We start from the raw sequence: 72,089 nt of genomic DNA, 5'->3' as shown, positions 1-72,089 counted from the left end.
TGCGCTTTTAGGAAGAAAATAGAACAATCTCGAACAGAACTATAATACAATGTAGTTGGAGTGACTGCAGGTGGTACATTACAATGTGTCGACATGGTTAGGCAAAGTGCAACCTGTGAACTGTGGTGGTTGCTGTCCACTGCTTACACGTACACGTAGATGGCAGCAGACTGACATTGAGTGATGTTGATAGCTGCTAACGATGTTATAGGAGTTGACTGAATCATCATGATTTATATCTTAAGAGCTTCAGGATTTTTCATATTGAATCACAGTGGACTATGGCATTGAAAACAACAGTTAGAAAAATAACTGTAGATTGAGTTTTTGGTCACTCCTAGCTGGATCTTGAGACATCACTTTGTTTTTGATTTCTGTAGATGTTTGATGACTTGATTTTGATCTGATGTTTGGTACAAAGTTTGGTTTAGACTGTAGCCTGTAGAACGCAGCCAAGTTTATGATCATCATCTGTCCTTATATTGTTTGTGTATATAAACATGATGACTCTCATCGCAATATTGTTGACATGAAACAACAACAACAAAAAATGGGGAAAAACACACACACACACTTGTATATCCTCTTCTTCTTTTTCTTTCTTTCTTTCCTCTTTTTTATTTATTTTTTTGTGGGGGGCATGTTGGGGGGGGGGGGCAGAGTAGCAACAAACTATCCGAACTTTTCATTTAGCCATTTTACTACACTTGTTATACCGTGCTTACTTCAATTTCCAACTACGGCGCTAGTTGAGGGAGTGTCTTTTTTTTTCTTTCTTTCTTTCTTTTCATGCTGACTTGCTTGCGTTGTGGATAGGTAAAAATTTTCGCACGCATGACTTTGTGAGAGCGAACAAGCTTTTTTATGCGAAACGGATGTAGACGAAATGCAATTATACGTAAGCATTAATATACAAAGCATCAATTTGTCTATTTTATAGGTATCCACTATCGTCAATGAGGAATATTAGGCTATGAATCTGGTCATGCAGCTGTTTTAAATGTAATCTAATTCCTTTTTTCTAATGTCATTCCCTCTAACACAAAGTAAGTAATTGTACTAGCAATATGTCCTTGGTTCTAGTTTCATCACACTTGTCCTATCTCAACTAAACTGGCGACGATACACATTTCATTGCACTTATCCAGTTATAGCTTCGACTTGACTATGTAATGAGAACCTGCCATGCTTGTTATACAGCTAAGGCCACTTAGATATATCGCCGGAAGGAAGTCATCCTTAATACGACATTTGAATGAGAGCGTGCTGTCACATCGCGATAAGTTCTGTTTCTGGTCCTTGTTGTTTAAAGCGCGTACAATGTATAATAATATGCTTCAGAACAGATTTATCGTAATGCAAATAAAGGGCAAACGATGGATTTTATTTCAATTCTCCAGCGCTCGGACATTTATTTTGTATAACAGGAGACGTGTGACAATCACTGTCCCTCACGTGCATTTTCGCTTCGTGAATCCACGTCATGTTTTATGGATGCACGTAGGGCCTACATAAAATGTTTTTATTAGCATTGCAAACTCCTCGGATCCGTCATGCGGTCTTTACTTCCGCCTGTCTTCAGGTGAACGCACGTGGTCAGAGCGCGCTGAAGTGAGGTGTGGGAAGCGTGTGCTGATGCAGTGAGCTGATGAATGAAGGCATGGCTCTACACTGCATACCAAACTGTGATCACTTCAAACCCGGATGTAGGTCAATCTCGAATACGACTATCGAGAGTAGAGGTCTCGTATTAAACCGCACTCAATTCAAAATGCAAACCGTAATACCGAGAGCGGAAGAGAAAGGGTGGCATTCGAACTGTTTTCATCATCCAATCCAAAGTCACTGGCGCTCTCCAAGTTTTTAATACAATAATTATGTGTCTCTGAAATCGCGTACACTGTACTAGCGATCTTAAGATGTTTGGAGATTCAGCCAAGAATGGCAGGGATTAATATGAGGAGAAAAATCAAAAAATCAAAAATCAAAAGATGAAAATATATATGAGTGACATGCTTTTGATTGATTGGTTGTTTGTTGGCTGATTGCAAATTGGTTATTCAATGAACAGCTGACTGATTGCAAAGACAACATTTTCAATGCAGAAGTGATTAATCAAATTCATCCATCACTCCGTAGGGGGCCTAAATGAATGATTATTTCATTGATTGATCCTTTGCGTAAATGCCTGATGAAATGAGAAATGTTTCAAGAACATTTCGTAAATTTAGGCTGTCAGTTAAACTAACCCTTGTCTGTTTCGCAACCACTTCCAACACACCAGGGAAACGCTCATAAACCCATATTCAAAAAAAAAAATATTAATACACACATCATAAATGTTTTGATGTAACCTACTTTTCAAGTTCCGATCGCTGCTACTCTATACGATCGGCATGGAGAGCGCGCACATAAAATATTGTTCAGTCTGATTGTCTAACATTGTTTGGTGACAAGATGTATACAATAAAAAACGACAAGAAAAACAAAGCACAATAAAGAACCCTATCTAGCTATCATCATGAATAAAGGAACAATATGAACAAGAAAAACAATTGTTTTGTTTTTCCACTTCACTTTATTTCCCCCGACTCATTTCATACAACTAGCGAACAAAGTTTGACAAAAGCCATCACTGTGTGGTCAACATGTCGTTCACTCTTTCGCAACTAAGCCACTACACAAAATAAAATACATGTAAAAAGAAATTTACATTCTGTACGGCTTCATGAATAAACATATAAACAATGCTATAAAGTCTCCCAACACATTTACCTGAAGTAAGCACCTAACACACACATCTAGCAACATAAAGACTTGTGGATTAAAATGCAGCAGACATTGCTGAACTCACACTAACGTGTTAAATTCATGTTACTGGTATGCAGCTAGTGTACACATTAACTCTCTGCAGGGATTTGGTTAAATGTCACTGAACTACACTGATATTCTCCCCACCAGCCTACTTTAATAGTGAGACCGTTGTAATCTCCTAGGAGGGACAGTCAACCTTGCTTAAGTCGACCTCACATAATTCGAATAATCGCCTAGGTTGAAGGCCTTTTCAAGTCCTCTTCTCTATACATTGCAGGGGCAGATCCAGGAATTCTGTAAAGGGGGGCGCAACTAATACTTCTTGTGCCACTTCCGGGTTTCATTTCATTTTTTTCTTTTTATTTCTTTTGTTTTTAACGATAAATAAAGGGGGAGGCATGCGCCTCCTGCGCCCCCCCCCCCCTCTGGATCCGCCACTGCATTGTACATACATTGTACTATTAATCTTAATCCCTCATAAGTCGAATTCTCTCTAAGTGAAAGCCGCTTCTTCAGTCCAGATAGATTCGACTTAATGCAAGGTTGACTGTTCGTCTTTCTCAACTTGGCTTATTAATCATTTCTGTGCCAATGAATTGAATGTGCACAAATTTCACTTCCAAACTATGGACAAGAAATAAATGTGGTATACAGAGGGTTAATAGGGATTCTCTCAACACTGGTGATGCAATTCAGTACTGCAGTAATCTTTTGTTTTAAAACAAATTTAGAACTGCATAACAAGCATCTTGGCACTACATCACAGCTCTTAAAGACATAGATGGAGGTGTGGGGGTAGGGATTCACCTCTTGAGATGGAGATACCACTTTTTGCCACTGAAATACCCACAGAATGTGTTCTGCCTTTAACTGTTTGTGAGCTTTGAGCGGGAATTGGTTCAGAGAAGCCCAAAGGGTTGTACACATTGTTCAAAATCCCTGGTGCGGATAGGATTAAATCAACATGTTGTGAGTAACACCACTCCTATCGATTGGAATAGCCTCTGCTGGAAAAGAAAGTGATGTGAAGAAAAGGAAATTATTTAACCCGTTAAGGGCGGACGGATTTTGCTACAACAGGCATTTCCCATACGCACTTGCCCGAGTACACTTGGGACTCGTCCTCAACAGGTCAATGAACTATAGCAGAAGAAAAAATTGACACTGAAAAATTCATTTGGACAAATCTCCAAAAGGCCTTCAAGTAGGATTCATCAACTAGTTTTTAATAATAACCCGTTGAAGAAACATTTGTCAAAGCCTTGCCAATTTGACACTTTTTCGCGCCGGGTAGTGACTATCATCAGTACTAATGATAACAGTCTTTCACAAAAATTCAAGCAAATCTTATAATTCATAGACTGCTCTCAGGACTGCTCACTCTTAGCCTGCTCCCTCCCCCCCCCCCCCCCCCCGAAAAAGGAAAAACAATATTTCAATAAAACTAAAACATTCTCATTTTCCACCAATAATCATATGCCATACATTACCTCAGTGTCATATTTAAGCATAATAAACGTTTGTTTACATAGACTCAAAATTGAGACGTCAAGAACACGTTGCAACACAATGTATCAATATTTATATAACCAAGGTGACATATATTGATTGTAGTTATCAAACTAAAAGATCTTTAAAAAAAACAACGCCATTTCAGTCAACATTATACATCAAAAGACGGAGATTTACTTTGCTCAAATATACCTTGAAGAACTTTGGGAAAAGAAGATAAAAGCTGCTATTCGCAATGGTGCAATTTACAGACACAAATTCATTTCATTTTACACAGAGTGTGTGGTTGGCAATTAAGGCCTTCATGTTGCAGAAAGTATGTTAAATTGGTATTTCAAGAGACACATTACAAGTACTCAGTTTCAAACACAGCGAATTCTGAACAGCCCAGCATCAGCTTTTGGTGCCAACTCCAGCCAATCTCATCCAAATCTGGTGAAATATGGTTTGAGGACGACAAGAAGTTATTGGTCATCACCAAGACGCGGCACTGCGCTGGTTAGACAAAGATAAGCAAAGATATCTTCAAAAATACCCCTCAATGAAAGATGTTACCTAGATTGTTTGACTGGTAAGCCCCACCACCCGTGATGCTTCTTGCCAAGCTCATCCCAGTCATGCATGCTTGTATGCAAACACTATTAGTGCCCTGGTCTGGCAAGTGAGATGCAGCCCATATCAGATCCAACTTTTCTACAAAGCCATCCCACAATGTGTCAGACCCAGGGCTGACTAGGAGGCAGTTGAGTATTGGCGGTACTCTAGATTGTCACAGAGGATCAACTCAACGGCGATAAGGATAATAATATCAACAATGATAATAATAACAATAATGTTAATCGTCATCATCATTATTATATTAAATGAATTGATACTACTACTACAGGCAATTATAATAACAGTGTCATTTGTTAGCTCCACACAAAGTTTATGGTTCAAAGGTCACATGGCCCTTCTCACTGCTCCTTGATGGTGACGGATGCTTCCGTTTTGTGCTTGACTTTCCCCCAATGTTTTTCCCTGCTAACAGAGAGTCAAAGATCAAAGGTAAGCTAACTCAAACTGTTGTTCACTGCCTTTCTCTCTTTATTTCTTTTCTCTTGTCACATTTTCCAAGTTCAAAGGTCAGAGCTAACAGAGCTTCAACATTTCCCTCCAGGCTGGTGACAGCTTTCTTTGTTGATTTCTGTTGGCTTCTGATAGAATTCAGAGTTCAGAGGTCAAAGTTCACAGGTTAGAGGGCTGTCACTGTTGCTCTGTGCTGGTGACAGCTTTTTTTTTCTTTTCTTTTTTTGCCGATTTCTGTTGGCTTCCAATAGAATTCAGAGGTCAGAGTTCAAAGGTTAGAGAGCTGACACTGTTGCTCTGTGCTGGTAACAACTTTCTTTGCTGATTTCTGTTGGCGTCCAATAGAATTCAGAGGTCAGAGGTCAGAGTTCAAAGGTTAGAGAGCTGACACTGTTGCTCTGTGCTGGTAACAGCTTTCTTTGCTGATTTCTGTGGCTTCCAATAGAATTCAGAGGTCAGAGTTCAAAGGTTAGAGAGCTGACACTGATGCTCTGTGCTGGTGACAGCTTTCTTTGCCAATCTCTGCTGGCTTTCGATAGAATTCAGAGTTCAAAGGTCAGAGTTCAAAGGTTAGAGAGCTGACACTGTTGCTCTGTGCTGGTGACAGCTTTCTTTGCCAATCTCTACTGGCTTTCGATAGAATTCAGAGTTCAAAGGTCAGAGTTCAAAGGTTAGAGAGCTGACACTGTTGCTCTGTGCTGGTGACAGCTTTCTTTGCTAATCTCTGCTGGCTTTCGATAGAATTCAGAGTTCAAAGGTCAGAGTTCAAGGGTTAGAGGACTGTCACTGTTGCTCTGTGCTGGTGACGGCTGTATCTGGTAGTGCCTGCTGGAGGAACACTGGGGCCAGACCATTGCCTGCCTGAGCCTGGGTAGCTACCTGTTGTATCTGGTATACCTGGTACCATGGGGAAGAACCACATACAATGTAGACATTATAACAATAATAATGAAAATAATACCTACTTTAGCATATGCGCTTTATACACAGAAGAGCTCAATAGTGTTTCAAAGAAGTTAAAAAGAAAAAACAAATAGAACAAGACAAACTACATGTATCTGTATGCAAAATAAACAAAATGAGAAAGAATAAAGCTAATCTGTTGTCTCATGAAGTGAGGTAAACATGAAAATGATTACAAAGTTTCGGCCGAGAAATCTCCTGGCCTATGTCTGGCAAAGTAGACTGAGCACTGGCCTTCATCTAATTTGCCAAATAAAAGCTATCAGATTTTGTGGCTGAAACATTGTAAACCATTTTTGTGTTTACCTCACTTTGTGAGACAAAAGATTAGCTTTATTCTTTCAGTTACTACCACAATGATGAAGATCTTCCACACTTTTGAAAAAGATGTGATTTAAGTTAACTGTAACTACATCAATATTGTGATTTTCCTGAATGTCTACTGGCAATTTATTTCAGAGTAGCTGACCTGCATGAACAAATGGTTGATCCCCCCCCCCCCATGTGTTGGGAATTTATAGTACAATTATATGAAATGGAGTCAGAGGAGTGTAGTTGCCTAACAGAGATATATTGCTGAACATGTGAAACATGGCAGTCAGGGGCTAGTTTGCAATCACAAACCCTCATTGGTCGTAAAGGAGTCTGCGCCAAGACTACTACATGCACCACCCTGGCACTGCAGCCTCTCCCTTGTTGGGAGAAGCTACAGCACAGGGCCTATGGGACTGTGCCAGGGTGGTGCATGTACAGCATGTACATACATGTAGCAGGGATGCCAAGTTCAAAAAATTTTTATGAGTGAGATTTTCATGACTCGGCATCTCGGCAGTTTTTCGCCCTCCTACGGTAGGGAGCTCTTTCAATTTTTAGCTCTAAATGGTGCAATCAGGTGCATACTTACAATTCAGTGATGATTTTTTTACTTATTTTGAAAGACAAAAGGGAAATCCTTTGAGCTATGCTCATTATTATAGGCCCAAGTTGCAGACTTCGCCCGATGCGTGAGAAAAATGAGTACCATGCGTGAGATCATGAGACGGCCCCTAAATGCTTGAGTCTCACTCAGAATGCGTGAGACTTGGTAGCTCTGATGTAGTAGTCTTGATGCCGACTTCTTTATGACCAATGAGGGTTTGTGCCTGCAAACTAGTCAGGGGCAGTGCTATGAACACAGTGAAACATGAGCAAGCTAGAGTATAATTCCAAGTTTGATACTGAGTAGAGGCAATCAGCGGGAACCTACCTGTCCACCTGATATCTGTGTGATGAATTCCTGGCCGGTTGTCTGCTGCTGCAGCAATGTCTGTTGGTTCCCTGTACCTTGTCTCGTCACATACTGGATTTGGTTTCCTAATTGCACCTGTAGTACACGAAAGAATCACAGTGAATTGATCAGGGTCCCGTTTCAACTGCCAAATTTCTATGACCAATTTGCTTTCAGCCAATCAGATGTAAGGATTTCAGTAGCAGATAACAACTATGTATCTTGTTATTGATAACAGGTTTTGTGAAACAGGGCTTGGATCTTTTGTCACTTAATCACAGATTGACAGAAATTTCAACTTTCTTTTATTCTCCTTTACCGATCGAAAGAAAGTTAAAAACAACCATAAACGGATCCATTGCCTGAAAAGAGACGGAGAGAAATGCTAATCTTCTTTGACTTTTATTTCCATACCTAGGAATGAATAGGTAATGTGAAAGATGGAATGGACATGTTTCCTAAAATCATGGCTGTATCATACACTCACTTATAAAACTGAATGACATCATTTTCTTTTTTAATTAAATGACTTGCAGTCATGCCTCACAAGAATATTATTTAATTTTGGCATGTTTTAGGCATGGGTAAATCATGTATTCAACCAAAAAGACTGAGTGTTGCCATAATAGAAAAAAAATGTTATACAGACTGATATGCTCACAAGGTATGACTACAATCATCTCATTAAACTGTTGAAGACGAGTCCTGAGTATACTCAGGCAGGTGTCAAGGGGAAATGCGTGTTGTAGCAAAATCAACCCATCCTCAACGGCTTAAAAACTTAGCAAATTAGAGCACCCAAGCTGTCCCTTCACTGGATATACAAAAGCAGCTGTTTAAAGTTCATCAAACAAGGGAGTATTGGTCAGTATACTTGAGTGACCCCCACATCGTTATAGTTAATGTTTATGCATGTTTAAATCACATTTCATCACTAAAATTCTATGAAATCCCACTCACATAAGGGAAAAATGCTGAAGATTCGAATGGAACTACAAGTTCAATGATCTATACCGGAAATTTGCAGCTATTGTCGTTAAACCGGATGCAAAATAATTGTGCTCGAAGGAAGGGGCCCGCACCTTGCTACCCCGCACTTCGACCCCATAGACGAAGCACAAAAAAGACTAGTGCGGGCAGGTGACCGTGATGAAACTGATAACAAGTATTCCTTATATAAATTTAAGATTTTCAAGAAATACTGTACGGTTTTCACCTCACTTTGCTTGGTTGTGGTAATTCTGCAAAGTTTCAAGCGTACTGAACACAGTCAGGGGCGGAAATTATTGTTCAGTGCGCTTGTAGCAATTTTACGCAGGGTGATGATATTAGGGCCCCTGATGAGGTGTGGGCACCTCACTATACTGATCCCCAGAAAAAAAGGCCAAGGTTATACCTGTTGATTGTCTCCGCTAGCATTAGCCACGACCTGCTGGAGGTTGGTGCCTGCTGGAAGCTGTATGGGAACCACCTGACCCTGAGAGTTGATGATAGAAGCCTGACCATCCGCCCCCGTCTGCACCTGTGAGACACGGAGAGAGTTCCATGATGTGTGATGCTTGGACATGAGACCTTTAACCTGTTGAGGACAGGCTGATTTTGCTACAACATGCATGTCCCATAGACACCTGCCCGAGTATACTTGGGACTTGTCCTCAACAGGTTAACATCACACATTCACACACCCACCACCTCGTAAAACGGTACTGCATAATAATACCATATTATATATTTTAAGAGGTTTTATTTTCACAAATTTCACGAGTCGGGTGCTATTTGAGAATTTTACAACACTCACGACCATTAACTCTGAACTCGAACCGAATGCGACATGCACACGTACATTTCTCCATTCAGTACTGAACTCCCTGATAAATTTAACCACTCGCAGAATTGAAGGGGTCGGTGCAATATGGTGCTAACCCACACAATTGTCATTTTGAGATAATCGCTGTTGAACGTTTGGAAAGTCCATACATTGTACATATACAACATGAATGCATGCATTTTTTACCATCTTATTGGTTGAATTCAAATATGATATTTTCACGGAGGTTAGAGTGAAGGATAAGGATTATGAAAATGCATGTAACTCATTTTTGACAGAAGTGTGGGTTAGCACTATATTGCACCGACCCCTTCAATTGTCAGGAAGTCCCAATTCATGAAAGATTAGACTGGCTAAATATATCATGCAAACAGTCCTTCACTCAGCCAGGATTGATCACTGCTAGAACACAATTCTTGCAATGGTCTACATCAACAGGAGTATGATGGTAACTCGGTCAATAAATTTACCTTTACACCATGTAACTTTGCCTACATTGTATCACTTCCCCCACATGAGCAACAAAACACTCACAGACACTCTTAACCTGGTGAAGACTAGTCCATACTATACTCACGCTGGTGTCTAATGGGAAATGCATGTTTTAGCAAAATCAGCTCTTCCTTGATGGGGCAAGTTTACCTCGATATTGTTCACTGCATTTTGCAGGCACGACTAGAATAATACAAACAACACACACAAACACGCACACACACACTCACTCACATATCACCTCTTTCAATTGGCAAGTCACCTGCATTAAACCAATAAAGGTTAGTGTCTGAGTCTCCCTGTAGTTTTCAAGGTGATAAAAGGGAAATGACAGTATACTTTGTAGGTATCCATGCTCTAGTTGTAACTATTTTCATTGGTATTTGCTTAAATCCATGAAAACTTGTGTCAGTGGTTGTATTATAGCAGGTGGCTGCTATAGACAGGTGGCCATTAAGACAGGTTTGACTGTGACCTTGCAGAAACTGTTAGCTTAAGATTCTGCTAGGATCGAAAGCTCAGGCCCCTTTTGACTCCAGCTTAAATTCCAAATACATCTACGCCTCATGTTACATATCTGGGATAAATATCGACAGAGTGCTGTGATTTGGGATGTCTTTGTGAATTTCTTTACTCCTCTTCTTTTGTTGTTTTTAATATTGTGTGTGAGTGTATTAAGTGGCATTAACCCGTTGGGGGCGGTTTGATTTTGCTACAACACGCATTTCCCATAGAAGCTTGCCCGAGTATACTCGGGACTCGTGTTCAATGGGTTAAAATCTGGGGTGTACAAACACACAGATAGAAAAGAAAAGGAAAGAACGACCTTGGGCACCCTGAGGGGTAGAAGTATATGAATGTATTTACAGACAAGAGTTACTTGCCTTGATATAAGAAGCCTAAGGCAAAGAGGCAACCTAAGACATTGCGTTCATACATTGTAGGCATCTGGTTTTACTGAATGGTACGAATGAAATAGAGCAAGATGATCAAAGTGGAATGTGGCTTCAGAAGAGACAATGCATGCAACCCAAGGAGAGAGGTTTGTCCATTGCTAGTAACTCAGCATTCCTTTTTTATCCTCTTTGCAAGTAACAAGCGAATGGATGAACAGAAGTTAAAATGCAAAGAGTGCCACAGAGGGTGCGTTCGAGCGTTCTCCTAAAACAAACCAACCCGTACCAAACCCACGCCAGAGAAGCGTTCGAAATCTCCTAAAGTGCACCTTACTCGACTGAACCGAGCCAAAAGTGGACCACTTCCAGATGTGCTCCAAGAGGATACAAAAAATGTACCAAAAGTTTGCATGTGAAGAATGTGCGTAACTTGCACATATGTCATAATGCAAAGAGTTCATTCTCATTGTACGGGACATCTGTAAATAGTTTAAGCATGCCAGGAGAATAACCCTCTTGTTACAAAGTGCATGACCCCCTCTTAAAATAACTCATGAGGTACCCTTTCTCCACAGAGTGCTCAAATGCTCCAAATATAGCAAAGCAAGGTGGGTTCCCTTTGGTTCGGTTAGCTTTGATTGGCTTTTGCGCGCTAGAAAGCACCCAGAGAGTACAGTGCACTCCTGTTATAACTAACACGGTTATAACAAAATTACGGTTACAACGAAGTAAAAATTTAGGCCACGATATTATTCACTCTATGTATTTCTATTATATATTTTCGGTTATAAATAAAATTTCAATATAATGAAAGAAAACTGCCAGTCCCGAGGACTTCGTTATAACGGGAGTCCACTGTACATTACTTCATCCACCACCAAAGGCTGATAATACACCCAGGATCAGTTGGGATTATAAAGGCCACTATTAGTTCATTGCTGTCACCATACTGCATTACATAGTGATGTATACGAGCTATATTAAGCCGGGTTCACACGTACAAAATAGCGGGATGACGATCGCGATGCACATCCCGAGTTTTTTTGCGAGCGTCCACACGTACCAAATTAGCGTGATAGTGATCGCGATCGGTATCCCGCTAATTTGACAAGCGTCCACACGTACTGAATTATCCCGCTAATTGCCGAAAGAGATAACAGCAAAGCCTGCAAACTGGGTCACACAGCGCCCTTCTCTATCACTGCCTGCGCGCACTTACCTTTGTCCATTGTCTTTTACGCGTCAGTGGTGTGGTGGTTCGCGCGCTGTTGTTGTTGTGCTCCAAAGAGGTGAAGGACCTCTTCGCAGAGGCCTCGCTGTAGTGATGTGCGCATTGCATGATGGGATATAAAAACTCGAGATTCTAATCCCGACCGTTCACACGTACCAGCGCGGGGCCAATTATCCCGCTAATTGATGAACCAGCGCAAGATTTCTTGGGATTAGCATCGCGATGCTTATCCCGCTAATTTTCGGGTTTTTTCTGTCCACACGTGCAAAAAACTCGGGATGACGATCGCGATGCAAATCTCAAGATTTGTATCCCGCTAATTGGTGTACGTGTGAACCCGGCTATTAGAAAGAATGACAATGTTTACCAAAAAAAAAATATATATATGTGTGCTTGTATTGCACTTTGCTGAAGATACAAGATTGTCAAGTATTACGGTAAATATCCCAAGCACCATAGGAGAGAGGGGCGGTCCACGACACAATGAGACAGAATTATAAGCCATATATTTTACACAGTTTCTATTTTCGAAAAATATCGCAAGTCAGATGCTACGTATTTGCAAATTTTAAGAACACACAAAAATATTAACTCTACGCAAAGACATTGACTCTGATCCCGACATGAATGCAACATGCACGCATTAATTTCTCTGTTCATTACTTGTACTATACGATCGAATATTCAACCACTAGCAAAATTGTCGGGAAGTCCCTATTCAAAAAAGTGAGTCTTCCTATCAATATATGGCATATGCAGTACTTATCTGAAGTATTTTCATTATCATTATGTTGACAATTTAGGTTTTCAGGATGGGCACAGCAAAGTATATATTTTTCAAATATATTGTCATAATATCAAACACCAATAAAAGACATACAAGGAAATTCAGAGATTCTTCCAAACAAACAAGTTCAGCAGCAATGCAGAAAAAGCGAATAGTGTGTGATCTTTACATCATTTTTGCTGTCCAAGTCTTTAAAGCAGTCTGGAGAAGTGAATGTGAACAACTGGCACGATACATAATTTATGTTCTTCCTATTTGCAGATCAGCTCAGGGCTGATGTATGGCCACCTCCCTGAGGAAGAATTCTCCAGGAACTTTGAATCCATCTAAATGCTCACATAGACACCCTGGAGAGAGTTGGTATGATGTAGTCACTCTTCAATCACACTGTATCGGGTTCTACAAAGCAACGCTCATGTATTTAAACATGATCCGAGAAAAAGTGGTATTTCTAAAGGTACAGAAAGACTGCCGGAAAGGCATACAAATGTTAACACTCCTTGAAGATTGTGTTACAGTGAATCGCCTCACCACTACTCTCCCTTTTTTTCTTCTTCTTTGGGGGCTTTATTAGGAGTGGGGGATTTCCCATTGACCAATCACTGACCGGTATAGCTCACCTGCTGCAATGACTGCACCTGTTGGAGGAGCTGCTGACCGCTTGACCCGGCCTGAGAGCCCCCAACCGTGACAAACTGCATGGGTGGTGGGGGGAGGGGGGCCAAGGAGGGTGGGGGTAGGGTGCATATAACAGGGGAGATACGGGCAGAGGGGCATTGGATGGGAGGGTTGATGGGTGAATAAACACTCACATGAAATGAGAATAATTGGTGTGTTGGTCCCTCTCTAAAGACACATGCCCCCTTTTCACCCTTCTATTACTGACATCAGCACTAGTTTCTGAAGCATAATGAAGGAAGGAAAATATGAAAATGAATTACTGCAATCACAGAGACTCCAACACTTCTGCTTTGAGACCATTTTTCTCACCATCTCCCACTCTCCCTCTGAGTTTGAATTTCTTCCAGTCTAGCTGTGTGTCTTCTGCTTTACACAGCTGTGTTTTTCTCCCGCTTTGAATTTAGTTTTCTCTCACCAAACTTCAGTTTTGTCATATATGTTCAAAAATTAGGCCAATGAAGCACAGAGAGCATCTATGACCCTAAAGTTTCCACGGTTCTTCAGCAGGCCCTGAACCGTGGCAACAAAGGGCGTGATGTGTACTACATGCACATCATATCGTCGGTTGAGAATGATAAGGGCGTTAAGTGACCACAAAACCCATAGTGTTCGAGAAGACTTAAAGCCCTTCTCCTTCTCAACAGACGATATTAGGTGCATGTTTGCACAACCAGAGTCTTCAGTTTGCTAGGTGGTCTTGGTGGAAGAATCTCTCATGTAAGAGATGCTTGGGGTTGGAGTCTCTGCAATCACAGAAACAAAACTTCCTTTCTGTTGTTGTTCTGCCTTGATAGCAAACTGGTGCATGCAGAAAATGACTGGCTGAAATATGCTTCAAGGGAAACCCATGTAGTGACAACTCTGATGGTCCCCATGTACCCTTGTATGTGGCATCCCGCCAAATGCATGCTCGGATGAAAATGTAATTAATGGTTCGAAAATCTCACAGGCAAAACCATTGAGAACTTATCCCAAACTATTTGGAGGAGTATGATTATTATGTTTGCTGCCAGAAAGCATTACATATCTGACGCAAAAAAAAAAAAAAAAATGATTTGGTGCTTTAATCTACGGTAATCAGTATCTCGTGTAACATCACCAAAAAAGAAAATTTTCTGATCACAAGAATGTGTTGCACAGAGCCACACTGAACTGAAGTGAATATAGAAATGAGAGTGATTTTCATCGTTTAAATGTACATGCCATACATAGTTCTAGATGGTAATAATTACGCTCACATCCTTACAGCTAAACTAAATTATATCTTATGATATCATCCATGGAAAATTCCTTGTTGCTCACTTTATATGAGTTTCCAACATTTTATTCTAACAATTATAGCAAATCAAAATTACATATGCAGGTTACATTTTATCATTTGGGGTAAAAGAAACAGAACAACATCACTGTGTTGAAGTCTTTACAGCAATTGGATCAGGAGCTCCTTGATATAATATACATGCATCAACAGCAACTTACAATAACTGTGATAACTGCAATAAGCATGGCTGAGAGCCTACCGGCTTTCAGCATTTCCTAGCATTGCTATATGCAGCTACATATGATGTTTAAAAGGATCGTATAGTTTTGGTTGAGACCTAATTTTAGGTTTCTAATATTTTTGGTGAGATAATTAGAAACCTCTTGTGTAATATGAAAGAGCATGTAATTCCATGACGAAATCAATGTTTATTTGATGAAAATTGGTTTTGAAATGGCTGAGAAATCCAAAACAGAGCGATTCTAATAAAGTGTGGGACCCACCTTTTATTACACTTGCTTTTTTTTACTTTGTTTTTGGATGTTTCAGTCATTCCAAACCCGATTTTCATCAAATAAACTTTGAATTCCTCTTAAAATGGTATGCTCTGTACTATTTCATAAGAGTTTTCTTGGCATCTCGCAATAAAGTTAAAAGCCCAATTCTCATCTCCACCAATACTGCACCATCCCTTTAAGTTCATGCTAGCACAGTTTTTTTCTGTCTAAGGCGGTCTAGGTCATTGTGTCATGTTAATGTTTGCATGTCACTGGTTAAGGATACACTGCCGATGCCAGTGGCATATTGCTCAAATAAGAATTGAGTGCTGGTGCAGCATGCAGAGGATTCTGCTTTAAGGTTCATTCAAACATGTAAGATTCATTAAGAAATTTTTTCTGATGGCACAAGTTTTTCTCTTATATTTGCTTTGGACACTAAAAAGAATATTTAAACAAAATATGGGCCCATTTTGAGCTTTATTTACTGATTTATACCAAATTGTCTAATTTCATGCATCATTATGCATAAATTAGCATAATTTGGCATAAATGATAATTTTTTTAAAATTTAACTTGTAGTACTTAAGATAACATCATAGGCAATGAGTGTGCCAATTTTCGTTGCGATCGCGCAGTCAACGGCCGAGATCTTGAGGGGAGGCCTGGGAGGCCGGCCCCCCCGGCTCTATGATCTACCTAAATAGCCCGGCCTAGTTAGGGTTAAGAAAAAAGAATAGAATTTCAGGGTAACTTCTTCTCAGCCACTTTCGTGATATTTATTCACACAGCCATATGGTCCAGAACAACCTTTCACAACAATCACTGCACATCGTGGACACAAAACTATCCTGGTCTCAAAAATCCACTTTAAACCAACTGAAGGACAGTGACTTCACTGAAATAATAGAGTGCTAATATCCTGCTCTGAAATCCAAATATTTTCCCTGATAGAATAATTACTTTTACAGAATTACAATTCTACTGAGAATTGAAGAGGTTAAGAATAAGTTTCTAGGTAGTAACAGGTTGGAGAGTGGTCCATTAAGAAGATTAAGCTGCTGGAAGAATTTATGGAGTCCAGATAGAGCTTCAACTCATTTGAAGCTGCACATATGAGTAGTACTCAAATTAATTCTAATGAGACAAAAGTAAAACCTTTTTTTTAAAATAATTTTTCATTTCCACCACCATCTCTGTCTTGTTTACTTTTTTTTTCTTACATTTTTTTTTCTTTTTGCATTTTGCACTATTGATACGTAAATGGCGTCAGACGATCTCTATCAATGTTAAGATGAAATCTAATTATCTATCTGCTTTTCCCAAGCGTTATGAAGGTTGCGCCCAGTCTACTCAATTTACAAACTATCTGTCTTTCTGTCTATCTATCTATCTATCTATCTATCTATCTATCTATCTATCTATCTATCTATCTATGTATCTATATGTATCTACATGTATGTATGTATCTATCTATCTATCTTCTATCTGTCCATCAATCTATCTTTGATTTGCTATCTTTCTGTTTGTCTGCTGTTGCTGTTGTTCATGTTTTTGGTGTCGATGGAAAAAAAAGGGGGACGAGTAGAGGAGGGGTGCATAACCTTACCTGGAGTTGTGGTTGAGTGGTGATGAGTTGGCCTGCCTGGACAGCCTGTGGCTGGGTAGTGGTGGCAGCTGTTGCGGCCTGCTGGGCACCCTGGACCTGAAGGTTGGCCCCCTGTGCCTGGTTTTGGGCCACACTGAAGTAGTACTGGACTTGGTCCGCAGGGATGGCTGTTTGCTGCATCTGGCCATCCTGGGATGACCATAATGATGATGATAATAACATAACATGAGCATTTACTGTAGACACACAAACTGTAAATGTTTTTAGTGTGTGTGTGTGTGTGTGTGTGTGTAATATGGGGGGGGGGATCAAGGATAGTGCTCATGGTTTGGTCAATGGTCAATGGGTCAATCAATGTTTGTCATATATTTTTGTATGATTCACTTGAATCGATAAAACATAAAGATTATTTTACATCTACTTGAGAGGGTCATGTTGGTCTGCACTTCTGCTTTGGACTACCGAGTTAAACCTGCTTTACAGTGGTGGTATTGGAGAAGTGGTGATCATTGTGGGTCTTGTTCACCGTGACCCATTGACAAAGGCAGTAAATATCATATTCGACATGACATATTCCTTTTAAAAAGTGTTATCTATTTTTAGTTGATTACTGTCATTGCACACACTAATTTCATTTAATTTCATTCCAATGCCAAAAAGGTACGTAAGGGGGAGGGGGGCTGAGATAATGCCTGTGGAAAACTGCAGTTGGGGGTGTAAAAGAAGTTGACAAATAAAACTATACAAAACCAAAAGAACATAGTGATACAGAGACTAAAAAAATTCAAATAAATCGAAAATTGTAGTGGCAAACTATCATTACAACATTAAGTGACATTTTACAAGTGTCATTTGTACTTACAACACAGAGAGGCACATGATCTGATTTACATTATATTAAAATCAACGCTTTTCTTCAGTCAACAAGTTTTATCAGGCTTGTTGGCTCACCGATCTCTTGGGTGGCTTCAACTCATCCCTGGGAACGATGTCAATTAGGAAGTCAAACTGGTCATACTTTGTGATTGCCATGGCAATGTCGTTTCTCTGGAAAATACCACAAAGAAAAAAAAATCTTGTCAGAAATATCAACAACAAGGAGCAAGCAAGAATGAATGTAAACTATAATGCTAGCATTCACTGAAATTACTCTTGAATAGAATTAAAAAGGAATACACATACATGTACATGTACATGTGTATATGAAATGTCCTTCCACTACTGTAAGAGTGGAAATTTTCGCGGTGTTAAAATTTTCGCGCATTTCGCGCAACCAGAAACTAGCGCGAAAATAAAAGCACGCGAATATGTTTGTTTGCCATATGTTCCTGTGCATGATGTCGTGATTATGCGGAATCAAAAACACGCGAAACTCTTCTTACCCAGCTGAGCGCGAAAAATTAGTCGCGCGAAAATATCCACTTTTACAGTATATGCTCAAAGTCATCATCCATTTTTCTAAGTTTATGTAAGATCTTGCATGAAACTCAGCATTCTTTCTCATAATGTTGATAATGTTTAGGACCAACACTTTCAACTCTTCTACACTTAAACAGATCGTACATGCCCTTCACATACTACCACTTTAAGGTAGATCAATACCAAGGTTGCAACATGAATCATGTGAACCATATGAAGCTACAATACAAAGGAAGCATTGCAAATATAAGGTACATCTAAATCAACATTGCCACAAATTGAAACACAGCAAAAGTATATAAGTACAAAGTTCAGGGCATGAACGCGATTCACGTATCATTGGAATTTTATATTACTACATGTTTCTGTGAAGTCAATTACTTTCAGCAATTGTTTTAACAATTTCATGACAAACAAGCAGGGGCTTTCACACAAGATCATTTGATATGAAACGCACATTTCCTATCATCACATGAGACACAAATTTATCTCACATGTTGTGTGTACACAATGTACACCCCTAACTTAGTACACTCACTTGTAATGTCCTTCTCTTGTTCTCTTCTGTGTGCAGCCATGCTCTTAGAGACAGCTCTGTGATGAAAATTTCTGCAGCCTTCGCAAACAGTACAGGAGCTTCCGCACTGATCATCTACAAACAGATAATGGCATAGATGTCTTGTAATCATACAGGCAGCAGATAAAGATAACTTATTTATGTTATCTTTCAGTGAAGTTGATGGATGTTTATGTCATAATTGCCAAACTACAGCACCAGACAATCTCTTCAAGTGATAGTATTATAAAAATATAAATGTTTCGGATATGAATATACGCCTAATCATCCTCACAGGGGAGACTGTGCACTCACTTGGGAGTTTTCGCTACACGACAGGAAGACCGAGAATATGCAGAAGCAATCAGTTGTGACAGTCCCCGTACTCGGACTCCTGATCCCGTCCCCATATCGCAGCAGTTTCGCTTTCCTGTTAGGACAGAGGCGTGGGGACAAGATCGCTGATTGGCTGGCTGGCTGGCTGGCTGGCTGGCTCACTCCTGCCCAGCATCAGGATCGAACACTATTTTGGCCGAGTACCGTACGGTTTTCCCCAGGACGGGACATTTCTCGGATTTGATCATGCACAGAAGCAAATTTTGCACACAGCACGCTCAACTACCGGCTGCTTCGTGCTTTCGAAAACTCACTAATGATTACTCTGTGCAGTTTTAACTCGTTAGTCCCTGCAAAATGGTGTTCTATCATACAGGACTCAACAGTTACATTGACACCAAATCTGTGATGACACCTAAGAAATCTACTTCAATATCCTGTGGTCTACACAAAGTTTTATGAAAAGTGTTTCTGTTACATGTGCTCCATTCCTGAGGAACTCATTCACTCCTTATTTGAAAGAGGTGAATTTCACTGATCATTTTAGGACTACTTTAATACAGAACAATGCAAGGGGTAGGTTTATCACATTATTTTGATCTTCACCCTTCTGTGTAACTTATCTACTGGCAGATCGGACACTATGAAAGCATTATGAGCTTTGTAAGATGTCAAGCTAATCATCATTAGTACTGTAAAACCAGAAACATTCGCTGTGCACATGAAACTTTAACAATTTGGAGCTGACGGCCTTTTTCGCAGCATAAAACTTTCACGCACTACCACTTGCATTCAACGTATCGTGTAAATAAAACCTTTTGTGTGCATTTTACTTTCACAAATCCTGGTATCTTGCAAAAATTCTTGAAAGTTTCAGGCGTCGAAAAATTTCTGGTTTTACAATATTTAAGGCATGAACCTACTTTGACATCCTCATCCAGCTTCATGATTTTCTTGATTCTAGCAAGAGGCAACTCCTGGGCCTGCTTGAAGTCCAGCTGCAGATAAAAACATCATACAAGAGTGGAGAAAAAACAATGTACAACATGTCAGTCATTAGAAATCAAACACTATATGACACTAAACCTACGTTGTATTTGTGGAAACAAGTCCAAGAGTTTAGAGAGTACACTTGTAAGTGGCACGTAACAGCAAACAGTAATGATTACCACTGACATTATATTTTGTACATGTAGCTACATGTATGCATTCATTCAAGCACATGATTTCTCTTTTCAGCTTGTCTGCATCCTACATGTATATTAGAGAACACGTCAGTTATCACTTTTTAAACACACAGCTTTTCACTGCAGACCATTGTACTAATTCATAATTTCAAAATTGGAAAACTGCAAAAGTGGACATTTTTTCAGTGTGGAAATTTCTACGCATTTCGCGAAACCAAAGCTGAGGCAAAAATAAAAGCATGCAAAAAAAAATATGTTCCAGTATCTGATGTCCTGATTCTGCGGAATAAAAAACAAGCGAAATTCATTCAGCCGGATGACCGCGAAAAATTATTCACACGAAAATATCCACTTTTACAGTAGATTTTTTGCCTCATTTCATGTGCAAAAGTTATCAAACTGACAGGACAGCCTCTTCATGGCGATACATTGTAGCTAATAAATTCACGTAATTACACATGATATTCTAGAGTCTACATGGTTCACAGATAAACATGGACATACATTCCTATACTTGATACAGGAGGGCTTGAGAAGGAATCATTACCAAGGCTGCCGAGTCTAAGGCTCCGACAGTGAGACTTGTGCATTTCATAAATCTCTCAGAGCTCTCATAAATACTGATTTTTAGAAATTTCATGCCTAAGAAGTGGAGGGGGGGGGGGGGGGGGAACCTGATATACTGAATACAAATATCCGATTAAAACATGATTTGTGCGTGTGTGTGTTTACAACCTCAAATTAATACATGTACAACGTTGTACACTTGTGGATAATTCATAGTCAGAGAAATTCAATCCCATTCAAGACACAAAGTCAAGTGTTATAGTTAACGCACAAGCATTCACTAAAATATGATCAAGCTGGTCGCACCTTTAATGATCCAAAAAATTAATCCATAGGTCCCCCTGGCAACAAGTCTACCACCTCCTCCCCTTTCTCTGGTTGAATCACACCCTCTCACAGTCTCACTCTCACACCTTGTTCCATGTTGGTTTTGTCCAACAAAATTTGACTCACTGCTTTTAACTGCTGGATGGTGTCCATCTGTCGACTCCAGAACTCCTCGTGGTGCTGCTGAGCCTCCGTCTGATTCCCGCTGGACTGACCTTCCGCTGACTCCATTATCTCAGACATTTGCAGTCAAAATCTCTCAGGCCAAGTTCAGCTCCACGTTTTGTTTGTACTTGTAGTCTGCAGTCTTTTTATTGTTAGAGAAGGCAACAAAAAAAAACAAAAAACAAAAAACAGGAGTTGACATATTTTGTTTCACCTGCAATGACCTTTTGGGGTTTGTTACCATTTCCGGGTGGTCACGAAGACTTAACGACTGAAATACGGTACTGTAAAAGTGGGAATTTTCACGGTGCTGAAATTTTCATTTTGCGCAACCAGAAACTAGCGCAAAATAAAAGCACGCAAATATTTTTGCTTGCCATATGTTTCAGTAGTTGATGTCTTGATTCTGCGGAAATAAGAACACGCAAAACTCCTCTTGACTTAGTCTTACTGGACCAAGCTGGAAGTGGAAAAATTAGTCGCTTTTACAGTACCTGGTACAAAACATGTAGGCCTCATTTGTACTTGATTTGAAAAACAAAAATGCAGAATTAAACTTCTACAAAATGCACACACTGATGTATCCATAACAATATGCAAGATTTCAAGATGGCAGAAATAGTAGGGCCTACATTTTAGGAAAACAGTATGGGTCTTAACCTAGGCTCCTACACACAGTACAGTCCCATCTATTTACTTTAACAGCAGTGACATTTGCATTGACTGGCTGCATATTGTGCAAGGTACATGGTGTAGTGTTATGTTCTGTAGGAAACACACGGACAGGCAGCATAAGAAATACATTGATTTTGGCTTTTACACGCTCATTTTACTTGAGAAGACTCTGCCTCGGTGGGAATACCTCATAATTTCACTCAGGCTACAAAATATTTCTGCGCCTGTCGCATAATAACATGTGATTTGCTCAAAGTTGACGCCGAGTGATATAAATGGTTGGCCGCCTTGATGTGATAAGCCAATAGCCATAATCATTGTTAGCCAGAGTCAACCCGCCAACCAATCAACGTATACCAACGCTGTACACAAGTGACGGCCAGATACGATTGGGCCAGACTGACCGCATTTGTGGTACACACTTCAACATGTCTTTTATGCAGTCTACACGGTATTTACGATTTTATCCTACCTTGCCACTAACTATGAGCTCCTCGATGGAAATACATGCACTGCCAAACAGATTGAAATTAACGTAAGACCTCATGAAAGCAATTAACGGGAATCAATTCTTGGCACTACCGCAGCTGCAACGGCGAGATTCCCTATCTGTATGGCTTGATGGACAGTAGTACACGTTCATAATGTACAGAGCGCTACCAGTACCAGCGTACATACAACATACAAATTTTCTCTGGCCACACACGTACACACACACGGGTCGCGGTACACACGCATAGATCTCCTCGTAGATATTCAATAGACGTCGAGTTCCCTTTTCTGCGCTGAAGCCACCACCACGCACCATAGAGGGCGGAATAAGTCAAATTGCAAAATATACAGTCAGTGTGGTGGACCATGTTTTATAAAAAAGATACTAGTAGATGGAATTAAACTTGCTATAAAAACATAGGTCTATCGATAAGATTATGCAAAGAACCTCTTTTGTATAATCATATGAACATAAGTCAGAAAAACCAGACATAATTCAGGTATTGGTCTATCAGAATTGAGTATTCAGCGACTTATGTTTGATTTTCTGATAAATATTATTTGTAATAATGTTTGATCCCATAATTTTTCTTTTCTTTTCTTTTCTTTTTTTGCAACAGGACTACCTTATGTATTTCAAAAACGATTCGAGCTCTTTCCGGGTCGGTCTCCATGACAAAAAATTTCACTTGTTTTCATTCGGTCATCAGGTTTGTGTATAGAGGGTCTCTTTCTTTCTTTCTTTCTCTTTTTTCTTTCTTTCTTTCCAAGTGCTCAGGTTTCTCTTTCTGCTCAAACTGTGTACAGGAGTTCTTAAATCTATTAGTGAAGTATCACTCCGAAATTCCCAATACAGTATCCAGAGCACCTGCACGGTCTTAATATCATGTAGAGCCTTGGGTGTGAGTCCCTCTAAATTTTAAGATAACCATTCCCCCTTATCAACCCCGGCAACCCAAATGTTTGCACATATCTTATAATAGATGCTCGATATTTTAACAAGATTTTTTTTTAGCGTTTAGTTTGGTATCTTTGGTACGGCATTGGACAGAGCAAGTCCATGTAAAACCTTCTGACGGTCTCTCCCGGATATAAAACATTCAATCACAATATAAAACAGAGACAATTTAAAGCTCTGGCAAAGGGAAAATCACTTCCAAAGGAAATGTGTTCTACCTACTAGCATGAATTTTATTGTTGTGTTTTTGTTCCTGTTGTTGTTGTTGTTGTTGTTTAGTTTTAGTTTTGTGTGTGTGTGTGTGTTTGTTTTTTGTTTTTTGTTTTTGTTTTTGTTTTTTTGTTTGTTTGTTTGTTTGTTTGTTGTTGTTGTTGTTGTTTTGTTTTTTTTTTTGGGGGGGGGGGGTTAGAAACGATGTTGCGTGTGAGCCTTAAGCAGAACAGTTCCAGAAAGTTACAAGACACACAGGCCCTAAGTGAAAGACAATAATTATGTAGATAAAATAATGAATCATGATAAAATTTGTTTCCAGATATTTAGTGTCTATTTGTTGAAAGAAATGAACATGACTGTGATGTCCGTTGGCTATTTTTTTCTATGTGTGTGTTTGTCCGTGTGTCTGTGTTTGTGCATGGTTGCTTGCATGAATGTGCTTGGAGATTGCTTCGTGTTGTTGTTTTTTGTGTATGTATTTTTTTTTTCGAGTTCAGGTTTTTGGGTTTGTGTTTGGTGATTGCTTCATTTTGTTTTGTTGTTTGTTTGTTGAATTTTTTGAAGTGTTTTTATTCTTTATTTGAAGAGTTTGTTCGCAAAAACCGATAAGTCCATTTTTGAAGATTTTGAAGTACGGTCTCTGTCATAAAGTACAAAATGATGCCTTTTAAATGATATATTGGTCACTACATATAAAGGTACATTTATGAAGTTATGGTCAAAAGAAGCAAAAAAATTCTTATCATTCTCTTTATTTTTCTTGACCTTTAATCGCAAATATCTCCATTCGGCAAATATGGACTTATCGGTTTTTGCGAACAAACTCTTCATTTTTTGCCGAACAAAAATAAAAAATGCATGATTCTGATTGCATGTCTGCCTTAGAATATTGAAGTAAAATTGTTTCATCGAGTCGGAGATGATTCTGGAATACATGCCGTACACACAATGATACGGCAACACGCGATTTGGGTGTGAGCTGGCACTACCCCATCTACGTCGACTTCACGTCACCATCAAGACAGTCTCAAGCTACATGTATCTGGTGTGATTATTGAACCGTCGGAACAATAGATTCATGGTTGTTGTTGTTGTTGTTGTTGTTGTTTTACTTTCAAAATTTTTATCCAGGCATTGTCACTCACTTAACACTCATTATCTTATTTCTTATATTCTTTTTTACTTTTGGCATGTGCCGCGCCTTCCCCCACCTTGTAGTAATGTTTAACAATCAGCTTCGTGTTCGAAGCTGGCCTCGTCAGCCTATCTTCTTTTCATTTTGTTATAGATTGCCCAGAAGTTTTGTGTTCTTCTCTTTCTTCCTCTTTTATCCTCTTAATTCTTCTTCTCCTCCTTCATCACCTACGTATTTTGTTTTTCCTCCTCCATCATCATCATCATCTTCTTCTTCTCCTTCTCTTTTCCCTTCTTATTTCTTCTTCTACTCCCTTAAGAAATCTTCTTCTTTGTTTTTCTTAACTCCTTTTTCTGTTCTATTTTTCATTCTTCTCCTCCTCCTCCTCCTTCTACTTCTTCTTCTTCCTCTTCTTCTTTTTCTTCTTTTGTATTTTGCTTTTAACTATTAATTACTATCCTTTGATTGTTCCAATGTCAGTTTGTGTCCAATCAGTGACTACATCAGCTCTCACCGTCAACTTCAACTGTTTTGCAAAACAAGTTACTAGTACGTCTTCCAAAACACTTTGTCCTGTTACTGTCTCATGCGAATTTTGATTGATGTTTTTCCTCCATTACCATGTGTGTATGCTTGCATTGATACACATTTTCAAGGAAATAGTATGTAGGTCTATCTTGGAATCACATTTCACATTTTTACAAAATATCATACTCACAAACGAATCTCGACGAAATCTCTGAAGCACAATTAGCAATGCTCGTATGAATGCATCACTGACGAAATACTGGCGGTATTACGCCCGTGTGTCAGATCGGTTGAGCGGCAACGTTTCACGTAGCTGCAGCCACACGCACGGAGCGCACGGTGAAATCATACATGTATCGTGTGAAAGTGAAGGGAGGAAAAACCAAACTGGGCCAGTATCATCGTTACGCAAACAAAGTTTGACAGCAGCGAGGCGCCACTTAGCTTTCATAGAGAGATATGTAACCAGGGATGAAACGCGATAAGTCTTATCATTCTCGCGTTTCATGCCAACATATCCGCTGTGTTTGCTATTAGGCCAAAGAAGGAGAGATTTTAGAGTGGGTTTTATCCAGAGTGTGTGGGCATCAATGTAGAGAAATATAAATGCCCGTCTAATCTGTTTTTTTTTTTTTTCACAAGCGAGTCAGAAGCGCAAATGTGAATGGCCGCTAACATGGCTAAGATGCGGTTCAAAATTTTGCTTGTGTCTGTCGCACTGGCTTACCTCCCGACCACCATCACCGGACAGACGACTGATCCACAAGCCGCATCGCCAGGCGCCGTCGAAGCCTCGGATTCGCACAACGACACGGCTGCTTTGTGGAGCTCGATGCCGAGCCACGATGATGTGACTTTCGTCACAGTTCTCCCGACATCGATAATCACCAAGCACGGACATCGCAGACCCGGTAGTGACAAGAAAATCCTGAATGTTCTCGGGCTATTTCCGTTGGTTGAGACTCTGGAGGCAGGGGAGGAGGTGCGTGGCGAGGAGGCTAAGATTGCTGCCGAATTCGCCTTGGAGCACATCAACGAGCACGCTGATATCTTGCCCGACTATGAACTTCGTCTCCAACCACTTAACACGATGGTAAGGGCGCTGACCACTGCTGTAGAATCATGAAGATTTTGCGCAGTCTAACCTTATATTCATTCCAATGGATATTAATTTCATCAGTCATAATGTCATAAATACAATTCATCTGCAATGACAGATAATGTTGTAGTTTTGGTGTAATCCAACACATTATTTCATCTCGGTTTTCCGTTTTCTTGAAACAAAGTCGCGTTTTTGTTAGTGATTCACGATCAATCATTTCCAAGATTCTAATAACTACAGAGGAAAAGAGAGAATGTACCAATTTGAAGGGGAAGTCTATATAAAAACGTTTGAGAGAGAGAGCGCCAGATATAGGCCTGCAGGGATAATTTTCTCAGTTTAAACAAGTAGAGTGCATGCATGCAGATAAAAGACGCAATCAATCGTAAGTCACAAAGTGAAAAATAAATCAGGTATCAGCCCTTAGAACTAAGTATTTACAGGTTTAATATGTTTGATTTTCTGACTTATTATAATTTGGTCTCAGCTTTTACGCAACGGGCCCCAGATCACAGAATTCATAATTGTAATTACAGTCACAGCAACAAAGGCAATGGTGATTCTCGACATTACCAATCAAATGAATTTTAGTAATGATTACGATTGTTATCAGTGTCATTCTTTCAATTATCTCCATCATCATCAATTATTACCATTGTTTTCAATTCACTTATAGGCCTGACATATCACTGAAAGGTATATAGAGAAATTACTTGGCACCCCCTTCCCCCACACCCACTCCCCTTCTCTTCACAAAAATGGTCACATAAATGCGACTTTCATAGAAGGGCCAAGGTTTGAGAAATGTTTCTACTTTAAACCGGATTCATTGGAAATATTTCAGCAAGTGCGTTTGACACAGACAAACGGACAAGACGAAAAAAGAGCCCTGAATTAATTACTAATATACGGATGTGAAATAATGGATGGCCAGGATAGGACAGTATAGAATCAGACCGTAAACGTAGTACTCTCTCATTTCATCATACACAACTGTACACCGTTCGACAACTGTCCGTTATACATTCTGTTTGAGTTATAGACGTTTCGGCCTTTTATCAACAAATCTAAGTGATAATGCGGTTTGACCTTCAACAATGAACCAAGTGTTATGACTCAAAATCATTACTAAATGCTTTATACATTGGACTCCCTTTCAAAAAGTTTGCTAATTTTGATTTTAATCGTTTCATTGAAATACTGTTTAAGCAAACTGAGGTCGTTTACCTGTTGAATTTTAGGTTAAAAAAATAAGAAATGTGTAGAAAACCTGAAAATTGCACCAGCTTTTGCAAATCATTTCTCATATTGGCTGTGAGGAAGTGTACATTGTATAGAAGGGCTAAGGTTTTCGGTGCACTTTCGAGTTTAAACACTGTAAAAACATCGGTGTTAGGTTTAACACCACGGGTGTTAAATCTAACACCGATTAAACTTCAATAGAGGACCACACCCACAGGTGTTAAAAATGCACTGTGGTGGTGTTGAAAAGTGTTCACCTGACACTTCGTGGTGTTAATTTGACACTGTACCTGGTGTTATTTTGACATTGTACTGGTGTTAATTCAAAAATGACACCACATGGTGTTGATTTGATATTTGTTGGTGTTAATATCAATGGTTTAACACCCGTCCAGCTTCAATAAGAGACCACACCAGCTGGTGTTACTTTGGTGTAAATTTATTTTCACATTTTTTCAAAAATCTAGTATTTTAATGTAAAATTCTTGATCGTCTTGTTTAAATTAAAAATCAACAAGAAGTGCAGTTAGTAGGAAACCGAAAAAAAAGTTTACAATTTGGAAATGACACCCGGAGGTGTTAATTTGGTTCCATGACATTTGCTCCTGCGACAATTACTCCCATGATATATCTGCATGCTAAGCCAACCGTAAATTCAACCCATAAACATAACCCTAACCCTAATCCTAATTCTCACATCAAACTAAACCTAAAACCCTATCACAACCCTAACCCTAACCCTAAGTCCTTAGAGAAAATAAGACCGGAGCAATTGTCGCAGGAGCAAATGTCGTGTCACCGTTAATTTAACACCATAAATGAGCACCGAAAATTTAACACCAGCTCGGTGTTCACTATTTAACATTTGCAGTGAAGGTGTTAGTGTTCAACCATCATTATCTGCGTTTCGAACTCATCTTCTGTTTTGATTCAAATATGAGCAAGGAAGAGCATTTGCAATTGCAAGTTTCTTGGAATGTATTCGATATCTTAGGGCAACATCGGTACAACTTTAGCCCTTTTATACTAAAGAAGGGTTTTACCATTTTTATGCACATAACTGCTTACATTAACCCTTGCCATAAACTATACTGTATATAATGTTTGGTGTGAATATTTCAGGGTTGCTACGGAGTAATAATATTCCTTGGCATGTAAATTTTAAGAAAAGAAGAGAGGAGGAGAAATATTTGCCTTTATATCAACTCACTTGACACTCAATTTGGATTGTTTCCATGGTTTCTAAGCATCATGACAAATAAACGCTTCTTATCTCAACAGTTGAGATAATTACTATTCTAAGAGAGCACGAGTGTGCGAGAGCAGAAATGAAAAAGGCAAACAAAATCTTTTTCGTGTCCATCTCAATCGCTTCATATTAACTGCCTTTACTGACGCGATGTTTGAACTCAGACAAGCCATGCAGAGCGTGTTTGCAAACTAGAATCCTTACAAACCATTTCCTGATTATAACTGGCCAGTTTTCTTACATAACCGGGACACGTCCGTTTGATGTTTCATGGACACAGGATTGATTGACAATCGTTCGTTACCATGTTTACATCATCATGATCATTGGAGTGAGATGGATGTTGAAAAGAATATGTCATCTTTACCGAAATAACATAACTTCACTCATAGATATCCGTATTCATCGAGTGCACAAAGTTTCATTACAGAAAAGACATCGAATAAGAAAGTGACGTCGAAATGACAAAGAATTTTACCCGAATATTCCCACTGTCGGTGTTTGATCATCCATATGATCTGACTTCCATCTTCATTTATCTCTTTTTCTTTAATAGGCAAACTCTTGTATTTTTGTGAGGAAGAGTTAACCATATAATGGCATCTCATTTTTTTTTCTGTCCAACGAAATTTGATGTGAATGGAAAAAAAATGTAATTGCGGTCTAAATTATGTGCACAATATCCAATAAAAATGAGTGTAATTTTAAAACACAACTAAAATCATATAATTCCAGTATATTATGCGGTCTTATAGCGTGTCTTCGCTCGACAGCAATTCATTATTTGCAAAGAAGGGAATGCCTTGCCACAAAAATAAAAAAAAAAACACATCACATGAGTGGATGTGTCTTCAGCAGTAAGCAGTTCTGGTGTGGTTTTTTTTCTTTTTATTGTAGTTGATCTTTTTTTTTTCTGAATTGAACTAAGGGCAACTCTCAGCCAGTATCCCTCGTAAACTGTAGTCATTACCCAAACCCACCCCACTGGAAAGAATGCAGTGTCCCACAGTGTGTTCACAGTGTACATTCACATAGTCGACTGTGTGAAAACGCTCGAATTTAACAGTGTGGAGATGATTTCACACTGTGGTCTGGTTTTCACAGAGTGTTAACATGGTAATGTTCTGTGTCACACTGTGAATTGATGATTCACAATGTGTTCACATTGTCAAAACGTTCGAATTTAACAGTGTGAAGCGATTTCACACTGTGTTCACATGTGTTCACGTTGTGTGTTCACACTGTGTTTCTCACACTGTGGGACACTGTGTTCTTTCCAACAGGGCTTATATACTTTTACATCTTTATCATTATAATGTTCCCATGATTTCTTAATGATAATGACCGGTGAATGATTGGCACTGAAGATGTTGGGGATTCTGTCTCTTCAGCAACAGTCCTTCCTCGTTTATAATTATTGTCATCAACATTACGAGCCTTCTCAATCTAGACGCTCAATCGCTGTGCACACACGCCGTCAATTCGTTGTGTGCTAAATGTCACAAGATTACTCAATGTTCAAATATCAATGGCAAGTTGAATAGAGCTATTTCTTCATCAAATAAGTGTGATCGGAGGGATTATTGATCGAGAACTTGAAATTGACAGGCGGGTGAGTGCATGACACACGAATGCACATGTCCCTCAATGTTCACTTTGCCTTTGTATAGACATTAAATATCAAAGTTAGTTGAAAGGAATTCAAATGACAATGTTCCACACTCCTCATGTAATGATGACTGTATTACAAAAAAAAAACAACAACAGCAGCTTGGTTCCTTACCCTTTTTTTCAATATATGCTCATAATAGTCAGAACCCTGTTCTCCGAATCATGTGATTTGCAAATCGGAATCGAAATCAGTGATCGCTGAGTTCATTATAACATGACTTTTTGTCATCAGGTTTAACAAACAATAACTTTAACATAAAATTTTACATTCTGTCACGCTCATTTCAGGTTAATAATATAGTATCTATAAATCAAGAAATCGACTGTGTCTTTAAACAATTTGGAGCAATGATTCAAATGGTCTCTTTGTTTCAATGAACTGTAGAAGCTGTATTTTAACTTTCTCCCCTTTTATCATTTAGTTTATTCCATTTCCTATGGCAACCGTTGCCCCATCATCACATGATGAATACTTACAGAAGAGAGTAAAAACTACAAAATACTTGAAAAATTCCCTGGTAACGGAACATGAAAGCATGGTGGATATTTTGGACTTATCAGAGAATGATGCGAGATGAGATGAAAACATGAAATGCTTCTCAGAAGCAGGCTGGTATTTTCCCCCTCAAAGCGAGTTTCTCTCTTGCGGTGAGTCCTTGGATCCTTGTACTGTCAAGCCGCTGTCGACCAATCGAGCGATCATCGATCGATACGAAGGAAGCGTGAATACCCATCGCATTAATTTTCTCTTATCCCCCTCCCCTGCTCAACCAAGTATTAATAATGACACATCGCGGGCATCATCTTTCTACGTTATATCGTCCTCTTCCTCCTCTTCTTCTTCTTTTTCTTCTTGATTTCAATACTTTTTCTCTGATTTTATACAGATAATGAAATTAGCGGTCGATATAGATGGTGATTCTTGCTTATACTTACTTATCTCTCCTTTCAGTATGCTGTTGTGCGGTATGAGCATCTCTCTTTATTTGTTGGGGAATAAGCCATTTTTTTTTGGGGGGGGGGGGAGGGGGAAGAATTCACTTAACTCATCTTCTTGAAATCAAATATGAAAAATATCTTGACTCGAACTACATTATCTCTTCTAGAGGTTGAATGGAAGAGCATAATGCCGCGGCTTTGATACATTAGAATGAAAACAAGAAATAAGACAGAATTGGAGCAGAATTAGTATTTACATGTATGCTTGATACACTGAAAACTTTCACATACACACAGAGGTATGTCCAGCCTATGAAATACTTGTCAAACCAAAAACTCTACATGGGTAAAATGTTCAGTATAGATCGACGCTTTTAATAGTTGTATAGCTCTGAACTGGTGTTCTTCAATGTTGAAAACTGTCAGTGTGTAAATTACAGGATCGTTTAGAAATTTCTTTGTTTATAGAAAAATATTTCATTGATCTGCCCATGAAACAACGCGTAGGCTAATGGAAATTTTGTTGTGGAAATCATCAATTACCAAAAGTGACAGAAAAAGATATGCAAATATTGAAAGACGAACGAGATTTTGTAACCTCAGTGAGTCACAAGTGATCGTTGGCGAATTTCACAATTATCTGCCCTGTTTTCTCCGAGGAAAGGACAACTCTTTAAGGTCAGTTTAAAAAAAAAAAGAGAAAAAGAAACACATTTTCAGCACGACAGATCAGAACGTCCATTTAAATCAGGCAAAATTTTGGCAAAGCTTTTTTGATAATTTGCATTATAGTATAGTGTAATTCAGGTACACATCATTGTGTTAAGTAATAAATTCCTTGTTCTGTCTTACCAGTATATTATGATATTTTAGGGTCTATTTCCATCTGCAAGTTGGTATGGTATTGATGCCACTCATGCCTCTCAATCTCCCCTTCTCTCTTCAGCTCTTGTATTTTATATTTTGTACATGTTATGTACACATCCTGTAATTCCTTCACCGAATGGTATGATATGTAATAATAATTATATTTTGTAAAATGATATTCTATTCCATTTTTTTGGCATTGAAAATGTATCAAGTTTATGCACTATTTTCATGATATTTCCCGAATACCTTGTCATTTGGATTACAAGGAAAAAACACTGTCATTAATGTCATTACTGTTATTACAGTCATTACGGCTAGAGACGTACGTGTCAGTTGCACTGCCATTGTGCATCGTAAATGGGCGTCCTGTGACTGCGCGTTTCGTATATATAGCAACGACACAATGTAGTAAATGTCGTGATCATAATGGCTGGGTAAATTAGATTGGGTCTGAACCCGTCCCTCCTAATGATGAGCCAAAAGCTGAAAGGATGACGTCAGTGTACATGAGTATCATGAATCATGAATCTCTGGTAGCTATATCGATTGGAATTATGCCATCGAAATGCTCCGACTTACTATCCTGAGGATACACGGTTCAGAGATTCACCACAATTTTGTCATTGTCTGATGTATCCTTATACACTCTTCATGCTCTTGGTGACGTCCCGGCTAGTATTTTGTTCGTTTTTCGTGATGGATCATCAGACTTCTGTGATAGTCAATTGGTCTTCACCTCATAGTCAACCAGCCTTTATTTCTCGATAGTCACTGATCAATCAATCGAGCAGAAGTGAATGTGATTTAAAAAAAAAAACTTTAAAAAAAAACTAAACTGGCTTTAAAACACTCCACCCTGCGGGGGAAGTGCAAGTGTTAAGAAACATAGTACCATACAGGTTAGTAATCGCATTCTTTATGCCACCAGTATGCGATAGTGATGCTAAACTCTCGTTGAGGACGGACTGATTTTGCTACAACATGCATTCTTTCGCGTACAGAAACTTTCGCGGTTTCCATCGATGCCGACTTTTTCGCGTGTGTTTAAATTCGCGGTCGATAATCTAGCGTTGTAACAAGCAACGAGTTCAAAACATTTTCGCGTGATGTTAAATTCGCGGTTCAACCTCAAAGCGCGAAAAGCGCGAAAATAAAACCACCGCGAAAAAAAAACACTTTTACAGTACTCGGGACTCGTCCTCAACGGGTTAACCCGTTGAGGACGGGCTGATTTTCCTACAACACGCATTTCCCATAGACACTTGCCCGAGTATACTTGGGACTCGTCCTTCACGGGTTAAAATCCAGTTCTTAAGCAGACACACACACACACACACACACACAGTTATACGTCTACTCCTGGCCGAAAGGATTTCAAAACTCACCTGTTAAAGTGAGCTGTATTTGATGTCGCGTCACTGACATCACATTTATTATGACATGCCTTAGGCAGTATTAGATCCACGGACTTAACCCGTCATTACAGCCGACAAAAAAATAAATAAATAAAAAAATACACATATTGTTATGATATTGATCTTAACTATACGCAAGTTGTCCTGCATAAGCGGCCTAATGCATACTAGTCAACTGCTAGTAGTTAAATGGGCGATACCACGAGAGGAATGGTTACCACCTATCAATAATGTCGCCAATCATATTGCATCTTTGTTGTTTGTTTGGCCAGTGCCATCCTGGGGTGGGAACCAAACTCTTCTTCGAAGCCGTCAACTCGAATACTTCGTATATCATGCTGCTCGGCTCGGGGTGCTCAGAAGTAGCCAAAACAGTCTCACTCGCCGCCAACCTGTGGAACATCGTTCAGGTATGAGATTCGTCATTTACCAGTAATATTTGATAGTGGAAAAATACTGTGTGATATGTTCGTCCATGTGTAGAACATTTTGTTATGATTTATTCAAATGGGGAAAAAAAATTGTTTGAACAAATTTTAAACAACACGAAACAGAACAATGATATTAATTTCAAGAGCATTCGAACAAATTGTCGCCACTTGAAACTTCTAAAATACGAGTAACCAGAACGCCAGCAATTTGCGGAATTTTTTTTAATATATATTCATCCTGTCATTCGTTGAAATTCGTTTTAACTCAACTTTTATAGATCATTTCAAGGCACTTGACATTGCTTGAAGTTTCTGAATGTTTACCTGTTGCAAGGTAATAATCATGAAAAGAAATGCAATTGTAACTCTATTTCTAACATTCCCATCATCAATTATTAAGAAAATTATACAGTTAGATACATTACCATGTCTTCAATAAAGACATAATCAGAATACAGAAATATATCTTAGATTTAATCTTGTCGTGATATACTCTGCATTTTCTGACTATAGTTATGATTTGCCGGTTGGTAAAACTGCGTGTCCACGCGTTTCTATGACTACTACTAAGTACTTAACATTCGAGGAGAAAAATAGTTTTGAAGTCATGTTTGTTAAAAGGCTATCGATCCTTTCTCATACAGATTTTCATAAGTAGTAGTCAGTATGGTAAAATGACAATCACTACTTCTACTTCTGTTATTCTCATCATGATCGTCAAAACACTGTCATAGAGGAAAAAAAATGATCGCAAGTTTTATTGCAGTGGCAAGTGCCATTGTAATGACTGATTGGTTGTTGCTATGGAAAGATGTCATTCTAGCAAGAATTGATATCATAACATCTTTTCTGAAAGAGACCCTGGATTAAAAGTAGTCCCCCCCCCCCCACCTACTGTTTGACCTTATCTGATCACTACTGCTATAATTATCATCATTTGTATCGTCATTGTCGTCATTATCATTAGAAGGAGCATGCCTTGATTTTCATCAACTGTAAAAGAAACACATATAATAATGCCATATTGGAATTCACTCCTTTTTTAACTTCCGTGGCATCTTCATTAATTGTAGACAAAACACTTAGTTTGCTAGTTCGGTGCATTTATTCTTGTTGATCGATTTATTGATTGTTTGTTTTTTGATGTCTGAGTTCCGAAAGGTAGCAATTATTTATATCACAATCATCATCATTACCACTTGTTGTTACCATTATTCATTTTGGGTAGGTTTCCTACGCCGCATCCAGCCCATCTCTCTCCAACCGAGAAACGTATGCCTCTTTCTACCGCACCAACGTGGCAGACTCGCTCTACAATTACGCCAGACTGGCTATTATCAAGCACTACGGGTGGCGTCGAGTAGCCACGCTCTATGAGAATCGCGAGGCTTACTCTACGGTAATTCAAACTCGTAAACAATACATGACTTGTAAGGTAGGCCTATACTGACACAGCATGAAAGGTTTCCTCGTCTTATGTATCACAACTCTACAATGTACACCATGTGTGTTTTACAGTATATGTACCATGTAGGTCTCAACTGGTTTCAGCACTGACGAAAGTTGGTTCTATCATTTTTTAATGTGCAATCACATTTTTTGCGATTATAATTTCACGTAAAAAACATGAATACTGCCTCTCATTCAAGGCACACCTTCTTTCACTCATAATGCCTTTATTCATGACGGCTTCTAGAAAAATTAAAAACCAGCAGGAACACTGTTTTGTCAAGCAAAAAAAAAAGAAACCAACGCAACAAGCGTAGCTTTCTATACTACCTGTTTCCCGCGCTACTTGCTTTGTCTTTTCATATCTACACGAGATATCAAGCAGTAACAAAACGCTGCCAATGTCCCATTTCTGATGAATGAATGAACGAATATATAAACATAACTGTTATGTCAATATGAGAATAAAAGTTTATCGATATATTATATATTCGTGAATGCAGAATAACATAAGCTTCACTGACGATGTCTAAAGCATATCTCTGTGATTGGATTGCGAGCCATATAATGAGCACACGTAAATTAAATTTCAATCATTTATTCCCCGTTTGTGTGGTTTTTGCTCTGATATGTACAGGCTGTTAATCTCTTCACCGAGCTGCTTGCCACCAATGGTATTAACCTCACCACGTCTGAAAGCTTCACAGTAGAACCAGGAGAGCAGATTGCTAACCTCAAGGTAACCATAGTTACGATTCAGCCCATCTCTCAAAACTATCACAGCGACAGGAAAATAATCTAGTAACCACGTGTAACGTGTTTACTTTGCTTCATTTCCTATCAAATGCGACGTTGTTTGTTTTGATAGTTTCTTTGCATAAACGATTATATACTGTATTCAATTTTGAACAATGTATAGTGTCGATATCCTGTACAGTGCACTCCCGTTATAACGAACACGGATGTAACGAAATTCCGGTTACAACGGAATAAAATTCAGGCCGCAATATTACCGACTCTTTGTTTTTTATTGTTTATTTGTTGGGTTGTAACATCATTTCGATATAAAGAAAGAAAACTGCCGGTCCCGAGAACATTGTTATAACGGGAGTCTACTGTACTGCGTAACTAATAGGTGTTAACTTATATTCACAATAAGCGTTCATATCAGATACTGCGGTGTGGATGTATTTGCTCTGACATCTTGTTCTGCCCATTCACATTCACCTCTAGCTTTCTCTCTCTCTCTCTCTCTCTCTCTCTCTCTCTCTCTCCCTCTCTCTCTCTCTCTCTCTTTCTGTCTATATATCTACCTATCTATCTCTCTATATGTATCTATTTACCTATCTATCTCTCTTTCTATCTATCTACCTATCTTTCTATCCGTCTATCTACCTACCTACATATCTATCTATATATCTACCTATTTTTCTATCTATCTATCTATCTATCTATCTACCTAGCTACCTATCAACCTATCCATCCACTATCTATCTATCTATATCTATCTATCCATCTCTCTCTTTAGCGGTGAATGCTATTTTGTTTGGTGTCAAAGACACTGTTTTATGACAATTACTTCACAATAGTAGACTACGGCATTCACTCTGTTGTTTTGTTTTGTTTGTTTGAGTTTGTGTGTGTTTGTTTGTTTGCTTACTCGTTTATTTGTTTGCATGTTGATGTGTGGGTTTTTTTAAGTTGGTTTTTTTTTTTGAGTGGGGAGTTATTGAAATGATAGTTAATAGCAAAAGCGTGCGAGCATTGTTTGTTGTTTGTTTTTATTTTCGTCTTCAGATGCAAATATACACAATTTGCATATACATTGCATAATCTACTATACTACTATAGAGTATACTAGAGTATGAAGAATCGGGGGATTGTCCGTTCAGCCCGTATCTGCAAAATATTACTTTTCTGCAAAATATGACTGTTTTGCAAAATATGACTGTTGTGTACACCATATATCACTGATTTCATGATGCATCCCCTTTTTGCGGCGGTAACATGTAAACATTTCCTTCCGTTTTTTTAATCGCGATATCACTTTCTGCATAAACCTACCTTCCGATATTGAAAGAAGAACAAAGAAGAGATTTCAACAGTAATTGTTAAACCTGGTATTCAAGTTTTTAAAAGTGAAGTGTAACATCTTAAAATGTACACAGCAAATATTCAGATTCACATCTTAAATTTTAACTATTATCACCTGCTACATCTGACAATCACTTATTTGGCTGCCGCGTTCTTAAATATAAGAAAACGATGGTTTCTACAAGTAAAGAGACTTAATGGCACTATTCACCATTTTGCAGATGAAACAAGAACCCACCTTTAGTGCTTCAAAATTGTTCTAAACTGATATGTTCTAAACTGTGAGTTAGGGATAGAAACATCTAATGTTAAAATGTGAATCAGAATCATCAATGTTGAACATGGTTAAATTTAGAAAATGTGAACAATAGTTTATTCAAAATTTGTTTCCATACTAAACAGTTATGGTTTATTGAGAAAAATAGTGATGTATCCTTATATTTTAGGCTCTATTGCGAAATTTTTATATGATAGGATGATTATTTGTGCTACAACTAACCTACACATATGCATCAAATATGATAACTCGAACATTTTAAAATCATCGACTCCCAATGGTAAACAGTGGCTTTAAGCATTTTTTTTTTCACGACACGCTACCCTGAAATAGTGTGCCTTATCTCTTATTACTATAGACAAGTGTACTTTTCGTATACCAGGCCCATAGCGTGACTGGTGTACAACACACGCTGTAGGTCTGTTGGTTATTTTCTGTCAGTCATTGCAAGGTCATACGCGTGCTTTATTATTGAACCTTTTCTCTCAAATGCACGATTCCCTTTAGATCACCCCCGTCCATCCTTTGCAGATCAAAATATGAATATTTCAAGCGTAGCTTCCATTAAGAAGAATAGTCAATAGGAAAGGAGTTTTGTACAAGCGAAAGAGAGACAAGACAATGTAGCGCACGGAAGCGGCTTTGTTATGCTTTCGTTACTTAAGCGATATTGGCCTGACAGCCGCTGTTTTATTATTTCTCTGTGAGCTTGAATTTCCGCTTCATCCCTCACTGATTTTACGTTTATTTTCTTTTTCTTTTCTTTTCTTTTTTTGGGGGGGATGGGGGTTGTATTTCGTCTCCCTTTTAGTTTTTGTCTTTCATTTCTTTCATCATTTTCTAATTTTAGACTTCAGACCTCACCTTGCTCTCGCTCTTTCTGTTTCTCCCTCTGAAATAAATTATAAAACATTTTTCCTTCACGTTCATCCTATCTGTCCTTAGTCAGCGACACACACACACACACACACACACACACACACACACACACACACACACACACACACACGTGCGAACATAGGCCCTACACTCATTTTTGCCTCGTCAGTGAAGTGTTGCTTCATGGGTTTTTCTTAGCTGCTGCTGCTGCTGCTGTTGTTGTTGTTGTTGTTTTGTCTTTGTTGTGTAGTTTTGTATTTTGACATTCAACTTTAGATCCACGACGCTAATCCTATTTGCTAATTAGGCAAAAAAATAAATAAATAAAAAGAAAGAAAAGTTGTTCTGCGCATTCACTAAACAGCTCTTCTCAACTGAGCTCTCGTTGTCTATCTCGAGAGGAGGCGCTCCATAGCAATAGTATCGCAGATCCAATGCTGCCTATATGATGGTGGGGCTGAAATGCTGGACAGGAATATCATGATTCTGTTGACATTTTTCAGTGATTTCTATCATCATCTTATTGACATATCCAATAAACGTGCCGTGGGTGGCATTTTTCAGCGAGCATATAGTTAAACTCAGTTCTACCAAAGTGTTGGTATGACAATAGGTAAATGACATGAATGATATGTTAAATGATGACTCAAAGTTGAACATTTCTTACAGATGTAGTGATATAACAATGACACACTTGCTTGTACAGATCATATTGTTACGTTGTAACGATTTTGTGTTTTTGAAAGCAAAAGAAATGACATAAAATGAAATGAAATGTTTATGGTTTTAAACACGTATTGGTCTGTTGACGGTGAGACTCAAAGAGCAAGTGGGAATTCTTTGAGATGACGTTAGATTAGCTTTTAACAAGTATCCGTTTTTGTGTGTATGTCTATTGTGCAAATAGAAAATAGTTTGCTGTGTGGCGTGGTTATTACATAATATCAAGGATAGAGATTTAATCAAAGATTTGGTGAGTAAATCTCAGGTTTGGAGTAATTCAAATGTTATGGTGTTCTTGGAGTAATTCAAATGTTATGGTGTTCTTTTTTATTTTTTGACTTACTGTACTTTTGTATTCAACTTTGTATGTACTTTATTTTATATTGTTTTTATGCAGGGCCCCTTTGTAAATCAGTTTTTTAACTGAAAGGGCTACCCTGTGAAAATAAAACGGAATAAATAAATAAATAAATATGGTTAGAGCATGTATATGATATGTCAGTAGATCTTATGTCCTTATCAACGACGTGTGCAATAGTTCTAACAGTACTTTGCAGTTGTTTGCGTCCATTTAAATCATATTGAATGCCTCAGTTAATACCATGCTAGTATCATGGGCTGCAATCAATGCTAACGATCCTGTCTCTATGGTAACCGATCATGATAATCCCAGAGAAAAAAAAGCAGGGAACTATTGACGACAAAGTTCATAGAATTGTCTACTGGCATTTTTTCCTCATTACATGATGTGAATATACTTTCATGTCATTTGATATCAAAACTACTCTGCTGAACTTCATGAATTCTGTTGTGTATCGCAGCTTGACGTCTTGCTGTATAGAGCTCCCTTATAAAACAGGCCTATACCTTATAAGTGCTGCTTTTAATGATGGGTCCTTTCTTTAACCCTTTTCTGTGCCAGCACTTTGGACGGTGTGTGCAAAGCCACGGGGATTTCCCCAATCGGCAATCTGCAATCACAGGTTAATTAAATTAGAATGAATAAACGGCAGAAGGAAACTTAACGTCAGGACGACCGAGGTTTTATCCAAAGAACAATGCCATCATAAGAAACGTAGATACGCGAATCTTCATCCGCTTAAGTTAAATTTCAGTTTGAAGAATAAACGCTTTTGGTTCAGCGAGTTTCAAGGAGACGAAGAGAAACACAACAACAAACGAAACGTTATTAAACGCCATTTTAAAGCAAGTATGCTTGGATATTGCACACATTCTTGTGAGGAATAATATTTGGGATTGCTTTTGTAAAAAGGGTTCTTCTGCTCTGCAAAGATGTTTGTCAGAATTGTGTATGTGAATGTCATTGGCACTGATATCAATTTCTACTATTATGTCTATTGTTTTGTGATGAATTTCATTTTTGGTTGTTTATTTATTTGTTTCTTTGCTGTCAGATTTCTATGATTCTGACTATACACTATGTTTGATTATTGTTGCATTTTTCTGATTGACATTGCTTGATTTTCATTCCTCAACTTCCTCCAGGAAAAAGGGGCGTGGATCATTTTTGGTAATTTCCAAGAAACGATGGCGAGAAAGGTGTTTTGTGAGGTAAGTCAGGAAATATATTATTTGCCAGCTTTATTTGTTGACTTAATTGACATATTTCTTTTCTGGGACTGACATGGGAATTAAGCTCGTAAGAAGCAGAAAATTGTTTGCTTTTATAGGCAAGCTCTCTCATGGGGCGATGCAAGAAAGTCGAGTTGCAATCGAGTGCAAGACTTGCGATTGATACTTTGGATTTGTAATTGATTGCAACTTTCTTGCAACATCCACCTGGACACTTTGCGCTTATTGTTCCTGCTGAATATCTACTCCTTTCATTTTTACTGTTTCATCCTTACCATCGTATTCGTCATCCTCCTCTTTGATACACAATGTAAAGTGATGTATAGATGTCACACAGCAATAAAGGAATAAACAAAACATTATTAGAAACTATAGTTACCGAGTGGATGATACATGGCTGTGCTTTTACTGGGTCTTTGTGTGAAATAGATAATGTCAATAATGCCCCATTTTGAAATTAATTTTTAAGTTGATTCAGGGAGGTGGAAGAGAGATTCCCACCTCCCTGGTTGATTCAACAAGAATCAACTCACTGTCCGTGTTCGGTTGCTGTTTCGTGTACAATCATTTAAACACTGGAAGTCGAGGCGACTATTACACGGCCACACAGCATTAGAGGTCTTGTGATGTTATTCGATGCAACAATCTTTCCTTGGGCATTAGGTTACATCACGTATAGGCCTACGTGGCCATTAAATGGTGGAAATGTTTACTCAGAAAGCTGACACCTCGTTAAGTTAGGCCCTATACCAAAATCGATTCCATTTCACGCAGTCACCCCTTTATCTTGAACAAGTGGGATGAAATTTAATTTTAATAGAGATGCAATTATGGTTAAAATAATCGTTCTTGCCTTATATTGGGTAAAAGCAAACAAGAAACATTATCATTTTTTGTTCAATCAATCATACGTTGTAACTGGAGGAGACTGAAGCAACATAAAAACTCAAACCTATATGGCTCGCGTCCTCTCTAACTGATCTGACCCGGGCTATCACATGACCATTTAGTGGCCGGAGTGCTTACTTTGCGAGCTAACACCTAACCACTCTCCATTTATTAAATCATAGTGGCGCCGCCATCCATTACGGCTAATGACAAGTACAAATGTTAGCCCGGGATTGCAAGGGACATGGATGTAATTTGGAGAGGGTGCCTTTCACGTTGCTTCAATAGGTCGAGCACAGCGGCTTATTACTTTATTTCATTCAAATCCAAATTAATCAGTAATAGTGTTGACTCCAAAGATGTGCAATTTCGGGAACACTCACACACCAACACACACACACACACACACACACACACACACACACACACACACACACACACACACACACACACACACACACTCTCCAACCCGCTAACAGGCCCTCGTGAAAGACCCTCGCACATTATTATCATATGCACACATACTTCCCCACTTCGCTAAAAATAACAAGAAAAAATCATTTTTTCAAATTTTCAAATGTTAGCTTATCACATTTGATTTTGTAGACTTCCCTGTCGGCACCCACAAACCCATGAACTCACGAACCCAAGAAACCACGAACCCACGAACCCACGAACCCACGAACCCACGAACCCACGAACCCACGAACCCACGAACCCACGAACCCACGAACCCACGAACCCACGAACCCACGAACCCACGAACCCACGAACCACGAACCCGCGAACCCGCGAACCCGCGAACCCGCGAACCCGCGAACCCGCGAACCCGCGAACCCGCGAACCCGCGAACCCGCGAACCCGCGAACCCACGAACCCACGAACCCACGAACCCACGAACCCACGAACCCACGAACCCACGAACCCACGAACCCACGAACCCACGAACCCACGAACCCACGAACCCACGAACCCACGAACCCACGAACCCACGAACCCACGAACCCACGAACCCACGAACCCACGAACCCATAGACATTTATGCACTTCGAATGCATTCTGGCTCACTACGCATTCTACCGCACATCCATCACAGTGCATAGTGTGGGCAATGATGAAATCAAAGGTAACAACACCCAATGATCTTTGTCTTCTTTACGGGACTTTGCATCAACTTACATGTTTCGACCTCATATGGACCGAGAATTTTGCCAAAATTCACAATGTAGCCAATCCGTATGAATGTGTGGAACACTTATTTCCACCTCACCCTATAACGGATCCATACTAGGTTACGTTCCATAAAGGCAAATGTAGCTACTGACATTGAATATTGGGGAGCATTTCATTAAGTGTTTTGTCAGATATTTTCACTAACAATTAAGCTGCTTTCAGCCAATCAGATGCAAGGATTTCAGTAGCTTAAAACAGTTTAAAAATTTCACGAAGTGCTGCCCTAGCGATCATGTTCGATTGTAACTTTTTTTTATTTGAAATCCGTAATTCGCATATACCTGTAACTTTTGCGTGGTGTGTTGGTCAGTCAACGTAAAAACAAGATGACATGCTCATACCAGAACCTCCACAACTTTCATTTAGTTGGCAGGATTCCATTCAATTTCCTCCGTACACGAACAAGTGGATCCTTTCAAACTAATAGTCAGACTGGTGAATTAATCTAATCTAATAAACAGCCCTTTCCCTTTCCACCCTGAAGCCTATATTGGGTGGATCCTTCAAGAGGACATTAGAGCGAGTGCCATCACCATCGGAGTGACCATCGGATAAAATCAATCGCATAGTTCCGTGAAGTGAAGCTGGCGTCCTGGAATGAAGAAGAAGAAAGGCGACGAGAGATTGAAGATCAAAAATAGGAAGAGAGGATGGGAGAGAGATACTCTTATAGCTTTAACGTGGTAGATTTACATCTCCCTCTATATCTCTCTCTCTCTATCTCTCTCCCTCTATATCTCTCCCTCTATATCAATTCAATTCAATTCAATTCAATTCAATTTTTATTTTCCACTCATGGGGTGGAACGCCCTCGTCAGCCAAAGGCTGGTTTTCAGAGGGGTCCACACATACAGGTTAAAAATACAAACATTATACATACAGTATGACAAGGATATACATCACATAATATGCAAAGAATAAGAAACAAGGTACAAGCACCATGATAGCTTGTTTCAGACACAAACGAAGAAAAAAGAAAAAAATATCTACAAGGCCTTAGATTACGACATAAAAAACAAAAAAAAAATAAGGGCATGTGACACTGAATTTCAAATACAGAAGAGAATCGGTATTGCTGAGATATCTTGACTGTGAATTGATGAGTGAAAAAAAGAATGGTTTAAACTCCATCCGGTTACGCATCCTATATTCATAATTATTTTACATCTCTCCCTCTATATCTCTCCCTCTATATCTCTCCCGCTATATCTCTCTTTATATATCTCTCCCTCTATATCTCTCTCTATATATATCTCTCTATATATATCTCTCTCCCTCTATATCTCTCCCTCTATATCTCTCCCTCTATATCTTTCCCTCTCTATCTCTCCCTCTATATCTCTCCCTCTCTATCTCTCCCTCTATATCTCTCCCTCTCTATCTCTCCCTCTATATCTCTCCCTCTCCTTCTTCATCTATATGTCCTTCTCTATCTCTTTCTCTCCTTCTTCCTTCTGTTCTTACTCTGCCTTTTACGTTCATTCCTCTTAAAATTTGTTCCTCCATTCATCTTTTGTTCAACCTGTTCACAGAGAGATTGTACACCTATTGATATCTTGTCTTTCTTCAGTATCTTGAATTCCTGTCCACTTTTAATAAGTTTACAGATTGTCAATAGACTTATCTTTATACATAACGTTCTGCCGCTCTCTTTTCCTCCTTGAATTCGCATTCATGAATAGTTTCTTGTTTTTTACATACCGCTTCAACTTATTCTTGACCTCCGAGTCTTTGCTCTGCGATTACAGAACAATTTAATTTTGGATTTTACTTAGTATTATCTTACTTACTCAGCCCGTGCGTCATACCTTTTTGTTAAAACGCCATTACGAAATTCAGCTTTCCATCGTAAACGTTATTTCCATCGGTCGACGTAACTATGGTAACGCAGTTAAATTCCTCTTTTCTCCATCCTGCTTTCTGTTTTTATAACCATCTTCTTGCTGCAATGAGCACGTACTTTTTATATGCATTGTTTTATATCTACTTTACTTAAATAAAAAAGACACCTCAAACTCTGTTGCAATATTGTGATCATAATAATGCTGATGACTATCATATTTCTTATTGTTTCATGAATGCGTGATAGAGCGATGTAAGGAAAGTAAATCAAAGGAAGCCGCTGGATAAACAAACGTGTATTTGCGAATATAGGTTGTGTTCCATCCTGATTTTATTGTCGTTCAAAAAACTGTCGAGAATTCTTTCCTTTTTTGATATGCATGATATCTCTAATGTCTTTTTTGGGACCGTTTTGTTCTTCTATATTTCTCTGTTATTCATGGTTTCTCCCTCGTACATTTTTGTTTTCTTTCACGTTTCCTTGGCCTAACTGTTAGTCATACCAACCACTGCTGAATCGGCTTCCGCAATGCATTTTCCCTTCCGGTTTTTTTTTTCCCGTGACATTACTGACCCTTCCTACTCAGTGATTCTCTGCCCATATATTCATGAAGAGCCTTTGATAACTTTATGAATCGCCAGCAAATAAGCATAGCACCGATTTTCCGTGTCATCCCTGGACAATTGAATTTTCCCCACTCAAAGCCCCCCCCCCCCCCCCCCCAAAAAAAAAAAGTCTTCCTCTTACGTGCCTCGGTGATTCCATGTCTTTCCGTGGTACATGCGAACGTGACAATCTGAAGCTCATCTGGTAAAAACTTCAAATTTTACAAAAATTTTTCACCTTTTACAAATGTGTGTGTGTATCCCATATATCGATCCACCCTCTGTACTGTCTGTTTTGCTGGAGAATTCTCATCAGCTATCACAACAATCTGTGGTCCGCTCCATTTTTGTTTACATTGTAAAATGGCGTCATGTTATGCTGATTAAGTATACCATTAAATTCCGGGAAAAATTGCTTTCAGTCCCTGAAGCAGTATCAGCGGAAGACGATGTCTCAGAAGACTCTCAATGTGTACCGAGCGGTGTAGCTCAGCCCCAAAATAAGCCTAGAAGAACTATGTCAGCAAAATGTAGGTTACCCGAAGAGCATCTCAAAACAAGAGCTCTGAATTTCATTGACAAATTTACTCCTTTTTGTACCACTCGTGTATGAAAAAGGCGGTCGTTCATGAAACCATTGTAGAGCGTTCTAATAAACACAATTCGTCATCTCTAACGAAGACAAAAGAAAATGGGTCAATTTCAGCAGCCATTTCTCTTGCTGGAACATGAAACAAGAACATCCGTCACTTTTTGACTCACCCCGTCACTATAGACTGCTACACTGTCAAAACATCGGTGTTAGATTTAACACCACGAGTGTTAAATCTAACACCGATCAAACTTCAATAGAGGACCACACCCACAGGTGTTGAAAATGTATTGTGACGGTGTTAAAAAGTGTTCACCTGGCACTTCGTGGTGTTAATTTGACACTGTGGCTGGTGATATTTTTGACACTGCGCTAGAGTTAATTCAATAATGACACCGCGTGGTGTTGATTTGATATTGGTGGTGTTAATTTCAATGGTATAACACCCGCCCAGCTTCAATAGGGGACCACACCAACTGGTGTTACTGTGGTGCAAATGTGTTTACACATTTTTTTTTCAAAAATCAAGTACTTTATCGAAAATTCTTTATCGTCTTGTTGAAGTTCAAAATTAACAAGAAGTGCAGTAACTAAGAAACTATTCAAAAAAATTCTTGGTGTTAATCTAACACCAAGAATGAGCACCGGAAATTTAACACCAGCTCGGTGTTTCATATTTAACACCGGACTTTTTGCAGTGTACTGATACAAATCATTGCTTATGCCATCAGTGCCCAGTCTACATGTATACTGGTCACAGCTCTTTAACTAATATCATACATTTGTCTTCTTCTTCTTCTTCTAGTTCCTGGTAAACATTGAATTTCAAAATCCCATGACGGCTACAAATCACAATATTGCAGCAATATCGTACAAACGATGCTATGATAATATCATGACTAAACAGCTGCTAAATGAGAAAGCCTTAAAGAGTGGGTTGAGTTACTTAATATGAAACATCCGCAGTATGGTCATAGAATCAATATTGATAATCTGAGCATGTAAATCTAGTATTAAGAAAATTGCACAGGCTGTCGCTTAAGCACCGAATTGACCTACGAAATTTTAATACTGGTTTTCATGTGTTTGTCAGAACTAGGCCCTGTTTATCTACAAAAGTTGATTACAAAATATCGTCAGACAAGAAACTTTTGCTCTTAATCAAAAATTCTTTTAGCCACACCACAATACTAACATTTTTTTTTTCAACAAAATCTTTTCAACTGGCAGCCATATATGCATTGTCATGAAACAAAATTACCTATAGGCATCTCAAGCAGGCTGACACACAAGCAGTAGATGAGTCTTTTGAAAACGTATTTTTTTTTTTACTTGTAAATCTAGTCTAGGCTTTGCGCTGTCAGAGTTTTGTCACTTTTAATCTCATCTAGTCTCCTCTCTCTCCCTCTCTCTCTCTCCCTCTCTCTTATGTCTATGATTTACTTTCATTTTTTATTCTTAAGTGTCAATAGAGACGTTACTTTTTGATATACAAAGTATTCATGCTTCACATCAAACATTTCAATGTATGAATTGTGTCTCAGTGTTTGACATGATGACAATTGATCCCTCACTCCACACAGGCCTATAAGCAGAATCTCTACGGCAAAAACTACGCCTGGTTTCTGATTGGCACGTACAGCGCTCGGTGGTGGGAGAAACCCGACAATTCGACGTCTTGCACTCCAGCCCAGATATACGCGGCCCTCGATGGCTACATATCCACGAGCGCTCTGCCGATGAGTCTTTACCCTGGCGATCCGACAGTCTCGGGATACGTACGTACCTTGCGGTCTGGTCAATATCTCAGACATAATTCATCATATTATGGTTACTAGTAAATCATTCAAATCCAGCTTTATCAGATATATGGATGATCACTTTAAAGCAGACAAGCACCGGAGCTCCGAAACGACAGTGAAAATAACGCCCTTCTGCTTCCAAACCTGACAATTTAATCACGCTTTTTCCCTCTTATTAATTTCATACTTATAAAGTTCAAGTCTATAAAGTTCGTCTGTTGTGCATTGCAATGTCAAACAATTTATGCACTTATTCAGTCTAAATCATATTTATGATTATATATGTTTCAGTTGGAGATGGAAAAATCATCCATAATGAATGAATAAATGGTTCTTTATTGTGGAAGACGAAGTCAGACTTGTTAGTTTGAACTGCTTCATTGCTGATGCCTATATGTGAAACAGGAACAAAGACAAGTGAATGCTTGTCACTAAATGTGACGAAAATCAGTGGCAAAAAAAGGAAATATTGTAGCTTTTACCGTAAAAACTATAACATCACAATTTTACAAGGACTGGCAAAAAAAAAATACTAACTTGTGTGGTGATGACATTGAGTGATTCTTGCCTTAATACGGGCAGGAGTTTGATTTAGGGCAAGGCGTCATCTCTGAATTTCTTCATCTCTCATGCAAATGAGGATAATGAATTTGCTTTTGATTAATGGTGAATGAGATTATAAAACCTAGCTCACAGAAAATAATGCAATCTCTTAAATGTGTGTCTCTTTTCTTGATTGCAGACGGCATCTCAATTAGCTGACGCATTCGCAATGCGAGCCGAGAGTGCGGGGCTGTCAGGGGACGTCACCACGTCCGCCTCGGACGCCTACGATGCGGCGTGGAGTATCGCACTGACCCTGCACGAGGCCGCGTCGACAGGTAACCGTGGTTACATTTTGGAGATACTATTTTGCCCATAAACCTAGCATCATTTCCATAGCAGTTTTGAGATTCCTCATTTTCTGTCTGTATTTTTCCGCGAAAAATGTTTCTCGAAAAGTAACTGGCGCAAAAATCTTCATAACTTTTACTATTGATAAGAGTGCATCTTACTTAGTATCTTGAGTTAGGAGAAAGAGCGAAGAAATAGAAGCAGAAGGAGAAGAAGAAAAAAACGATGAAGGATCGAGATGAAGGAGGGGTTTCAATCTGATTGCTAGTTTTGTACAGAGAAATAAATAATGGGGCGTCAGGTACAGAGAACTTCGATTTCAGATATCGCATTTTCACTATATCCTGCCATTATATGCCCTGTATGTAATGGTGATTCATGTAATCTTCACGAATGGTGCTTGCCAACACATCCACCTGATAGCAAGTCTAGTATTTGACAATATCAATAGAAAAGGTATACTGATACATTAAATGAAAAATAATGAAAAGGATGTTTCGCAAAGTGTAAACTGAAGGACTCCACTCAAGTTGATTCTTTGTTTGAACAGGATTGATGAAATCCATAAATTGTTTTGAAAACGAGTGGAGTGCCTAACCAACTGACAAAAAAAAAGTAGTGTAGGCCTAGTAGTAATTTGTACCAATATGCTTATGAGCTGACTTTGAATTAGCTTATTCAATTTCTACCGAGGCCAATTACTCAGTTAAAAGAAAAAAAGAACACCAACAACACACGAATAGGCAGTAACAAGGACATGCTGGTATTGTGCGCAGCAGAGTATATGCGCAGTAGAGTAGCTGCGCAATATAAATGTCCTTTATTAATTGTCTCCCTACCTCGCTCTCTTTCTACACTCCGTTCGTATTCCGCCTATTTGCTGCATATAGCTTCTTCCTCCATTTACATCACGTTCGTTGTCTCTGTCTGTTCAGCGTGAAAGAGACTATATAGAAGTGAAAGGATGTTCAATGTTACTCTGATTCGGTTAATACTGCAATCTTCTGACCCGTTTTTGCCGCTTTTTTATATTTTTGTGGTAAGTTGGCAATTTCACCGGACACGCACGAAATATTAATTGAGAGGAGCAATGTGACAATGGTATTCATGCAATTTTGATGGCCAAGCACTGCTGTGTGAGTGGCGTAGAGCATTCAAACCGGACTAGCTGTCTCTTAATTGCTGAATCGAAGTGAAGGTCGGTTGTTGGCAATTATCTCGGAGATCTATGAATAGTCGTCAAGTTTTACATCTCCCTAGTTGTCCCTTGTCACTGCTCTGTCACGTTTGTCATCCATATTTGATGTGTTGTTATCACCGATGAAATAACACTATGAAAATAACGATCCTTGATTTGGTGTGAATAAACTCGATGGCAACAGAAGGTCCGAAATATCAGATTAGAAAAAAAAAGCTTGAAAAGAATGATAAGAAGAAATGGACTCTTTTATCGGCAAAACAGTCTTGTAGTCCTTTTCCTCTTTATTCTTTTTATTCCTCTATCTCTCTCTCTCTCTCTCTCTCTCTCTCTCTCTCTCTCTCTTTCTCTCTATCTATCTATCTGAATTTTATTCATTTCCATCTCCACATGTAAAGATAATGGACTGTGTGGGCAGATGGAAAGATCTGTAAATACTTTTGATAACATTGTTTTGTAATCGTTATAAAAATCACAATCAGAATTTCTTTCCTTGTTATACTGAAGCCCTTGGTCTCCACAGAGTATAGTCATCTCCAGATTTCGTTCTATCTTACTCTCTAAAAAAAATCGAGTGAAAATTTTCACTCTAAAAAGAGTGAATACAAAAAAGAGTGAATTTCGAGTGAATTTGGAGTGAATTTGGAGTGAAAATGCTCATTTTCACTCATTTTGGAGTGACGTCAGGGATCACTCGAAGATTTTGGAGTGATCCCTGACGTCACTCCAAAATGAGTGAAAATGAGCATTTTCACTCAAAATTCACTCCAATTTCACTCGAAATTCACTCTTTTTTGTATTCACTCTTTTTAGAGTGAAAATTTTCACTCGATTTTTTTTAGAGAGTACTAGATGGTTTGATTCCAGCATTTTATCAACAAAAACAACAACAACAACAACTACTACTACTACTACTACTACTACTACTACTACTACTACTACTTCTACTACTGCTACTACTACTACTACTACTACTACTACTACTACTACTACTACTACTACTATATACTACTACTGCTACTACTACTACTGCTAAAGAAATCCGCAAACTTCTTTTTCCTCAGACCAAAGGTTAATTCTAAACAAAGTAATAAAAGAGGTTCATGTGATTAAAACAAAAAAATGAAGTCCGGAATCTCGGGTAAACCTCGTAGTTCCTTTTTAGTCCATGTTGTATCCATGTTGAACTTAGTGGATGGAAAGAGATGTACTGACTTTTGATGTTGTTGTTTTCTAATCGTTAGAATAATTCTTTTCTGAGACTCCCCTGTCTCTTGATCTTAGAATTATGTCATCTCCAGATTGATTCCAGCCTTTTTCAACAACAACAAAAAAATACATACAAACATACAAAAACATAAAACAAAAAACTCACAATAAGCGAACAAGATATATGTGTCTTTTCTCAGCCTTAAAGTTCATTCGAAACAAAAATTAAAGAACCTGTGATATAAAAAAAAAATGAAGTCCAGAATCTTGAATGAACCTCCGAGCGTGCTGAGTTCTTACTTCGTCCATCTTGTTTCAGCTGAAATGTTAAATTTAGTGAATGCCATGGAAGAATTAGTTCAAAGCTGAAAAGCAAATTACCATGGAAACGGGCAGAACCAATATAGTCTGAACGGGGAACAGAATAATCTCATTTTGACCCAATTCTAAGTCCCTAATGCACGTAGGGCGAATGAAAGGATAACACGATAAAACTATCGCCATTCATTAAACGCGAGTGAGAACGTGTGACGTGTTAATTCCATTGCTGAAAACGGCCTCTAAAAACACATCGGTTCTCCATTAATGGTGATTCGACGAAATCAAGAAAAAAAAAAACACCACATAATTTAAGGCAGTGGTTGGTTCATCAACCTTCTGATTTGTTAACGCTTGTTGATCCAATCTCTTCATTAAAAGGTCCGGCAAATGACACCGATGAATTGCACGAGTTTTCCTACACCAACTCTGAACTGAAGGACGCGTTCATGAATAGTCTCTACAATCTGAGATTCGAGGGATTTTCCGTAAGTACACTGTTTCTTAATGTCTCTCCCTCACTTTCACTCGCTGTAAATCATGCAATATGCGGGGGGGGGGGGGGGAATGCCAAGAATACACGCATATTCACAGAAGTATATAATATACTGTACGTACACAATGGTGTCACATACCAACCTCTTATAATATTCCCTCGTATGATGAGATCTATGAGTTAGATTCTAACCAGTATACATTTGTCATTTTGTCCATGTCATAAGGTCACCTCAACAGCATGGTCATGTGCTACATTTTGTTTTCTTTCAAACAACATGGTCGATGTGTAAATCTCTCTAACAGCTTAAATACCGAAGATATACAGATGGAAAAAATCAATATTTTCCATTAGAATACTATATAGTAGCATGTACCAACAAAAAAGAAAACTCTGTCTGTGCTTTGTTCAGCGATTCAAATATTTTAATATCTGTCTATAACATGCTTAAGATTACTATCAGTCTAATACCTTGCTATGATAACACTGGCGGTCTAACTGTAGAGTGATGTCCATTCATGAATAATGCAGCAATGATAACAAAGTCATTGCCTTTTTTCTTAATAAGATGTGTTAAGGAAGATTTTAATGTGTTGTTATTTTTTTGTTGTTGTTATTCAATTCAATTCAATTCCATTCATTTATTTCATTCTCATTTTCTTTCCAACAAAACATAACACGAGGTAAATCAGAAAATCCATCATAAGCATGTATACAGTACAAAGTGCGAAGGATTAACGATATACAACAAACTAATAGAGATGAATCATGTATACATACGGGAAAATACAAAGTTATATTTTGAGGAGAAAAAAAGAGAACTGAGAGATCCACTAAAAAGCAGTGCTTGTAGATTGTAGACCACTCAAGAATTTCTTCCAAAAATACAGTACTTCACATACAATTACAAACACATTACACACAACAACATGGCATAACTAAACTAAGGAGATACAATCGAACGGAATGGGACAAAAACAAATTAGTGGAAGAAAGGGAAAGGAAGAAAGAGAGAGAGAGAGAGAGAGAGAGAGAAATGAGAGAGAAGGGGGGGGGAGAGGGGGGGGAGAGGAAAGATAGAGAATGCCTACACGCTGAACAAGAGAAACGGAAGAGAGAATTGATGAGGTGCTTCGAACAGCTGTTGTTGTTGTTGTTGTTGTTGTTGTTGTTGTTGTTGTTGTTGTTATTATCATATCTATCACTACATTGCCATTTTTATTACAATGAATTGTTTTATTTTCATCAGTTATGATGTAGCCATTAATTTTGTAGCTATTGTTCTTGTTATCATTAACTATCATCCTAGTTATTGTCAAAATCAAGTACATGTATGTATCTTCGTTATCAATGTTTCAATCGTAGTGACTATTATTGCAGCTCATTTTTTTTTTCGCTGCTGCTCAGGGCTCAGTAAGTTTCACAGACACTGGAGACAGAGAGGGACTAATCGAAATTCGTCAAGTGAGAGGTAAACACACTTTACGGATTTTATCGATTTCTGTACGATTAAATATCTTTAGGGTAATTCCAATTTTCCCATATTGACAATATTTGCTAATATAATGAAATAGCTTCATTGAAAGCTTGGCTCTTCACAGGAACCTTACTTACTAACAAACGTAACAATCATCAGTTATCCCCTTGTACCTTTTCTCTCCCTCTCTTTTTTTTTTCTTTCTCTCCCTGTCTCTCCGTCTCTCCGTCTATGATATATAATATGGATGTTGTGTTCAAATAGAGAAAGACAGACAGATTGATAGGTATTTACAATTCTTCAATTCTTCCCATCACATGCCCAGTTAGTTGGTTTATTGCCGTCCAGTTATGTCACAAAATATAGCTGGAAGTGCTTTCTTTCCGTTTTTGGAAACCATGCTCTTTCTTATGCCACTTTTTTCTCTTTTCCATTTTAAAAATCTAAATTTGTAGTCACGTCTTTTTTGTTGGTACAGAGGAGAGCGAAAGAGTGGTTGGTCTCTACGCTTTTCAGCAGGACGACTTGGCGGGCTCCGAGCTGAATATCACCGGCTTACAGTGGGCGGGTAAGTGTCGTCAGCAAGACACAAGAAAATCACGGCTAAAAGAATTTGACTTGTTCCGTCTCTGTACAGAGTAGCCCAACAACTGCAAGATGTGCATAACATGCTAAAGAGCTGCAAGATACTTAGGGCCTCATGATGAAATAAAATGAAATGAAATGAAATGAAATGAAATGAAATGGAATAATTGTTGAGGTATAGCTGCAGAAATATTCGTCCTTTCCCAACTTAAACAACTGACCTTGTCCATAACATATTTCTATAACTATATCTAAAAAATTACGAATATTGATATTAACAACAACTGATTTTTATAAGTCAACCTTTCCACATTCCATGCCCTTTCGCTTTCTTGGACCCGGAAAGTCAAGAAGGTGAGATATCATAATTCGGTTCTTCGTAAAGATTTGGACGCGAGACGAAAAGGTCGAGAAAGCGAAGAAATTGTTCGTCTTTTCTGTGGCACGTATAGGGAATAGGCAAAGCTCGAACCTCGGACGTGTTCATTGAGAAAATACAGTGCGGAATGCCTGACTTAAAATGGAGACGCTGATACTCTTGGGAAGTCATAAACACTTGGTATAGATTTGTTTCATGGATGTTAGTTTTTTGTCTTCGTAAGTTTAATCTTGATTATCTGTTATTTGAATAAAAAATGCAGGTGATGGTCCGCCCAAAGACCAGACGACAGAAGAAATAGTGTTTGCCACGATTCCTCGGCTGTATCTGTACGTGTTTGGAGCTCTGTGTGTGGCGGGAATCGTCTTCGTCGTCTGCTGCTTCACAGTGACTGTCCTCTACTGGGATCGATCGTAAGCGTTGCCATAGTGACGCTCAAAGCTGCAGTCATCTTGACTGAATGAGATATGGAACAGAATCTTCGATAATTTTCATTTTATGAAGATTTTGTTAAGGTTCATTGAGTGCTGATTGTTGAACTGTTAGTGGATATGATTGATGTAAGAATGATTAAAGGACACGATGAAAGGTAGTCATGGTAATGACGAAGATGATGATGATGGTGATAAGGTGATGATTGATGTTGATGATGAAGATGATGATGATGATGATGAGGAGGAGGAGGATGGTGATGATGATGATGGTGATGATCGTGATGATGAAGATGATAATAGCGTTGATGATGATGATTTATATCTGTCGAGATAGGATGAAGGTAATGGGGAAAATGGAAGCTAAAAGTCCTTTTACACTTTTACACTACATAGGGCATTTTCCCGCGCGTCGACTCCGTTTCTCGTCATCGGCCAAATTGGCTGTGTCGGCATGTACATATCCATCTTCCTAATGGGCGTCGGCAGTGATGTCATCGGGGCTGACAACCAGGTCATAATCTGCACGGTAAAGACAATGTCGTCATCCCTGACGTACATCGAAAATTCACTATGAGAGTTCAGAAATCAAAAATAGTTCATAATATCTGCAAGAGTTACCGCTTTCTAACGAATCAAATATAGGCTGTTACATGTTGATGAAGTAGAAGATAATCGAATGCTTTGCTGCTTTGAATAATCGTCTATGATTTTCATAACTGGAACGATTACATTATTCATTTTAAATTTAGAAAACAAAGAAAACAAAGAAAACAAAGAATCTTTATACAAAGAATATCATCCACATGTGTACGATTAATTGCCATAAAATTGCGTGGTCTCGGCTGCTTTATTGCAGCTCAAGATTCGAAAGTTATCAGTGGCTGTGATATATTTTTGATAAGTTGCTAAATTCAAATGTATCAATTGTTAATCTATAAGTGGTAATTTTAACTGGAGCATGAATAGGATGTTTCGTGTTGAATTTCGTGACTTTCGGTACGGAACGATTTTGTTTCATCGTTTTCACCGCTCCATTCCCAGGTGAGAGCGTGGACGATGACGCTGAGTTTCTGCTTAGCGTATGGCGCCCTCTTCGCCAAGATTTACAGAGCCCATAAACTGCTGGTCATGAAAGCGAACTTGTGGAAACCGGTAAGATACCCAGAGGGGGCAGGAACTTCGTGCATTTGTGCCATAATTAACAACTCTTGTTTCATTTAAAAGCTTTTTGACTAACGTCTTTTGGGTTGATGTCACTGATGAAAGTTACCAAGGACATTTTTTTTAGGGGGGGGGGGGGGGGGGGGATGCTAGCATGTGATGCACCATCCGTTGGAAAACTTCTACTATATAGTCATCACCTTACGACAGGACGCTTACTCCCATACAGTAGGATGCCGTGGAAGTGAATGTAATAATGTAATATTAATGATGTAATAGAGACATTACAATGGTGTTTGTAATACCATTGCCATTAAGCGTGAAAAAGAGGATGGGTAACAATGGCATCAAAATCATTTCTCTTTCTTCTTTGTGGGTTGCACTTGGTGACAAATGTGATTTCATGAGAAATCCATCTCATCTTAAATGACCTTTAAACAGAGCTGAGACACCAATACAAATAAAGTTTTTCTTTCTCTTTTTTTTTCTAGTGGGAATCATAATCAATAAGCTTCACTATCTAGCCGGTACCCCCATCTCCATCCCACAAATTATTTAACACTCAAAAGATTCACTACTTTTCTTCTCATCAAAAGTACAATGTACCCTGCATGCTTTTTATCTACTTATTATTATTCACATCTCGTTCATTATTGCGCGTATGTCAGTATGTGGTACTGATTTTGTTGGAGATGGAGAAAAATTTACTTATAATTGAACTTGAACCTGAGCTTTTGGCTTACCGACGGGTAAACATGTTCGTCGGGAGAATTCATTAACTTTTCCTGTCACACGAACAAGGAATATACGTGGCACCTTGATTGTTCATGAGACGGTTGAGATGTTTGTCAGTTGATTCGATTGTTCTCTGTTCATCCTAGTTCTAAAACATAAAGCCATCGCACACTATATATATCAACTTTGGGTCTGATTTAAATAAGCGTGTTAATTCTGAAGCTATTGTGATTTATTTCGGATCCAAAGTCTGTCAGTCATGCGACCGAAAGTCGTACAGTGTGCGGCGGCCTATAGTCAATCACACTTTACGAAAATAAGCAATGATTCAAAAAGACGTTCCTACCAGCATGACCAGTCAAAATAGTTGAGAATCGAGTTACTTGAGACGGGGCATACCTCTAATAAAGCAGAATTAGAAATCAACACCGTCTTTTATTTGTGTTGACGTTACAATACAGGGTACTCACCTACCGTCGATGATTCGGTCATTGATGTCGCTGGTGATCGTCTGTCTCGTCGTGCTCATCGTCTGGACCGTAGGGTTTCCGATCCAGCGAGAAGTCCTCACAGCTTGGAATGAAGTAATACATTGATATCACAGGCACTGACAGGGGTTGGCAAGCTAAACTTTTTCCAAGGGATGTCTAGGCCTGGTTTTATCTTTGTGGCAGATAGTGTATTCGATATTTTAATAGAGCCATGAAAATAAGAAAAATTAAAAGAAATAAAACAGCTAGTATCTTTCGTATCTCGATTTACTAGACCTCGTAGCTGGAACTATTTGAAAAACTATATTAACTTATCACTTTGATGTGTAGCCATTAAGTAAATCAAACATTATCATGACATAAAAAGCAGGAACATAATATAAGAAATCACAGACAATATTTAAAAATATCACGTATATTTTCCCGTCTGTCATCACTGTCTGAAAATGACGATGAGATCCAGATCTGATGCTAATTGTTAAAAAAAAAAAACTTCCAGAAAATAAAAGTACCTTTCTTAAGATGATACATGCACATTCTGTCTCCAGCGTGGAATCATGTCGTTTTAATTTGCTCGTGTTCTTTGCAGTACAACGAGGACGAAAATACGCGCTACTTCTACAAAGTGGAATACTGTCTGCGAGGCATGGGAGTCTATTTCGCTGGTGCCCTCATGGGTTTTCTTGGCCTGGCTTTGCTGCTTGGTGAGAGAACAAGCAAACTTGTCATTCTCTTTGAAACTTGATATACCAAGAATTCATATAGCGCAGTAACGAAGAAAACAGCATCACATTTGTAGGATTTTAGAGCCTATAACACATTAATGAAATCATTTAAGACAATATGTTTTATTTCAATCGATTAATTCTTGAGTCGAGTTGTTTTTATTGCAGCCAGTTGACAATCAGTTCCAGGACAGTTCTTGTTCAATGACACCAATCGCAGGATTCGAGTTTGAATCTTGACGTGTTGTAGGAGTGCTGAGAGTAGGCGCCTAAAGTTCCATCATCTTTTTTTCTGGCTCAGGTGCCTTTCTGTCCTACGAGACGAGGTCGATGACCATCATCACCCTCAACGACACGTTCGTCACCGGCATCGCCTCCTACTGCTCGGTCACCTTCAGCGTGGTCAGCGCCCCGCTCGCCTTCATCATGAGCAACAATCCCCCGGTCTGCTTCCCGACCGTGGCCGCCCTGACCTGGCTCGGCGTCAGCCTCGTGCTCATCATCGTCTACACCCCAAAGGTTGGTTGAAAGTAATTTTCCCTCTTCTTCTTCTCCTCCTCCTCCTCCTCCTCCTCCTCATCATCGTCGTCGTCATCGTCGTCGTTGTCATCACCGTCATATTTTTCTCTGGTATTTTATCGTCAATTTTTATGCCTCCGCCACGAAGTGGTGCCGGAGGCATTATGTTTTCGGGTTGTCCGTCCGTCCGTCCGTCCTTCCGTCCGTCCGTCCGTCCGTCCTTCCGTCCGTCTTTCCGTCCGTCCGTAATGAATTTTGTGGACAAGGTAACTATCAAAAGCTGTTGAGGTATCCTGATGAAACTTGGCATGTATGTGTATTAGGGGGTGAAGTTGTGCCTATCAACTTTTGGGTGCATGTGCTCAAGGTCAAAGGTCAAAAGGTCAAGGTCAAATACATAAAATTTCACTATTTCCACCATATCTATGCAATGCCAGAAGATATTTTCTTGAAACTTAGTGTATACATGTATTACCCAATTTAGATTCTCTGGTGAAAGTTTGGGTCATGAGGTCAAAGGTCAAAGGTCAAAAGGTCGAGTAAAAATATTAAAACTTCTTTTTTTTCTCTGTAAATTGGAAAATTGTTCAAGGTATCTTCATGGAACATAGTATATATACATGTACTGACTGGCAGTGATTATCTAGAGAATGTAGGGTTCATGGGGTCAAAGGTCAGGGGTCAAAGGTCAAGTGCAACACTTCAAAATTTTACTATTTCCCTCATGTTCATGCAATGCCAGCAGGATTAGTATTTTTTTTTTTTTACACTTGGTGTATGCATGTGTAACCTAATAGAAATTCTCTGGAGAGTTTTTTTTCTTTTTCTTTTTTTATTGCCTCAAAGGTCAAAAGGTCAAAGATCAAGTGAAAGTGCTGAACTAACTTTTTCCTCCATATCTCGGAAGTGGCTCAATTTATCGTGAAACCTACTGCATATCTATGCATGTTCTACCTGAAAGTGATTATCTTATGAATTTTAGGGTCTAAGGCCAGATGAACATGGTAACAATTTACTATTCAGTACAGAAATTGCACTTTTTCTCCATACCGGTACCATGAAAATTACTCAATGCATAAATGTATGAATGGGTCAAAGTCAAGTTAAAGTCCTTAAATCCCCAAATACATGCTCTCCTATTCATCCAATTAAACCAAGTTCAAGGAAGGTGAACATTTAACACATTTCTGACAAACTTGTCATTTCAATATTTTGCCAGTTTTGTGAAAATGTAATCACACATTGTCCACATGGACTATCTAGACCTATTAGGAGAATCATGCATTATGGCGGAGGCATACCAGTCGCCATAGCGACATTTCTAGTTTTTTCTACTTCATTTCTGTCTTCTGTTTTGTCTCTTTGTTCGTCTCCTACTTGAATTGTGTCCTACGATTAGCATCGTGCATGGTTTACCTCCCGCTCTCTCACTCTATTCATTTTTCCATTCATGTCTTTCGATCTCAATCTGTCTGTTTCGTATCATCCTAAGTTCCCTTATTTTGATTTTATTTTAACAGCCAGAATATACAATTCTGGGATATTAATTCTATTTCCATATTCCTCAAGTTCCATGCACTCCGTGATACCTGGTGGCAGAGTCGAAGCGAAATTCTCAGATGAGGTTCTTTTATCCATCCATTTCTATTCATCTCCATCGTTCTATTTCATATCATCCAAATTTCCTTAATTTGTTTTTATTAACGCCGTCAATTTAAACTCAACAGCCAAGACGTACAATTCCAAAATATTAATTTTATTTCCATAATTATTCCTCAAGTTCCATGCTCTCCGTGATTCCTGGGGGCAGAAGCGAAGCTCTCAGATGAGGTCGATTCAGGAGATCTATGACGAGGAGGTTGATGAGGAGACCAAACTCAGACACAAGATCGACGAGGTTGGTTCTAACTCCCGTCTCTCTGTACCTTCCTCTAAAAGACTCTCATGAAGACACGTGGCTTAAAGCGTTACAGTTAACTTTATTAATTCAATTCTATTCAATTTTCAATATCACGTAAAATATGATTGTATAACTATATAACCTGATGTTGCCAGGGCTACACAATGTGCTGAGGAGCATGCACCTTAAAACCACAGATTCGTGTGTACTGGGTTGAAGACTAACCAACTTTATGTTTAATCAACTTCAACAATTTAATCACAGCAAATTTAATTGTATATCAAAGAGTTTTTGATTTTTTTCCCCATTTTTTTTTTCATGAGGGGACTGCATATTACAAGCTCTGCTTTTTAGCAGTCCCCTCCTTTCCAGCAATTTTGTTTCTGCCTTTACCATAATGATATACAATTTATTTGTATCTTTGTTGATAATTTACCTGTGTCTTTAGTTCATTTCATTATGTTCCTCGCATTATTGTACTGATTTCCTGACATCTGTATATTATACGAACATTTCATAGTATTCCTAATTATTTGTTTGTTGGAAATGAAATAAAGCAACTTGAAACAACTTGAAAGAGTTACCTTCCCATTCTTTCACGATGTTTTATTAAGAATTACCGTGTTTGAAAAAAAAAGCTTTGATCCAGTTTTCCAAACTTTATCGAGCCTTTCACTCTGACGTATACACAGGTGGATCGGGACATTGAGGAGTTCAAGGCCGAGATTCAGCGGCGTAAAGCATTCGGCGGTCAGTCCCTCTCCCGTGGAGTCGGTCTGTGGTGCTTCGGCAGCTACCTCCAGCTCAACTTTGGTCACCGTAAGATTAAGGTGCCTTCTGTGCACACCCAGATGAGGAAGCCCACTGCTGGAGAGGGGACAGGTGGATTAGGGGAGTACGACAACCACGCCATGGATGCCTCCGACTGGGACCTCACGGCTAGGCAGAGGGGCAGGGTGGATTCTACTTCACCAAGACGTAGGCCTCGAAGGGAAGGCGGGGCGGAGGATGAACAGGAGGACGAGAAAGATGAGGATGCGAATGGCACCGCTGCTGATGGGCGTGGTCCTATTGCAATCAATTTCACCTCCAACTTAACCAAACTTTAGAATAAATTGTGTGTGATGTATGCAGATAAACGTTAACATAATTATATGCATTGTATGGGGCACATTAAGTAAAGCCTTAATTCCGCACGTGTCAACTTATTATACTTGGTGTGATTACGTGAAGTTAGTGTTTATTTAAAATTTACAGGGTGTAGCAAACGTTTGTTTAGCGATCACGATCGAGTTGTGTTTGGTGGTAGTAATGGTGACGATGATGTGCAATTGCAACGCACAGTGATATGAGCACTTCGACGAATAGCGCCATGAGTATCTCTTTTCATAAAAGTCTAAAGTGGTTACCATTTATTGTCATTATTATCATTATTAGTATTATTATTAACATCGTTATTATCATGATGATGATGATGATGATTATTATTATTATCAGTATTAAGTTAGCAACATTAAAAGCAAAGAGTTTATTGGCAAATACTCAATTGACATTATTCATAGTGTGATTAATCAGAAAATAGTATTAAATGTCACGGGGGGGGGGCAGGAAGAACTCTGGGATGTGAAATGGGTCGTGAAATGTGGAATGTGTTAATATTTATTGGTCTTGGCTTTTAACACATATTGTTTGACCGTTGTAAACTTTGTTGCAAGTGTAAAGGTATCCCACTAAAGGGTATCTCACTTTTAGGCTTCGTTAGGGTTCGTAAACAATCAAATAAATTTGATTGTCGCAAAGAAATTTTGAACATGTTAAAAATTTCTTTGCGACAAATTGTGACAAAAAAAAATGTTTGTGACAAAGAAACCTGTTTGCGGATATGATTTCGATTGTTAACGAATCCTGACGAAACCTAAGATTAGCTACGTTTGCAAACATTCGGCGCTCAGTGAGATAACCCCTTATCTAATGTACAGACAAAGTTGTACATGCCGACATACGGGTGTTCGATGTGTAGACTATAAGTCTTGTTAATCTGAGTACGTTTTCTTTCTCTCTCTCTCTCTCTCTCTCTCTCTCTCTATCATTCTTTCTTTAGTAATACAGTATACTTTCTTTTCTCATGAATTCTGAGGTAAAAGTCTAAATTGTATCGGACAGTATGGTACGAATAGTTTGTGCAATTAGAATTGTCAAGCATTATGGGTGTATTCATGTCACGTGTTACAAAAATGTCTTTGCATCGTCTCTTACTTTACGTAATGTAAATCATACCACAAAAAATAATCTGTTTTGTGTAAGTAGCATGCACCCTGTGAATACACCCTGCCTATGCCATAAAGATATATACCAAGACATATTTGTATATTATTCATGTATTAACACAAGAGAACGAATAAAAATCATTTCTCTTTAGCACATTCTCTAAAAGTAAAGCAGTACTACTGATGTATCATAATAATCATATACTTCCCCTGACTTATAGATGTCTTAATGATCTTTGTGTCACTTAAACTGACAATAAATTGCCTAAAATATTGCAGGGTCTATTGTGATGCCTTTAATTGACTGATTTCTGTGGAAAATAAAGGCTTTTAAGGGAGAGCTAGTTAAAGATTATTTCAAATGTCATTTCTATTCTGCGAGGGTGCATGATCCGCAATCTCAAACTTACTGTTCTATCAGAATGTCAGTCTTTTTAATCAAATCCTGTAATCTCGATAAGGTATGTAGCTGTGTTGCACAAATCTTGATGGTATGTCAATAAACGTCGTAACAGTGACTTCATTAAGCACAACACTTTGTTTGATATGTTTTCATGTTGTTTATACGTTGCTATTTTATTATGAAAGGAATGATTGTAAATGATTAGTAAGATTTCATGCACTTATACACACATGACATATATTATAAATACACACACAGGCACCAACATGCATACAGTATGCATAGATAGATAGATAGAAAGATGGATAGATAGAAAAAATAGATAGATAGATATATAGATAGATAATTTCTAAGTATTTTATGCATGTTTCTGTTACACGAAAGAAGAAAATAAAATTGTGTTGAGGAGGGGACCAATAAAGCTTCAAATAATATGAGGACCAATATAATTATCCCAAGATCAAATTTTCATCTTCTTATGTTTCAAGAACATAATCGTGGATCTTTGTGATCACTGTTATTCGTTGTATGTACTTGTTTCCTCCCTGTACTTGCGTTTTATTTTCTAGTCCTTGATCAAAATTCCGAAATTATGTTGCATCAGTCATCCATTTTTAGATTGTTCAATAATTATTTTTATGTTAACATGTGTGTCATCGAATGTGAAAAGAAATATGTTAGTATCTGCACTAAGGGATATCTGGCATAGATCTGTGAACGTTGTAGCATAATTTCAAAGCTCCCCTAGATCGTAAAGCCCCTTAGGGTCAGAAAAATAGCCCTGTTTCTCATTGTTTCGCAAACAAATTGCACTCCCTCTCCCTCTTTTTGCCTTTACCTAACGACGGAGCAAGAAACCCAGATACCAAACTCTTTTTTATTGGTATCGATCTTTCACGTAAAGCAGTCCAAAGTATGCAATCGATAGAGCCCGTTTGTTCTGGTTTTAAACCCATAATTCACTGTCTTTCCGGACTTGAAACCAGTTCCATCAATTATTCAGTGACTGTTTTGTTGTAGATTTGAATAGGTCGTTAATACAGGTGGTCCATCAACGTGAGACGAACTTTTACCCCCACCCCCCTTCCCCGGGACCCCTGGGTTGCTGGTGTAGTCAAGTGATGAAGTATTCCGCCAACCAGAATTCTTGCTCTTTAAATAGATGTCTCTGGAGTGTAAATTCAGGAGAAATCTTCGACCGATTTGCTCTAAATTAAGAATACTAGCACCTCTTATTGACTAGAAATGTGTGTATCATCGGCCATAGAAAAAACGCCAAGAATTGCATTTGATATGCATGCACGTTACGATGCAATTAATATGATATCACACGTGAAAAAAAAAATGTGAACGTTTGATTTGGTATCTATGGACTTTGAATCGACAGTTGTCTATAATCTTCAAGTTTGTAATGAAAGATCAGTGGCATAATCTGGCTATCTGCGCTGAGATGAGAAATAGATGCAGCTGTACATTCGATTAATCGAAAGTTCATATTCCGTACTAATATTGGATCAAGAGGAGTGGCCATAATGTTTCTAGTATTCATGTAGATGTAAGAGATTTGATTCAGTCAGTCAATAGGAATTCCTGAGTCATTCTACAAAATGATGCTTAAAGGGATCGTATAGTTTTGGTTGAGACCTAATTTGAGGTTTCTAACATTTTTGGTGAGATAATGAGAAACCTCGTATGAAATATGAAAGAGCATGTAATTCTATGAGGAATTTAACGTTTATTTGATGAAAATTGCTTTTGAAATGGCTGAGATATCCAAAAAACAGCAATTCTAATAAAGTGTGGGACCCACACTTTATTACGATCGCTTTGTTTTACTTTGTTTTTGGATGTTTCAGTCATTCCAAACCCGATTTTCATCAAATAAACTTTGAATTCCTCTTAAAATGGTATGCTCTGTACTATATCATAAGTGTTTTCATGGTATCTCACAAAAAGTTAAAAGCCCAATTCTCATCTCCACCAATACTGTACCATCCCTTTGATAGATCCAAAGCCGGGTTTGAACAACGGCTTGATTCTTGAAAGATCTATTGAAAATTATCTCTGCACTGGCGTAAGAAATATTCTTTTGATCGAAAGTAGGGATATATAGCACCCAAACTATGGGTATTATGCTGCCTAAAATCAACTTCACTTAAAATAGAATAAAGATAGGCGACAAGATTATAGAGCTTGTTTCAAATGTGGAATAACTATCTGAAGTTTTAACTTGATTTTTTTTTTGCTGAAAATAGATATGACATAATAGCAGATATTCGATCTACTTGTAGTGTGCTCTAAGATATGAAACAGATTATAGAAAGGAGAAATGCATTGTCTGCTAAGTTTCAACATCTAGGGAGGTTTCGGGAGGATGTATGCGATGTGATTAAAAAAAAAAATGTATTCTTCATATTACATGGAATCATATCTGTCTCACCTAATGTACATTCGAGCACCACCTCATATAAATTACTTTAAACACCAACTGAACACACTGGCACACACACACCTGTGAACGAGGACGTGTTCGTTATTCCGAAGGTGCGTTAATCCAAAAATGAAAAAAGTTCGTTATTCTGAAGATGCGTTAATTCAAATATGAAATATTCCGAAACAGAAAAATTCCCTGTACTTATGATATTCGTTAATCCGAAAAGAAATAGAGTTCTTTAATACAAACACTTGTAGTGTTATTCCTAAGGTTTGTTATTACAAACACACAAATTACCTTTACCTATTATGAGATAGGGTTCATTAATCCAAAAATGGGAAAAGAAAAGTGCGCACTAACGATCCTTTCAAATTACGAACCTTATTCCATTTTCGGATTAACGAACCGTTGGAAAAACGTACTGTAACCGTGAACGAATTGAACGCATACACTATCTCACCTCGCGGCCAAATAACAAACCAATAAACAAACAAACAAACAATTAAATAAAAAACCTCACATAGAATTCACAATCTTTGCATTCAAGTATGCTTACAGGCAGAACATTAACAAATTCACATGTGAATAAAATCACTAAATCATACACGATGCGATGCTCTTTACCGGTACAACGATGATACACGTTAGATGTACCTTTTTATCTAAAACAATCCTGAACAATCTTTCAGCAACTTTCATCACAATATGGATTTTCTCTGATGTAAAACGCACATGGCATCCTTTTTCCTTTCAATTCGATCATATTCCATGAGATTGTCCGAATCACGGCAAGACGTCCTTCTTTATAGAGTAGAATACAATACACAATAATAATAAACATAATATTGCACTATATAGTTTTCATCGAAAGACACCGCATTTGAGCCACTTGTTGGGAGCTGACAACTGTAAATCAGTTAAGCTTATAATCATCACAAGCAACTGTATGGACTGTAGCTGACCCTTTTTTGTGCATGTATTATGGTACTTGTAAAGCACTTATGCAAATTTTGATGGCTGGTCACAGAGTTTAATCATGCCATTTCCATGTTTATAATGCTTCCACTGGTAGGAGATCAAGAGATGAGTCTGTCGAGAGTAACCATGGTAACGTACCTTACTGAGCAGACTCGGGGTGGAGGACATACAATGTAGGCCTATATCTATTTAAGGTTGTAAAATACACTGTAAATTCACTTCTTCTACATTTTAGACGCTGTATGTAATGATAAGTTGAGTAGAAATTTATCTGTATATACCCTAATTCCCTTCAAGATATAGGATGATACAAATCACCCCCTCATTTACAGGTTCAAAATGCGTGTATGACAGAAACACTACGGTCATGATAAAAACTGCGATATATTTAAGATTTTGAGAAAAAAGTGTGCTTACTTGCTGACTAAATAACTCAACCCAAATATAAAGGAAACTAGGAATTACTGCATTCAAAAAAAGTGTTATTGCTGTGTGATTGATTATCATCAAATAGACAATATTTGGGCATCTGGTTGGGGAGAATCCCATGTTTTGTAAACCAAATGGTTTTCATTTACATTGTAGGAATCATACCGTCTGACGCTGCAATACCAAATACTTAATGATTTTGCACCAGCTTTCATCTTCGCATCTTTGAAGATTTCATTAGTCATGTATTGTCCCAGAAGAAAAAAAAATAGAAGAGGTAAGTGAGTAATGCCCGACGATTCAAACATTTCTCAGGTTTCCATGGAATTCGAATCATAAAGGCAAATTCATACATTGTGCATTATATTTCGAAGGAAGGGAACCTGGGAGCCTGCCACGTGCTATTTGAAATTCTCACAAGATGAGGGCGATTGTAATATTTTCATTGATATGATAATTTATTATTATCATTATTATTATTATTATCATTATCTTCATCATTATTACCATTATCCCACTGTGTGAGAAACACAGTGTGAACACATTGTGAACACAGTTTGAACACAATGTGAGTCATGAATTCACAGTGTGAAACAAAGCATTACTATGTGAACACTGTGTGAAAACCACACCAGAGTGTGAAATCATCTTCACGCTGTTAAATTCGAGCGTTTTCACATAGTCGACTGTGTGAAAACACTGTGAACACACTGTGGGACACTGTGTTCTTTCCAGTAGGGTATATTATATACTGTGAAAATTAAATCTGACATAGCGCAGAACATCAAATCCCATTGTTCACTAATCATGATTGACTCATTAATCTCTGTATCTTCTATCTATCTACAAAGCGGATAAGGTCATCGGGATGTCTTTATAAAAGAAATCACTGTCTGCATATTTGATAAATGCATATTTGTTTTCTTATCTTGGAGTAAGTTTCAACGTTAGTAGCAAAGCACGCTTTTCCGGGACTTTTAAGTGCAATATCATATTGCACGGATAAAAATGCAAAAAAAAAAAAAAAAAAAAAAAAAAAAACCGCATTAACATACTGAAACAGTATACAGGTTCATTCATCACAATGCATGCGATATTGGGTGTTCAAGTTACAGTTGCATTTTAACTTTTATATAGACAATGAGCAGGTCTCATCTATTGAATGTTTTTGACGAGACTTGCCAATTTGACTGCCCCAAGCTGGATGTGGGGCCACCCGACGTCTGGCCAGGTTTAGGTGTTCTCATATTATTGGCAGATCCGGCTAGTTCTGTCGTTGATATACCATCTGAACCTTCCCAAGCTAGCGACCTCGTCATACCCGGTGGCGTCGGTGTCATCCTGCGAGAGCTACCGACCCGCTGTCCCGGAGTCCAATTCGAGGTAGATGCCGCCGGACCACCGCTCTCGCTTTCATTGGGTTCGGAGATCACGTAAGTGTCTATCGTAGAGCAGCGGGATGACGACCGTTCCATACGATCTCGATCGCGACCAGAGGAAGCGATCCTGCTGTCGCTTCGACGTCGAGAGTCGAGACGTTGGTTTGCCGGGGCCTTGCTGATAATCAATTGTGATTCACCGAATGAAAAGTGGTCACTTGACACTGCGGGCAGTTTGCGTGACACTCCAGACGTCGAACGCGATGAACCCGCCGATGACACCCGAGTCGACTCCGCAGACGACTCACTGTGGGAAGGAGTCAATTTTGGATTCAGACGATGACGATAAGCAAGAGTCGGCTTCGTCTTCGTCGTTGGTGTTAACGACCGCGGAGGAGTCAAGGAAACTGTGGTGCACGAGATGACATCAGAGTCGGGTGACTCTTTACCGCGTTGTGACCCGGCTCCACCTCTGACAGTAGTCAGTGACGAGGATGTCGAATCCCACTCCTGATAAACGGAAGAGTCAAAGTGTTCTCCTAAAGCTGCCGTGATTTGCTTCAGATTAGCAGCGGCACGGCTCATCTTGGCCGATGTCATGCTGCTGTTGTTGAATGTATACGCCGGATGACGCGCTGTCTTACCGCCGTTCCCCGCCCCGTACCCTTGTGACTGTCTCCTCCATGCCGGTTGGCCAGGACGGCTCTGTTGGCCCTTTGGTGGGGCTGGATAGATGGGAAACCCATTTGGCACGCTGAACAAGTCGATGATCTTTTTGGCGCTTAAATTCGCCGCTCCTATGAGATATCTGTCTCGAGTCCGAATGTCAAGGGGGCGAGGGACAAAGGCGTATGATTGTCCCGCTCCTTTTCCCGGAATCAGGTGCCCCGAGTTGTTATACGCCGGTCTTCTCTCATAGATCGGGATCCGCTGGGGTATCGTACGCACCTGCAGATCTAAGTCAAACGTCACTTTCTTCCTTGTTCGTGACGTTCCCGACGTCGATTTCGACTTGCCCTGGCCGTCATCGCCAACCGGCGCGTTTCCGGTCGGTTCCCGAGGGACAACGAGCATGTCTGATGACTCTTCCGTTGTCATGCCTCCATGGAAATGACTGAATGCAGTAGCATCGTGGGAGCACACCTAACGCAACAATATCCACAAAGACAGTCTACAGGATTAAACAAATAATATCATGTCTGTTTCAGGTCTTCTAATATCCAACACCGTGCCGTTTCCGTGGATGTTACATGATTTCACACGTCTTAATCCTCCTGGTATTATCGAAACATGAAGCTATACAAATGTAGATTCACGCAACTTACAATGGACGTCAGCACAGAGCTTGCATTTCTTTCATTGGCTCGCTCAACTCAATAGCACTCCGTGGGATATTTACTGCACAAATAACACTTTATAGTTGTTCCACACGAGCGATTTTCTGAATAGAATACATAAAGCAGGTCCATTTTTCATAGGCAACGTGATGACGTGAATTCACATGGCTCTTGTTATTTGCGCTCCATTCGCTTGAAACATGCTGCTTACAATAGGTATATAGCCATTGTTTAGGTTTTTTCAACACACACGTGCATCACAGATGATCTTGACTTATGAATCACCAATGTTATACTGCGAAGATGCAATAGTTACCAGAATGAAAAAAAAAATGAGAATAGTTTTGTCAGTTCACCGTGACAAAAACTAAGCAGACCGACGGACAGGGGTTAGGTGTCAATTCCCGGACATCACCTCAACTGACTGTTGAGAAGCACTATAATGTGCATTCCGATGTGATATTAAAACGAGACGAGGCTGTTTTAACAGATGCGTATTCTGGCAGGTTGGCGTCCCTTAATAATGATCTTCACTTTGGATAAACTGGACGGAGAGTTGACAATGTCCAGTAATTGTTCATCCGATTCCGTTATTACTAGTACATGATAATTGTCGTGAACAAGGTTGGATGAGCTGTGATCAGAGTCCACCTCTATTTGTGTTCTCGCTTTGGTCCCACGCTTAGCCTTTACTGTGTATATAGTAAATCATTAATTATATTTGAAGTCCGCATTTCATGCAAGGACAGCGCTGTAAAGTTGCGATGTCATGTCCGTTGATAAAGACGCCACAGGCAGAACGTCTGAGTTTGCTTGTCAACAAACGAGGTAGTTAGATCAATCATGCGAGGATTAAACAGTATGTCAAAACTCGGCTAAAGATGTTGACTGTCACTGTCACTTACACGCAGAGGAGTTTCGAGTTTTCACGTAACAAAAAAGTCAAAGGACTTAGCTGGTTTGTGCTTAAAATCCAGTAAGAGAGACACTGTCACGGCTGTGTAGAGTTTACCGGGTCGACCTACTATTATGTTGAACTGTTGATTAGGAAACTGTTTCACCGAGTCCTTGAAAGTGAATGGGAAATTGTTTTCAGATGACGATGACAATTGTTCCAGCGGGCCATGTGTTTGACCACAAGTCAATATCCACTTGATCGGCGGCACGAATGAACCGAAGTGAACGCTTGCTAGCAACCGAATGGGAAAATGCTGGTCATTTTCCGATCCAAGGAAGCCTTTGTAAGTTTTTTATATAAGTTTTCCCTGAATAACTCAACAACATGAGTAAGTCCTCGCATTATTGAGATGTAAAGCCGTCTTCCTAGCGACGATCTTCCGCGGCATTCTGTCGTGAAATAGAAGTCTTACAACTCCGTCTCTGTTGAGGCTCATCTCTACTGGACAAACGAGCGAACAAGACTGGGGTGACAAGGTCGCAGATAGACAGAGCGCCCCAAGAGATCAGTATTTACATACAACTAATAAGCCCCCAACCACACCACCAGTCCGCCTTTTGCCCCCCTCTCATTGAGTTCTATGTCAGTAGCTCCGTACAGACTTTACTACCAGCGTGCAACCGATCCAACATCAGTAAAATTGAAGAAGTATCTTGCTTGACGATAAAAAAGAAAAAAATATATATTTATCTATTGGCAACTTACTGTTGTAAACAACACGAGATGCAAAATATGTGCCATAACATGCGTTTGGAACAATTTGTATTTGCTAATGAGCTCTTATCTTTGACATGGCTTTCAGGGCTAAGTAAACTCTGACTGGCCGATAAATATCAACGTCATGAAGTGTTTAAATCTAATTTCAGCGATTGTATACTCCTTACGTAAAGGTTTCAGTAACTTCTATAAGTTCAATTCTGGGTTTGTTTGTTTTTTTTTTTTCGTTTTGCTATTTCATTAATTCATGTAATTTTGACACCGAAGAGAAGACTTTTTTCTGCATGCGTCTTGACAAGAGCCAA

The 72,089-nt window shown here is 38.8% G+C and overlaps 2 protein-coding genes across 2 annotated transcripts; one reads left to right on the top strand and one right to left on the bottom strand.

Moving 5' to 3' along the window:
• Positions 1-6,177: 6,177 nt before the first annotated feature.
• On the bottom strand, positions 6,178-21,545 carry LOC139708976 (nuclear transcription factor Y subunit gamma-like). Its single transcript, XM_071620944.1, has 9 exons — positions 21,425-21,545; positions 20,141-20,215; positions 18,864-18,977; positions 17,858-17,953; positions 16,907-17,095; positions 13,479-13,553; positions 9,021-9,146; positions 7,604-7,720; positions 6,178-6,291 (listed from the first exon to the last, which is right to left on the bottom strand). The coding sequence occupies exons 1-9, from the start codon at positions 21,539-21,541 to the stop codon at positions 6,178-6,180; spliced, it is 1,023 nt and encodes a 340-aa protein (XP_071477045.1). The 5' UTR covers positions 21,542-21,545.
• A 4,994-nt stretch (positions 21,546-26,539) lies between these two features.
• On the top strand, positions 26,540-61,991 carry LOC139708972 (gamma-aminobutyric acid type B receptor subunit 1-like). Its single transcript, XM_071620939.1, has 18 exons — positions 26,540-26,557; positions 34,225-34,362; positions 35,612-35,782; positions 36,470-36,571; positions 41,312-41,377; positions 48,143-48,337; positions 49,104-49,242; positions 52,362-52,468; positions 53,884-53,947; positions 54,432-54,521; positions 55,180-55,330; positions 55,745-55,877; positions 56,393-56,503; positions 57,709-57,831; positions 58,328-58,442; positions 58,765-58,982; positions 60,763-60,879; positions 61,575-61,991. The coding sequence occupies exons 1-18, from the start codon at positions 26,555-26,557 to the stop codon at positions 61,989-61,991; spliced, it is 2,460 nt and encodes an 819-aa protein (XP_071477040.1). The 5' UTR covers positions 26,540-26,554.
• The last annotated feature ends 10,098 nt before the right edge of the window (positions 61,992-72,089 follow it).

This window comes from Diadema antillarum, unplaced genomic scaffold (assembly GCF_040938485.1).
Source record: "Diadema antillarum isolate AM-2024a unplaced genomic scaffold, OU_Dant_1.0 seq00001392_RagTag, whole genome shotgun sequence".
In the NCBI taxonomy this organism is placed as follows: Eukaryota; Metazoa; Echinodermata; class Echinoidea; order Diadematoida; family Diadematidae; genus Diadema; species Diadema antillarum.
This window is presented reverse-complemented; position numbering and strand designations above follow the sequence as displayed.

What these genes read in the sequence shown, in the direction of transcription:
- LOC139708976 (XM_071620944.1), bottom strand. Translation starts at nt 21,541, where the DNA reads ATGTCTGAGATAATGGAGTCAGCGGAAGGTCAGTCCAGCGGGAATCAG. An exon ending in ACAAGAGAAGGACATTACAA is followed by an intron (nt 17,954 to 18,863) that starts GTGAGTGTACTA and finishes GGTATTTTCCAG; the next exon opens with AGAAACGACATTGCCATGGC. An exon ending in CTAGCGGAGACAATCAACAG is followed by an intron (nt 7,721 to 9,020) that starts GTATAACCTTGG and finishes CGTGTACTACAG; the next exon opens with GTGCAATTAGGAAACCAAAT.
- LOC139708972 (XM_071620939.1), top strand. An exon ending in ATCCGACAGTCTCGGGATAC is followed by an intron (nt 48,338 to 49,103) that starts GTACGTACCTTG and finishes TCTTGATTGCAG; the next exon opens with ACGGCATCTCAATTAGCTGA. An exon ending in TGGCCTGGCTTTGCTGCTTG is followed by an intron (nt 58,443 to 58,764) that starts GTGAGAGAACAA and finishes TTTCTGGCTCAG; the next exon opens with GTGCCTTTCTGTCCTACGAG.